Source organism: Lycium barbarum, chromosome 11 (assembly GCF_019175385.1).
Source record: "Lycium barbarum isolate Lr01 chromosome 11, ASM1917538v2, whole genome shotgun sequence".
NCBI classification, from domain to species: Eukaryota; Viridiplantae; Streptophyta; class Magnoliopsida; order Solanales; family Solanaceae; genus Lycium; species Lycium barbarum.
In genome coordinates, this window is record NC_083347.1 from 34,045,218 (window position 1) to 34,117,306 (window position 72,089).

The 72,089-nt window shown below is 38.8% G+C and overlaps 3 protein-coding genes across 3 annotated transcripts; all 3 read left to right on the forward strand.

Annotated features, from left to right (window-relative positions):
• Positions 1-17,853: 17,853 nt before the first annotated feature.
• LOC132617265 (protein OXIDATIVE STRESS 3 LIKE 1-like) lies at positions 17,854-21,884 on the forward strand. The gene is made up of 2 exons (XM_060332233.1): positions 17,854-18,282; positions 21,159-21,884. Exons 1-2 carry the CDS (start codon positions 17,993-17,995, stop codon positions 21,622-21,624), a joined length of 756 nt encoding a protein of 251 aa, XP_060188216.1. The 5' UTR covers positions 17,854-17,992; the 3' UTR covers positions 21,625-21,884.
• A 29,991-nt stretch (positions 21,885-51,875) lies between these two features.
• On the forward strand, positions 51,876-58,581 carry LOC132619708 (uncharacterized; the record flags this gene model as incomplete). The annotated part of the gene is made up of 5 exons (XM_060334533.1): positions 51,876-52,049; positions 52,144-52,319; positions 52,869-53,493; positions 53,821-53,901; positions 57,482-58,581. Coding segments are annotated over 3 exons (546 nt in total), but the record flags the coding sequence as incomplete, so codon positions are not given.
• On the forward strand, positions 57,509-58,375 carry LOC132619709 (uncharacterized). The gene has a single exon (XM_060334534.1). It carries the CDS (start codon positions 57,509-57,511, stop codon positions 58,373-58,375), a length of 867 nt encoding a protein of 288 aa, XP_060190517.1.
• Positions 58,582-72,089: the final 13,508 nt, after the last annotated feature.

A 72,089-nucleotide genomic window follows, 5' to 3' on the forward strand; every position in this document is an offset into this window, starting at 1 on the left:
ATTTTGCCTAACATTTATTTATGCTTGTCCATGCATGGTGAGAGTTTGTTTTGGACATCTTCATGTGACACAGTATATTGCTTAATTTCTTTTCTCAAAATTGATAGAGAAGAAAGAACTAACACACTTAATAGTTCTTTGGTTTAAGTAGACATTATTTACGCGATATATATAATGAATGAATTATTATACGGTGAATAAAAATGCGTGAATTATTATATAGTAAATAATAGTAGTATATGAAATGTCATTAAATAACCTATCAAAAATGAAATGTCATTAAATAATATACAAATGTTTACATAATTTGTTAAATATTATTTAGTATCGTAAATCAAATCTTGTATTAATCATTTAAGATTTTTTTTTAATATACGAGCAAATTTATTATGCGAAACTAAATTATAAAAAATCCTTTAAATAAACACAATATCAGATCTAAGCTGTCTTCTAGATAAGATGGTCAATTTGGACCGACTAAAGAGGGATCACTAATTCACTATTCAATTCAAAGCATCTCAATTTCGAATCTAAAAAGAAAGAAAATAATATTCCAACTTCTTTTCTTATTTTTTATTTTAAATTCCGACTTGGAAATTGTAGTGGTTGGCTAAATAATCTAATGTCTTTCCTATCATATAGTACCAGCCACCAATATTGCCACCTCTTAGAATCATTATCAAGATCTAAAAAAAACTAACGGTTTAGATTGAACCTAAACCGATGAGCAGTCAGTTTCATTATAACCGAATGCACGATAGCAAATCATTGAATTTTACAGGATAAAATTACAAAAATAGTTACTTATATTTGGTAGTAATTCAAAATAGTCTCTTAAGTATCACCTGAGCAGTTTTACTCCTTTAAGTTTGCTAAAAGTGAGTATCTTTGGTCTCCGTTATATATTTACCAAACTTTGAATGTTAAATTTAACCCGAAATCTGAAAATAATAAAAAATTAGCGGGAACTCACCTATGAAAGTATAAGATTTGCAATTTATGTTATTTTTAGTATATTTAAAGAGTCTGGTGCGACTTTTTGAGATGTAATTTCTAATATTTGTTTATCTATTATTTTTTTTGGTATTTAGTGTAATTTTTTATGTTGCTGTTTGTGTGATTTTGATGGAAATTTCTGATGAATCTGGTTAAATTTAATTCAGAGTTTGGTAAAATATATGACGAAATACCAAATGCGCTCACGTTTTACCAAACTTAAAGGACTAAAACTGCTCAGATAATACTTAACGGGACTATTTTGAACCTACAAACAAAGATAAGAGACAATTTTTTTTTTTCATTTTCTCAATTTTAGAGAATAAAAAAAATAAAAAAGACAATATATCTTTGTCTGGATAAAGATAAGGCATTCATCTTCCTTGGTATATTCCTTTTCTCAATATCTCTCTCTCTTTATATATCAAGTCTAACTGTCTAAGTTTCTCGATATATGTATTGAAACTATGTCGATTGCGTTGGAGAGGAACAACACAACAACTGATCATCAGATTGAACGGTAAGTTCAAATGTCTAAATGAAACTTACTGGTAAGTTCAAGAGGCCGTCGATATATTCCGCCAGTAAATATTAAAGTGGTCGAATCAACAAGCAAATAACATAACAAGGAACATAATATGACTATCCTCACAATTTGATCAAGAAGATCAAATCTCTCTCTTTTTCTTTTTTCATTTGATATTCGATAACCATTTCGAGGCCGGTCCGCATTAGGTAAGGCCCCATTAATAAAAAAAAAACACAAAAAAGAATTATCAGAATTATTTCATTTTTAAATTTAAAATCAAAACTTCTAATTAAAGGTGGATGAATATGAACCACATCCATTCCACTACGAACATTTTCAAATACTCATAATATTCCAAACAAGAAATATACTACGTTTTGTTTGGGTAGCATTGCCCACCCAGGCTAGGGGTTTTCCTTGTCGAAGAAGATGCAAGGAGCTTTGACCTTTTGTTTCTTTAAACTTCAACATCATCAGATGAGGGCTGCATTTATTTATGCTTGTCCATGGTGAGAGTTTGTTTTGGACATTTTCATGTGATATAGTATATTGCTTAATTTCTTTTCTCAAAATTAGTATTAGTATCCGTGCGATACGCGATAAATCTTTTTAAAAAGTCAACAATAGCAACTTTGTATCTTGCTTTTCCAAAAATTAAATTATTTTAACTATATCATACATTTTTCTAATCGAGAAAGTATAGTGATTGATAATGAATAGTAACTTATTTTTCTATATGCCCCCATCATAATGTTATAAAATATTTCAATTCAAAATATTTTATACAATATGCAATTAAATTTAAATTTTCATTTGATTATATTTTTATATTTAATATGTTGCTTGTAAGTGTTAAAATGTTTCTTTTGTTTTGACTTTCTCTAGATATTATCCATATATAACTTTTATCATTATAATTAAAAGATGTTTTACATCTTAAATTCAAATAAGTCTATCATTATATTTTATACTAACCTTTTTTATATTGTTTTTCTCTTTTGTTTCTTGTCTATCATTATTGTACTATTACTTATAGCTTGTTTGACCAAGCTTCTAAAATCAGCTTATTTTGAAAAGTGTTTTTTTTCAAAAGTACTTTTGGTGAAAACAGTTTGTGTTTGGTCAATTAATTTTAAAAACACTTTTGAGCCGCAATTAGTGTTTGACCAAGCTTTTAAAAAGTGTTTCTCAGTGTATTTTTCTCAAAAGTGTTTTTCAAAAAAGTGATTTTGGGCAAAAACTATTTTTTTTAGCTTCTGAAAAACTGCTTCTGCTACTCCCCAGAATCACTTATTTTCTCCCAAAAGCTTTGCCAAACACCTGACTTTTTTTAAAATAAGCACTTATTGGAAAAAATAAGTATTTTTGGGAAAAAATAAGCTTGGCCAAACAGGCTATAATGTTGTTACATCAAATGATAGAGGAGTCTTGATTTCTCCTACTCTTCAATAAAATTTCAATCATTTTTAGAATTTTCTTCTATTGCTTGGAATAGCTATTTTGTTCCTATTTTATATAATAAACTTATATGATAAGTTTTTCCTTTCTCCTAAAATATTTTCTTACTTTTAAAATTTTATTCTATTATTCACAAATGTTTAATTGTCTAAGTTTATGAATAATGTTTTTTGAGTATTAATTACTTAATTTGTTTTATTTTTCGAATTATAAATATCCTAGATTATCTCAATTCCCCTCTATGTACTTTTGTTCAACTGTGACATTTTCAATAGTTTTACTCACTTAGTATTTAATATATATATATATATATATATATATATATATATATATTGAAATAATGTATTTAATAGTCGTAATAGTGACTTTTGAATTCTTCTTATAAGAGAAGTTTTTTAATTATTCTGCTATAAAATTTACTAATATTTTAAATAATTTTTATATATTTTATATTTTTAGATTTTATTCTGTTGTTTAGAAATATTACATTATTAAATATTTTTTAATTTATTAAGATTTTAGTTACATGATATTATTCATTGTATGACTTTTCTCATCATAATTCAAAAATAATTTTCATTGTTGATTGGAGTAAGTATTAATCCTTCTATATGTAGCCAAATAATTGATATTTTAGTATTACGTGTAATAAGAATTAAATTTTAATTAATTTTTTCATTGTTCAATTTATTTTTATATTAGCTTTGTCACTCCTTCCATCCCAATTTATTTTACTTTATTAATTGCGCCTTCCGTATTAGGCATTCTTTTCATCTAAATCAGTTCATAAAATAATAAATCTTTCTATATTTACTAATAATTTAATTTTAAAATTTTAATTTCACTGTTAATGAGATGAGCCATAGAAATTTTTATAACTTATTTTAGACCATACTATTTGATAATATTTTCTTTTTCTCTTAAACCCGTATCTAATCAAACGTCTTCACTTAATTTGATAGAAGGGAGTAAGACTTTTACGTGATCTTATTAACATAGTATGACTTGTCTTATATACTTTTATTCTATTGCTCAAAATTATTTCATTGCTTAAATTTATCAATTATATTTCTTTTTTTATTTTTTTATTATTATTTACTTTATTTTAAAAAATTAAGTTAAAAGTATAAATACCCTCACACTATCTCTGTTATTTAAAATTATCAATTATATTTTCCCATTTAACGTTAAACGTCTCTCAATTTTTTCCTCGTTCTCCTTTACCACTTTAAATGTAAAATATATGTCTGGAGGTATTTGATTCGTAATTTTCTATGTAAAGTTATATTATGTGTCAAAATAAATAGCTTCGGATCTAACCTGTGTGACGTCTTTCCCTTGCTGTTTTTACTTGAGTGGATACCTCAAGCATGTTTGCCCAGGTTGGAAAACACGAGTTCTTGAAATAAATTAAGAAAGTCCCCGGGCACTCATAATTTCAATGTGGAGAAATCCTTTATTGGGTGCAAAAAGAAAGAAATCAAGAACAATTAAAAGATCAATACGAAAGGAAATATTTTCTATTTTAAAAAAACTGCCAGGGAAGTTAGACAGACGTGGCAATAGTTTGGGTTGGTTTTGGTCTTTTTCTTATTTATCCTTGTAAAAATAAAAATTATGTGGCTTTTTATTATGGTGATTACACATTGGCAGTTTTAAATTGTTTTTAATTTTTTTTAATGTGGTTTTTTGTGGTGATTACATTTAGAGAGTTTTAAATGGACAGTTTTTATGTTTTTAATTTTATTTAATTTCGTTTTTTGTAGTTATTTACAATTTGACAGTTTTTAAATTGGGATGTTTTTTTAAATTTCATTTTTTTGTAGTGATGACACTTGCACCCTATCATGCTTTTGTCTCTCCTATTCTATACAGATAGATTTTAAAAATAAAAATTATGTCGCTTTTTATTATGGTGATTACACATTGGCAGTTTTAAACTGTTTTTATTTTTATTTTTTGTCTTTTTTTGTGGTGATTACATTTAGGGAGTTTTAAATTGACAGTTTTTATGTTTCTAATTTTATTTAATTTCGTTTTTTGTAGTTATTATTTACAATTTGATAGTTTTTAAATTGGATTTTTTTTTTTAATTTCATTTTTTATAGTGATGACACTTATCACCCTATCATACTTTTACCTCTTGTATTCTATATTTTTTTTTTTTTAGCAATCCTCTTCTATTCTATATAGATAGATAGATTGATAGGGAAGAGAGAACCACCTCACTAAATGGTTCTTTGTTTCACATACTAGTTAAGTAGAAATTATTTACGCAATACATATAATGAAGGAATTATTATACGGTGCATAAAAATGTGTGAATTATTAGATAGTAAATAATAGTAGTATATGAAATTATATACGGTAGAAACCGGATATGAGGCGAACTGGTGGAACGGGGAACCAGAGGAAGGAATGAGAATGTGTGGGATACTATTCGCCCTTGACCGGGGTAATGCTTGGGCCGGTGCCGGGCAAGGGCACTGACAGGTCTGCCTTCGACGTTGTCGAAATGGCCAAGCTCGGTGACCCGAGCATCCAAGCCCGGTGACCCGAGCATCCAAGCCCGATGAACCGAGCATTCATGGCCGTTTGTCCGAGTAGCCGTTGGTCCGTGTGGCCGTTGCATGCGGGCCACGCGCCAGTAGCGTCCTACCATAGTCAACTACCTACCATGCGTGTGTCAGACGGCGCCGTCAGTCTAATCCCACTAAATCCGTGCAGAGCTGTCCTTGTTATTATTATTTTATTATTTCCCATTGTATGAGACCCATGGAGGTGGCACTATAAATAGGGCATATCCTCCTCCTTTGAGGGGGTTGGCTCCTTTTACTTCCCAAGAACATTTATAGTAGAAGAATTCATATATACAATCTCTCTCTCAATATTTGATTCGGCCAAGGCCGCATGTCGCTATTATTATTGTGTTTCTTCCATCTAGTGTTTCACATTGTTCATAAACGTTTACATTCATAGAAAATTATCATCAATAGTCGTTTCACTAAAGAGCTCTCAAATATATATTTTCTCTATCAAACACACATCAAGATCCAAGCACATATCCTATACCCACTTACAAATCTAATTGATTATCTGAATCCGGGGTAAACAATTTGGCGCCCACCGTGGGGCGAGGATAATAGTGGTCTTTGGCCTTGATTTCTACAATATTCATCAAAACTAAAAGAAAAAAAAAATCACTACCCATCTCTGCGGAAACGGACCAAATGGCTGACGTCGAACAATCCGGTCATGTCAATAACGCCGAGATTGTGGCGGAAAATGAAGGAAGCGGACTACGGGCATTACCAAATCCCGCTGACCCGAACCCCGTCGATTCAAGGGAGGGGCTCAACCGGCAGAATACCGTGGATCAAGAGAATGCCACCCTACCAGCCACTGATCCTCTAAATACTCACAATTCCGCCACATTGTCCCGGGATCGGAGCCGGAGAGAACCGGACGCACTAAACGATGGTGTTAACTTACGTTTAATTTTTGAAATGTTGCAGGAACAGAGAGCGGCAATCGCCGAGCAAGGAATGGCAATCGCTCAGCTGCAGAGCGGAAAGGATGAAGCGGGGCCGGGAAAGGCAAAGGGCACTGCCGAAACCGGAAGAAATGAAGCGCGAGTGGTTGAGAGCGACGGCTCCGGAGCCGGCTCCTCCACTAAGGTCCTAAAGATGCTCGAAACTTTGGAAAAACGGGTAGATTCGACCGAAAAGAGGGTCGAGACATACAATTCTCGGGTGGACCAGATACCGGGGGCTCCACCTTTACTGAAGGGGCCGAATTCGAAAAGATACATCCAAAGGCCCTTTCCACCGAGTGCGGCCCCGAAACTTATCCTGAAGAGGTTCAAAATGCTCGATATACAGAAGTATGACGGCACCACGGACCCGCACGAGCACATGACCTCATATACTTGTGCCATAAAGGGCAATGATATGGAGGAAGATGAGATCGAGTCGGTGTTGCTGAAGAAATTTGGGGAAACTCTGTCGAAGGAAGCGTTGACGTGGTATGACTACCTACCCGAGCACTCGATCACTTCTTTCGAAATACTCGCCGATGTCTTCGTAAAGGCACATGCCGGTGCCATAAAGGTGCAGGCCCATAAGGCCGATATCTTCCGAATAACTCAAAGGGACGATGAGCTACTACGGGAGTTCGTCACCCGATTCCAGAGGGAACGGATGGAACTCCCCCCGATACCAGAAGAATGGGCCGCGCAAGCTTTCACAAAGGGGCTCAACATGCTAAGTTCAGTTGCCTCAGCCAAATTGAAAGAAAATTTGCTGGAATACGAGGCCGTGACATGGGCCGATGTCCGCAATCGGTATGAGTCGAAGATTCGGGTGGAGGATGATCAGTTCGAGCTCTCTTCGGTAAAGTTAAAAGTGAATAGAAGTTTCGAGAAATCGAAGAAAGGTTATGAAACGAAGTCCGAATCATCAAAAGAAAGGTTTCGGCCATACTCCCACTCGGAGAGATCAAATTTCAGGTCGGAAAGGTCAAGGGAAAGCCCGATCCATTTCTCAAGCCGAGGCAGCAAGCGGGTCGAGCGCCCGTTAAACAGTCGGGGACTCTCGTTCAGGAGCGATGCCGAATGTCCCGCCAGCAATAAGGGTCCACCGAAGATTTCGGAGTACAACTTCAACGTCAATACCTCGGGCCTTGTCTCGGCCATCGGCCGCGTCCCGGATGTGCGATGGCCGAAACCACTAAGGTCAGATCCGGGACAACGGGATCCGAACGTGGTGTGTGAATATCACGGAACCCATGGTCACAAAACTGAGGATTGCCGCCAGTTGAGAGAAGAGGTAGCCCGGTTATTGAAAAACGGCCATCTCCGAGATCTATTGAGCGAGCGAGCCAAAAATCACTACAAGGAAAGGGAAGCTCATCGAAGGGTCGAACCGGTTGAGCACCAGCATACAATCAACATGATAGTTGGGGGTATTGACGTCCCCCGGGGGCCGATAATGAAACGGACCAAGGTTTCTATTGTTCGCGAAAAATGCATCCGAGACCATTCAACCCGGGGCTCTATTTCCTTCGATGACGAAGACGTGGAAGGCATCATTCAACCGCACAATGATGCGCTGGTAATTTCTATACTCATCTTTAAAACTAAGGTTAAACGTATTTTGGTTGACCCAGGTAGCTCGGCCAACATCATCCGATGGAGAGTGGTCGAACAGCTAGGGCTGCTGGATCGGATCGTATCGGTGGCTCGGGTACTCAGTGGGTTCAATATGGCTAGCGAAACTACGAAGGGAGAGATCTCGTTGCCCGTGAACGCGGATGGAACCATTCAGCAAACGGTGTTCTATGTGATCGAAGGCGACATGAAGTATAATGCGTTATTGGGCAGACTTTGGATACATAGCATGAGGGCAGTTCCCTCAACACTGCATCAGTTGCTGAAATTCCCCACCCCGGACGGGGTGAAGAGCATCCGAGGTGAACAGCCCGCAGCAAAGGAAATGTTCGCAGTAGAGGAGGCGGCGCCCCGGCCCAAGGAGCCGGCTCAGGAAAAGAAGGGTGTAACTGGAGGGGAGGTCCCCCAATAGCAACCAAAGTGTACCGGGCCAGATCCGATGCGTGAAGAAGATGACTTTGGGATACCCAGATCCTTTGTCATGCCGGATGACTCGGATGCGACCAGATCAACCGTAGAGGAGCTGGAGCAGATCATCTTGTTCGAATTCTTAATAGACAGAAAGGTATACCTGGGCACGGGGCTCACCCCGGAGCTCAGGCGTAAATTAATTGAGTTTCTTCGAGCTAACGTCGATTGCTTTGCATGGTCGCATATAGATATGACAGGTATATCACCAGAAATAGTGTCACACAAACTCAGCTTGGACGGGAAATTTCCCCCGGTAAAGCAAAAAAGAAGGCCCATGGCGGAGCCGAAACACGCCTTCGTGAAAGACGAGGTAACAAAGCTTTTAAATATAGGTTCCATCCGGGAGGTGAAATACCCGGATTGGCTTGCTAACGTGGTGGTGGTGCCCAAAAAAGGTAATAAATTTCGAATGTGTGTCGATTATAAGGATTTAAACAAGGCATGCCCGAAGGATTCATTTCCATTGCCCCACATCGACAGGATGATCGATGCGACGGCCGGACATGAAATGTTAAGTTTTCTCGATGCTTACTCCGGGTATAACCAAATCCGGATGCACCCGGAGGATCAAGAGAAAACGTCCTTCATCACCCGCTATGGGACTTACTGCTATAACGTCATGCCTTTCGGATTAAAAAATGCCGGAGCAACCTACCAACGCCTAGTTAATGGAATGTTCAAAGAACAAATAGGGAAAACTATGGAAGTTTATGTTGACGATATGGTTGTTAAGTCCCTGGAAACAGAGGACCATTTAAAGCATTTGCAGGAAACCTTCGATGTGCTCCGCAGATACAACACGAAGCTCAACCCGGAGAAATGTGCTTTCGGGGTAAGGTCCGGAGAATTTCTGGGTTTCATGGTGTCAAACCGGGGAATTGAGATCAACCCGGACAAGATCAAGGCCATCGAAGATATCGAGGTCGTGAAAAACATAAAAGGGGTACAGAAGCTCACCGGGAGGATAGCGGCGCTGAGTCGGTTCATATCGAGATCCTCGGACAAGAGTCACCGGTTCTTCTCTTTGCTCAGAAAGAAGAACGACTTCGTTTGGACACCGGAGTGCCAAGAAGCCCTAAGGGAGTTGAAGAGATATTTGTCTAGCCCCCCGTTGCTGCGCACACCGAGGACCGGTGAGCCACTTTTCCTCTACCTAGCAGTCTCCGAAATGGCGGTAAGCGGAGTTTTGGTCCGAGAAGAATCAGGTACGCAATTCCCTATCTATTATGTAAGTAGAACTTTGGGGGATGCAGAGACCCACTATCCCCATTTGGAAAAGTTGGCATTAGCACTGGTAAGCGCTTCCAGAAAGCTCAAACCTTATTTTCAATGCCATCCCATACGTGTAGTAACCACATACCCTTTGAAAAACATCATGCATAAACCTGAGTAGTCAGGTAGATTAACAAAATGGGCTGTAGAAATTAGCGGTTACGATATCGAGTATAAACCTCGAACGGCCATCAAATCCTAAATCTTGGCCGATTTTGTGGCAGACTTTACCCCGACCATGGTCCCCGAGGTCGAAAAGGAATTTTTGCTGACCTCGGGAAAGACCACGGGTATTTGGTCTCTACACACGAACGGGGCCTCGAACCTTAGAGGTTCCGGACTAGGGATTGTCCTTAGGACCCCGGCCGGGGATGTCATTTGACAGTCCGTTAGAACTGCTAGACTGACTAACAATGAAGCCGAGTATGAGGCTATGATTGCAGGTTTGGAATTGGCTCGAAGCATGGGAGCCGAAATAATCGAGGCAAAGTGCGACTCGCTTTTGGTCGCGAACCAGGTGAATGGCATGTTCGAGGTAAAGGACGAGCGGATGCAGAGGTACCTCGAAAAAACCCAAGTGGTACTTCATCAATTTAAGGAATGGACCATACAACACATACCGAGGGAGCAGAACAGCGAAGCTGACGCATTAGCAAATCTGGGATCCTGGGTCGAGGGGGAGGAAATCAACCTCGGGGCAACGGTGCACTTATCAAACACGGCCATAGAAACCGGGCACGCCGAAATAAACACAATGGGCTTAACCTGGGATTGGCGCAATAAGTACATAGACTACTTGCGTGACGGTAAACTCCCAAATGACCCAAAGGAGTCACGATCACTACGAACCAAGGCTGCCCGTTTTTGCTTGGTGGACGGCCAACTGTATCGACGCTCTTTCCTCGGTCCCCTGGCTAAGTGCTTGGGCTCCGGTGAAACGGAATACGTAATGAGAGAGGTACACGAGGGAACCTGCGGCAATCACTCTGGTGCAGAAGCCCTGGTTCGAAAAATTATCAGGGTCGGTTATTACTGGAACCGGATAGACGAGGACGCAAAAAGTTTCGTCCAAAAATGTGACGGGTGTCAGAAGCATGCTCTGATGATTCATCAGCCTGGGGAGTTGCTACATTCGGTGATCTCGCCTTGGCCTTTCATGAAGTGGGGAATGGATATTGTGGGCCCGTTGCCTTGGGCACCAGGTAAGGCCCGTTTCATTTTGTTTATGACTGACTATTTTTCTAAGTGGGTTGAAGCACAGGCCTTCGAAAAGATACGAGAAAAGGAAGTCATCGACTTCATATGGGATCACATCATCTGCCGCTTCGGCATCCCCTCCGAGATAACTTGTGATAATGGTCCTCAGTTCGTGGGCAGCAAGGTCAACGATTTCCTCGAAGGATTGAAGATCAAGAAAATCATGTCAACCCCGTATCACCCATGTGCAAACGGACAGGCAGAATCCATGAACAAAACGATAATCCAAAATCTGAGGAAGAGACTTGAAGCATCGAAACACCATTGGAGGGAGATATTACCGGAGGTGTTGTGGGCTTACAGGACCACGTCCAAATCGAGCACGGGGAAAACCCCGTTCTCATTGGTTTACGGAGCCGAAGCCCTTATCCCCGTAGAAATCGGCGAGCCGACCCTTCGTTTCAGGTATACCACCGAGGAGTCAAACGAGGAGGCCATGGCCGTGAAGCTCGACCTCACAGATGAACTACGCGAAAGCACGTCGGTCCGCATAGCGGCCCAAAAACAGAGGATGGAAAGATACTATAATCGAAGAGCCAACTTTCGGCATTTCTAGGTCGAGGATTTAGTGCTGCGAAAAGTTACCTTGCACACCAAGAACCCCAACGAGGGAAAGCTGGGTCCGAACTGGGAAGGTCCGTACAAGGTAACCAATATAACGGGCAAAGGATCGTACCAATTGGAGTCCATGGACGGGCAGCGTCTGCGTAATAACTGGAACGTGGCCCATCTAAAGAGATACTACTGCTAAGGTATGGTCTCCCCGTATTCTCTTATTAACTTTTCTCTTTTGCAGGAAGGCAAGAGCGGGACAAAATTAGAATCTAGACCTGAAAACACGTGTTGCACTCTTTTCCTTAGTACGGTTTTGTCCCAAAATGGGTTTTCCGACAAGGTTTTTAATGAGGCAACGAGTACAGCGTGTTACTCAACGGATATGAAGGGCAAGTACCCGGATATCCGGTGTCGCATCCTCCGATTGGTGTCGTAATAGCACTCACCCGACCTCGGAGATCGGATAAGTGCTAGGGGAGTACTATGCCACACCGAAGATGACACCGATTGAAACAGACGGAGAAGCTCAACATTTGCCACGGCAAAACTAAGGCCCGGCCACCGGCCATAGCCTCCAATGTAAGGACTAAACGATCATAATGAATCGTGTCCCATTCAACATTTGCTACGGCAAAACTAAGGCCCGGCCACCGGCCATAGCCTCCGACGTAAGGACCAAACGATCATAATGAATCGTGTCCCATTTTTCATTTACTACGGCTAAGGAAGAAAGAGTTAAAATTCTCGTATGTACAAACATTTTGCAAACACAAAGTTATCAAAAGTTGGGATAACAGCTTTCTGTTAAATATACCCAGTTGATAACCATCGTATCTCGATACTGCCTCATTCGCATACCCTACGCCGGGTACCTTGGTCGAAATTCGATAAAGGCAACGAGATCACAATTATCCAAGCCAAAATTTGATAAGCCACCGGCCCTAAAATATCGGATAAGACCTACGGGCATGATGAATTAACGACTACGAGTCGACTTGTCCTAGAACGGACCAACAACTATAGCAAAAGCAGTAAACAAACATTCAAACAAAGAAGTAAGAAAGATGCACTTTTCATTTATACAACGGATGTCTCTTACATCAAAAGAAAAAACAAAGTCCTACAAAGGCAAAAAACAAAAAACAGAAAGCAAGGCACAAGCCTTATGCTATCCGGCATGGCTAGAGGTGGATGAGTGCTCGGACTCGGTTCGCTCGGAGTCGTCTGACTCGGACCCGAGGGCACGATTGGCTTCTTCCTCCATCCTCTTGGCCTCGAGTATCAGGGCCGGAAGATCAAAGAGACCATGCTCGGCTTGCTCGAGGGTGATCCGCCGAGACTTCCACTTCTCATACTCGGCAACAATAGCAGTGTGAGCCTCGACCGCCTCAATACTTCTCCATGTTTCCTCCAAGTCGGCCTCAGCCTTGGCCAGTTTCGCTTCCAGATCGGCCCGGTCCTCCTCAAGGACACTTATCCTACCAGTGGCTGCCTCCAGCTCGGCCTTAAGGGTGTCGTTGGCGATAACCGCCTCCTCGAGCTCGGTTCTTAAGCCTTGGCATATCCGAGATCGCTCCTCGGCTTTCTCTTCGAACACCCTCCTACGCTCGTTGGACAAAGCGGCCTCGGACTCGAGCTGCCGGTTCCTCTCGGCCAGGCCCGTTGCATCAGCCTTCACTGAGTCCAGCTCCCCCAAGAGTCAGGAAACCGTGGTCTCGAGCTCATCTAGCCTCGAGGAAAACTGGGCTTTATCCCGGCTAAGGCCGATCTTTTCAGCCTCAAGGCTCCGATTATAATCGGTCATAGCGGCCAGTTCACTCTTCAAGCGACGGTTCTCGTCCTTAGCCGCATCGAGCTCAGGACGGAGGTTGGCCAGCACAGCCGCCCGGTTCAACTTTTCCTCCTTCTCCTGAAGAAGATGCCGGTATTTCTCCGTTTCACGACCTTGGGCATCCAGTTGGCCTCGGAGATCATCTATCTCATGTTGGGCACGGATGAAAGCTTCATTAACCAGCACCACACTCTACAGGTGAAACAAGTCAGAAGGCTTAGGCGAAGTAAGGATAAAATCCACAGATAAACCGTACAAAGATGACAGAAGAGCTTACCCGGTTGCTTGCATGCATACCCTCGTTAATGAGGCACTGCCAAGTGAGCCCGGTCATTTTGCGCTTGTCCGAGTCAGAGATAAGGGGCCGCAAATAGCTCGCTACGCCCACCGGACGCGATAGAAAGCTGTAGTCCTCGGGTACGGTGACTACGACCGATCTGGTTCTCCTTGGCTCCACGCTCGAGGCCGGGAAGATATTTACCAAGCTTTCCCTGGCCCCTGATTCGGGGATCCGGCTGGCCGGCCTCGTGGCCCGAGGAATAGGGAGATGACCAAAGCCCGCTGCTTCGCCGGTAGCAGGGGGGGTGCTCGAGAACATGTCGTCAAAATCGTCCACCCGCAGAGCCGGGGTAGATGAACTTGGAGTAGCCTCAATATTTTCGGCAAAGGTCGTGGGCTCCGCAGTTGCAACAGGCTCATGCTCGGGAGACGGACGGGTGCCTGTGGGGGCTCCGCTCTCCGGTACGGGGGCGGTCCTTTTATCGGCTTCAACAGCAGTCGCTTCCCCGGACCTTTTCCTTTGCAGGGGAGTGTCTTCCGAAGAAGTTTCACTTGAAATGTCGACAAAGTCAATCGACCAAAGAGGAGCTGGTGAAAGTATTTCTTCCGCACCTGAATGTGGAGCGGGAACCAAGAGACCTTCGCCGATGGAAGGAAGGGGCGGAACGGAGACCGCCTCCTCCGGTATTGGAGCCACGGAGGGAACGGAGCCGACTCTCCGAACGATGATGTCGGGCTCTGTCTCTTCCCTCGAAGGACGAGCAACACCCCTTGCTTTCTCGAGGAGCATAGTGACCCAGTCATTCAAATTCCGGATGACCGGAGGAACATACCCATTGGCTGGCAAATGTAAGAAAGAAACAGTGAGGAAACAGAATTAAAATTTGACGAAGCAATACTAAGGCAATTGTTCGAGGCTTCGGACTTACGCTTGTTATTTCACTTCTCCGGGAAAGGCATGTGCTCGGCTGGAATTATGTCCTCGGTCTTCACCCGGACGTATCTCTCCAACCTTCCCCGGTCTCTGTCTTCATCCATTTTCGAGAAGAATGGATTCTGGCTGCGCTTGGCCAGTTTCATTACGCCGCCCCGGAACAGCCTCGGGGAGTATAGGCGTATCAGATGGCCCAGTGTGAACTCCTTCCCGGCGTTGTTGGCCAACAACCGGAGACACGCTACGACCCTCCAAACATTTGGGCCGATCTGAGCCAGCGTGACGCCGTAAGTACGGCACATGTCGAGAATGACCGGATCCACCGGAGGGTCGAGTTTGAGGGTGAAGGGGTACGTGTAAACATACAGAAACCCTTCACAATGGTCAGTAACGGATTCATCTGGTCTGCGGGCGAAAATTCGAACCGGACGGGTGTCCCACCCGTAATCGGCCTGGACTATGTCGAACTTTTCCTCGGTGATAGACGAGGGATACCGCCTCACATCGAACCCCCTGTCTGAAACGGAGGAAGGCTTTTCGACCTCAAGGTCTTTGTTGAAATTAAATTTAGCCGGTATGATATCCGAAGCCGTGGGCTGGAATTTAGCCGGGGACGCAGGCTCGGCTCCCGGGGACGCAGGCTCGGTTCCCGGGGACGCTACCAGTGGAGAATCATGGGAAGTGGATTCGGACATCTTGGGAATATGAAAGAAAGAAGGTCGAAGAGAGGAATTTAAGAAGAACAAAGGAACTGATGGTTCGAGAAGAGGCAAAGTGTAAAACGACGACGCTCGAGCAAAGAATATTCGACAGCAGTGGTGTCAAAGTTGGTTCTTTCGCACACAATATGAAGCAATGAATCAATAGGGAGACCAAATATGGAGTTGATTGTGTGTGGTGCAAGTGGAAAAAACGCAGAAATGAAGTGGAGTTGGAGGGGATGCAGAGCGTGAAAATGGTAAAATGAAGGGGTAAAGGGCCTTATATAGGCATGGGAGAGGAACGGTTACCGAGGACGACCAATCAGACTGCGCCACGTATCCCCATCATTAATACGAAGCGACTCGAAACGACGTGAAAAAGGCGGTTGACAGAAGTGGACCACCAGGGGTGAGACACGTGGCCGATAAAAGGGGATGCGTTACGCAACTGTTCCCGCCAAAATACGAAGATAACGCCGGGCTGCCAGAACCACCGGTTTGGGAGTTTAACCACTCCCCGTTACTCCGACAGATCGGAGATCCGGGAAGTGTGGGGGCTATCGGTATACGGTAGAAACCGGATATGAGGCGAACTGGTGGAACGGGGAACCAGAGGAAGGAATGAGAATGTGTGGGATACTATTCGCCCTTGACCGGGGTAATGCTTGGGCCGGTGCCGGGCAAGGGCACCGACAGGTCTGCCTTCGACGTTGTCGAAATGGCCAAGCCCGGTGACCCAAGCATCCAAGCCCGGTGACCCGAGCATCCAAGCCCGGTGACCTGAGCATCCAAGCCCGATGACCCGAGCATTCATGGCCGTTTGTCCGAGTAGCCGTTGGTCCGTGTGGCCGTTGCATGCGGGTCACGCGCCAGTAGCGTCCTGCCATAGTCAACTACCTACCATGCGTGTGTCAGACGACGCCGTCAGTCTAATCCCACCAAATCCGTGCAAAGCTGTCCTTGTTATTATTATTTTATTATTTCCCATTGTATGAGACCCATGGAGGTGACACTATAAATAGGGCATATCCTCCCCCTTTGAGGGGGTTGGCTCCTTTTACTTCCCAAGAACATTTATAGTAGAAGAATTCATATATACAATCTCTCTCTCAATATTTGATTCGGCCAAGGCCGCCTGTCGCTATTATTATTGTGTTTCTTCCATCTAGTGTTTCACATTGTTCATAAACGTTTACATTCATAGCAAATTATCATCAATAGCCGTTTCACTAAAGAGCTCTCAAATATATATTTTCTCTATCAAACACACATCAAGATCCAAGCACATATCCTATACGCACTTACAAATTTAATTGATTATCTGAATCCGGGGTAAACAGAAATGTCATTAAATAACTTATCAAAAATGAAATGTCATTAAACAATATACAAATCTTTACATAATTTATTAAATATTTAGTATCGTAAATCAAATATTGTATTAGTCATTTGTTCATTATTTTTTATATACGACCAAATTTATTATGCGAAACTATTTTTTTTTTAAAATCCTTTAAACAAACACAACATCAGATCTAAGCTGTCTTCTAGATAAGATAGTCAATTTCGACCGACTTAAAAAAAAGTGGACCAATTAAAGAGAGATCACTATTAAGTATCACCATTTCGAATCTAAAAAGAAAGAAAATAATATTCCAACTTTTTTTCTTATTTTTTATTTAAATTCCGACTTGGAAATTGTAGTGGTTGGCTAAATAATCTAATATCTTTCCTATCATATTGCCACCTCTTAGAATCATTATCAAGATCTGAAAAAACCAACGGTTTAGATTGAACCTAAACCGATGAGCAGTCAGTTTCATTATAACCGAATGCACGATAGCAAATCATTGAATTTTACAGGATAAAGTTACCAAAATAGTCCCTTATTTGGTCATAATTGAAAATAATCCCTTAAGTATCACCTAGGCAGTTTTACTCATCAAGTTTTGCTATATTTACCAAACTTTGAATGTTAAATTTAACCCGAAATTTGAAAATAGAAAAAAATTAATGGGAACTCACATATGAAATTATACGATTTGCAATTTATGTTATTTTTAGTATATTCAAAGAGGTTGGTGCGGCTTTTTGAGATGTAATTTTCAATATTTTTTAATCTATTTTTTTTATTTAGTATAATTCTTTATGCTGCGGTTTGTGCGATTTTGATGGAAATTTCTGGTGCATCTAGTTAAATTTAATTCATAGTTTGGTAAAATATATACCGAAATACCAAATGTGCTCACGCTTTGGCAAAATTGAAGGACTAAAACTACTCAGGTAATACGTAAGGGACTATTTTGAACCTACTAACAAACATAAGAGAGCATTATTTTCATTTTCTCAAATTTAGAGAATAAAAAAGATAATAGTATCTTATAATAGTCTGTGGATAAAGATAAGGCTCTCATCTACCTTGGTATATTCCTTTTCTCAATCTCTCTCTCTCTAAACTCAGTCTTCTTTCTCTCTCTTCCTCTGTACATAAAGGCTACACATATAACTGTCGTCTAGGTTTCTCCGTATATGCATTGAAAGTATGTCGATTGCGTTGCAGAGGAACAACACAACAACTGATCGTCAGATCGAACGGCCAGGATTCATTCACGGAATGTCGGCGTTTATTCCGGCGATGTATAAGTCGCCGGATCTAGGCATCGAGGATGATGGGACATCTTCCTCGTCATCTTCTTCTATTGGTCGGAACAGTGACGACTCGCCGGCGCCGGCAAGATCTTCATCGGACGGCGACGGCGAGGAGGTTGAGAGTCCTTTCAAAGGTGGTGCTTTGGATAGTTTGGAATCATTGGAGGAGGTTTTGCCAATAAAGTATGTATCTTTACTACAATACTAGCATTTTTGGTCGCTAAATTATTGCTATATTCTGATTTTGATCCTTGTGATATCTGACGAAGCACATTTAACCTTCAATCAATTAGAAATGTGTGTTTTTAGTCCTTTTATGTAAGAAGTATGGTGTATTTGAACTACTTTTAAAATTATATTGCCGTCAAATATGGAGTAACAATATAGCATTTTTGTTATAGGTATACTCTGATTTTGACCTGACAAAGCACATTTGACCTTCAATTAATCCAAGTGTGTTCTTTTAGTCCTTTTATGTAAGAAGTATGTTGTATTTGAGCTACTTTTACAACTATATTACCGTCAAATATCTTTGGAGGATGTTTTGCCAATAAAGTATGTGTCTTTACTTCCATTTAATTTCTCTATTGGTTTTAGGTTAATTTATTTAATTTACTCGTATATTTTGAAATTAAGATGCTGAATGTAGTTCCTTACATGGAGATTTGGGCTCTGAGACTACAATTTTGCATGGTTAATGTTTTGTGTATATTTATTACTCCCTCTATATATTTATGTTATATTTGACTTGGACATGAAGATTAAGGAAGACTTTTGGAACTTATGGTCTAAAATAAGCAATGGAGAAATGTGTGGCTATAAATCATTTCATTATGGGTAAACTGAAAAGTTTCAAGTTAATTTGTTACTAGATATAGAAATGTGTCTTTCGTTTTAGCACTCACTAAAGAGGAAATAACGTCACATAAATTGGGATTGGAAGAGGAAATAGTGTCACATAAATTGGGATTGGGATGGAGGCAGTAACTTATTTGTAGTAGTGCTTTAGGGCGTATCTTGTACTTCCTCCTTTTCAATTTCTTTGTCTGGTTTTGACTTGACAAGAAGTTTAAGAAAATAAAGAAGACTTTTGAATCTTGTCATTTTAAATTAAGACATGTAGAAAGTACCAAAATGCCCTTTAATATGGTGGTTTTAAACATATCATGTGGAAAGTTGGAATTAAAGAGCTGCCAAAAAAGGAAAGAGACATTCTTTTTGAAACGGACTAAAAAGGAAAGTAAGACAAATTAATTGAAACAGAGGGAGTATTTGATTTACTCGTATATTTTGAAATTAAGATGCTGACTTTAGTTCCTTAGTATGGAGATTAGGGCTCTGACTCTACAATTTTGCGTGGTTAATGTTTTGTGTGTATTTGTTGACTGATTTGTCGTAGTAACAATTAATTGTGGTTTAGGGTGCATCGTGGTAAATATTTATGATTGCGAGGGAAATGGACCATAAATATTTAGGAATTATTGGATTGAGGATAAGTAAGGTTAATTTCAGTATAAAATTTTGTATTACTTACACAATGTTTAGTTTCGGTATAAAACGTGTAGCTTATGCAACATTTGGTTTCGGTATTAAACTGTGCTTCAGTTTGCAGGGTTTAATACTATCAGAAATCAATTGCTGTACTACAGTACTACTTACACTACTTACACTGGTATACCATATACTGGAACAATTTAATGTGGAAGAAGAATAGATGTTTTAGCAATAAGAGTTGCTAAAGAAAAAATGACCTTAAAGTATGGAATTCATCATTTTAATCCGTATATTATTATATAGCAATCCAAGCATTATTATCACCACACAACAATCCCTTTATTATTATTCATCGCGAAACAATCTATACATTATAATTCTTGACTAACTGGATCACAAACCAAGCAGTCCATAAAAACTTTATAGGTAACTACTAGTATTGTGTGTATCTCTGTGTGGCTTTTTTGCATGCTTTGTGATGGTTTTGTATAAAGAATTAAGGAGTGCTTACATGTTTACCAGGGCTTGTCTTAGTCTTGAGAGGTGAGCTATATAACTAAGCTTCATTTTTTAGGTAATGGATCTGGTACGTTGGAGTGGGACTTGTTCATTTGTGCCTATTTGTTTAATTTGGGCAGTGAAAAAAAAAATGCGAAAGCTTACTTGATTATTTGTTCTCCCAATTAGTTAGCTTTATCTCGTGTGGCCTGGTATAGACCCTGTACCTGGAAAGTAATTTGGAGCTAGTTTGCAATCTTAGTGGAGTGGTTGTTATGAATGTGATTGATGTTTCATCTGTTGTCCATAGTTCTTGTAGTAAAATTGACAGTTGGGGCTAATATGTGGTCTCATTACTCCTTTCAAACAGGTGGATAGGATGAGGTGTCAGAATTTTTTTCATTGGGGTTTTAAGGCTTATGAGTGGAATTTTCTGAATTTTAATTTGTTCTGAATCACGGTTCCATCATGGGTGCATGTGTGCTCGTAGTATGGATAAAATGCCTTGTTAGGATAGAGGTTGGGGGACCACTATACCAAAAGATATTCAACTCTGATGCTTATTGTAGCTTTGGAATATCACTTCAGCTTATTTAATAATGACCATGTTTATTTAATCCCTTTTTTTTTCCCCAAAAAAGGGACCACCAATGTGGTATCTTGAAAGCTCAACCAACGTGGGTGTATTAGCAATGGAAAAAAAAAAAAAAACAAATGAATATTTTCAGTTTAAAAGCCACCCAATGGGTGGTGTTAGCATTTAAAAGAAAGAGAAGATACGTAGTAAATAAAAGCGTGTACTGGTTCACCCATTATTGCTGAAGTTGAAAAAGTATCTTACCTGGACTGAATGGAATTCTTGGATAGTAGCAGAAGTGCAGAACTTTGTTTTCTTTTGTTTGTATTTTAGTTTTAATCAAGTCTCTAAGAACTTGGATCTTCTGGAGGATGAAAAGAAGGTGCAGGAGTCATTTAAAAAGATTTTAACTGCTTATAGATGTTTTATGAGCAATCTATTAGTCTTGTTCTTTTCAATGTTCTAATTGTGCTCGTCTGCTACGTTTCAGGAGGGGCATATCAAATTTTTATGCTGGTAAATCGAAATCTTATACTAGTCTAGCAGATGCGGCATCGAGTCCCTCTCTTAAAGATATGGTCAAGCCGGAGAATGCATACACTAGGAAACGCAAGAACCTGCTTGCTCATAGCAATTTCTTTGACAAGAACCGGAATCATTTCCCAAGGAATAATAGTGGTGGGTTATATAAGAGACCAATAAACTCTAGAAGCTCATTAGCTCTTGGTTCAACCTCAAGTTGCTCTGAGAGCAATAACAGTTCCGAGTCTTTGAACTCAAATACATCGTCACCTCGTTTCTCTCTTCCTCCTCTGCCTCCGCAATCAAGAAGATATAGCAATGAGTCCTCATCGTCACCTCCTGAACAGAAGTTGAGTGCATGGAGGTCTCTCTCTTTATCGGATCTGCAGGGGGCTGCTGCTGCAACTCCCAGCCTAATGGGCATAAAGGAATAGAGAGAGATATCTTGACGATAACTTAATTTCACGTCACCCTATGAACCTAACTTCAGAGAGGTTTCAATGGAGGTTGGCTTATTTTAGCAGTTATAGGCTTCAGTTTTTCGCCCTGCCTCTGTAATTATTCCTCAAGGCATATCAAATATTGGAGTCATTTAAGAATGTAATTGTTTCTGCGTACTTTTAACCTTTGGTTTTCCTGTGTACCTTCTTGTATATTTCAATGTGTTTGCCTAATTTAGAGATTTTATATTTCAGTTTGGTGTCTGCTTAATCTGTAGATTTTCTTTTTGGTGTATTTCTCAATTTACATCCCGACACCCCAAATCTCTTTGGTCGCAGGCTAGCCCTTCACTTTTTTCAAATTTTTTAGAAGAAAATTTCTTTTCAATCTAAATCCAAATTTTTAACATTTCTGACGTATGATTAAATATGATTAAATGGAAGTACATAATTTTATAACAACTTATAGCATATTCAACACCAATACATCGTCAAAGCATATTCAACACCAATACATCGTCAATGAATCTGTTTGTGATATAGTTGTCTTAATTAACATCTTCATCTTCCTTTACGTTCATATGCAAATTTAATTAGTTAAACATTATCGAATAATTACGTTTCAAAAACTAATAATATTTAAATTCAACCTGTTTCGAGTAGCACAAGTGTTTGACATTTTCATGACGGATGCAATTTTTATACTTGGTGATTATTTAAACATTATCGAATAATTACGTTTCAAAAACTAATAATATTTAAATTCAACCTGTTTCGAGTAGCACAAGTGTTTGACATTTTCATGACGGATGCAATTTTTATACTTGGTGATTATGTGTCACGTCCCAAACAAATGTGAGTTGCACCCACACTAGTCCTATAATGGACGAATTGATCCCTTAACCCATTATCAAGCCAATTTCAATTACTTAAATCAATAATAAAACATCACTCATGAACAAATGATAAAATCTAACAATAATATAAATAAATAACAAGTGCGGAAATCTAGCTATTACATCCCCAAACTCTGAAAGTCATCGCATAAGGACTCTAACTAACAATGTCTAAAGAGAAGAGATAACTATCTAAAATGAACATAATGTCTGGGATGAAAATAGACATCTGAAATAAGAAAGATCTTCAGGCGGCATGGCACCGATAGGAGCTCACCTTCTGATTTTGGTAACGAATAACCTGAACTATATGCGAGGTCTGGAAGACGTCTCTCGCTCAAAATCTGCACTAAAAAAAAGTGCAGCAAGTGTAGATCACTACAAACAACACGTACTGATAGTATCATAGGCCGAATAAAATTAGTATCGTGCATACATATATAAAATAAATGGAATAGGTAGACGGGCGCAACAAACATGGAACCACAACAAGTATCCTCGAACAGTCCTCACTCAGAAATCAGTCACCAATCATCAACAAAGAACACCACTAGACAGACCAAATGTAATGCAATAAATGATAAAATCTCCACCTCTGTACACATATGCTAAATGGTAATATTTTCCCCAAATAGCCATGACCTGGACCCATGGTGTTCATGTACTACTCGTTCTGGAAGGAACCTCAGACCACGAGCTCATAATTAGGCTACATCATCACCCCCTGTCAAATGTGCCTTAAGAGATGTATATGTCCCGTCCCAATCATCATCAATAAATGCCTCATAATCACATCACACGAATAGCTCAAGAATACGTATCAAGTCAACACCAATGAAGCATAATCAAATAACACAAGTCACAATAAGACTCACAAATAATCTGTTCACTGATAATATAATATGTAGCTATCTCAATTCGTCTCTGAAGGGTATATATGAACACCTCCCTTTCAATGGTCTCAAGAATTTGCAGGTTTAACAACCTCAACAATGAAAGAATCACTTTACAAAATTTAATCATATAACTAACAACGATCACCCAAACTCCACGTCTGAAGACCTAGACATGCTTTCTCCTATAAATTCTATGACATATACAATCAACTGATCAAAGTCTAATTCAAGTAAACCGTAACGTACCTCAAAGCAGATTTGAGTAATGGAATCACTTCGCAACAACCTTTTCCTTTTGCAATAACTTAGAATGTTCAAAGTCTAGAAATCATGATGCTAATTAAGTAATGGAGTATTAACTCAATAATAACAATTTAGGGAAGATAACCCCTCCACTTCTACCTTAATCAATGGTTCACTTTCCTTAGGAACACATTCATCCTAATTCTAGTCTCAACAATCGTATTAACTCCTTTTATAGGTTCTATAATCAATTCAACCCTACGAATCTGAATTTAGCCAAAGTTCTCATTTTTATTGGAACCCTAGGTCTCAACAAGCAATTTCCATCATTGAATATCCAGTTCTCATTCTAGGAAGTGATAATCTCTACTCTTAGATGATTAAACAACATTAAACAACAATAAACAATAACCCATTAGTATTCCAGGATTTTCTTGGTGTTTGTGTTCTACCCTTCAATTCCCGTTAAGGGTCTTTTGATTGAGACAAGAATCTAATATGAACATTAAGCGAAGAAAGTTAGTGATTAAGGCTTACATTTGATGGAGAATAGTGCCCTAACCATAAAAACCTGCCTCTATGCTCTTGGGAACTATTTTGGGGATTATGAGAAGTGTGGGCACGAAATAACTACTTAAAATCGTCATTAGACTTAAGTGGGCTTCGTTGCAAAGACCAAAGTCTCGCTGCAGCGGACTCGTTGCAGCGAACGGGGCATTCGTTGCAACGAACCCTGGGATTTTCCCACTCTTCGTTGCAGCGAGCCATGTCTTCGCTGCAACGATCTTGCTGAAACGAAGAATCATCGTTGCAACGAGGCGTTGCGAACCAGTGAGCACGGAAATTCCAACATTTTTATACTTAGTCTCTCAAAATCATTCTAAGGCCTTATGAACACAAACCAACAAACAAACCAAGTTAAAAACACATCACAAAGTCACTTACAAGTCACAAAACACAACATACAACACAACCAAATTATTTAGGTCCGCTCATTTCTAGCCTCGAAAAAGTACTAGCAAGGATAGAATGGTCAAAGCATGCATAACGACCAAGCGGGTCGTTACATTAGGAATTTTAGTATTTGAAATTTAACACTAAATGATTAAAGTATTGTGTAACATACTAAGACTTTTTTCAGAATTTTCTTTTAAATTTTAAACATAAATTAAATTGCAATTATGAATGCAACTTCTATACAATGTGATTAGGAGTTAACGCTAAATTAGTAAAATATTGTACAGATTACTAAGACTTATTTGGCAATCATAGTTCCTAGTTTTTACTTTTTTCACAATATTTTTTTTTAATTTAAATTAAATAGGCTTTTGGCCCACGACCGGCCTCGGCCCATTGTCAAGCCTTAAACATTTTTTTGCACGGATTGCCCTTCTTTTGGGGTGGTCTTTAAATTTTGCCCCTCATATTTGTGTTCTTTAAGTTTTGCCCTTCGCTTGTATACCTGAGGTTCTGGGTTTGAACCCCCGCTCAGGCATAAAATAAAAAAATAATTTCGCAAGGCAGGACTGGGGGAGTGTAAACCGGATCCTGCATACAATCCTTAAGGAAAAACTAAAGTTATGGCGGAGGGGGCAGACTTTGCTTTGAGACATATATTTTTTTTTTTTTACTTTTCAAGGCAAACTTTTAATTATGCCTTAAGGAAACGTTCCGCCTTATGGGGCATACTTTTAGTTATGCCTTAACTAAAAGTGTGCCCCATGAAATATAACTAAAAGTATGCCCCATAAGACGGAACTTTTCATTAAGGCAACACTAAAAGTTTGCCTTAAGAAAAAATTCTGTCTTATGAGGCATACCTTTGGTTATGCCTTAATTAAAAGTCTGCCCCATAAGGCATAGTTCCTTATGAAAAAGTTTTTTCCCATAAGGCATAACTAAAACTATGTCTTGAGGAAAAGTTATGCCCCCTCCGGCATAACTTTAGTTTTTCCTTAAGGACTTTATGCCGGATCAGGCATACAATCCTTAAGGAAAAACTAAAGTTATGCCGGAGGGGGCAGACTTTGCTTTGAGACATATATTTTATTTTTTTTACTTTTCAAGGCAAACTTTTAGTTATGCCTTAAGGAAAAGTTCCGCCTTATGGGGCATACTTTTAGTTATGCCTTAACTAAAAGTGTGCCCCATAAAATATAACTAAAAGTATGCCCCATAAGGCGGAACTTTTCATTAAGGCAACACTAAAAGTTTGCCTTAAGGAAAAATTCTGCCTTATGAGGCATACTTTTGGTTATGCCTTAATTAAAAGTCTGTCCCATAAGGCATAGTTCCTTATGGAAAAGTTTTGCCCCATAAGGCATAACTAAAAAACTATGCCCTGAGGAAAAGTTATGCCCCCTTCGGCATAACTTTAGTTTTTCCTTAAGGACTTTATGCCGGATCCGGCATACACTCCCTCCAGCCCTGCCATGCGAAATTATTTTTTTATTTTATGCCTGAGCGGGGGTTCGAACCCAAAACCTCAGGTATCCAAGCTAAGGGCAAAACTTAAAGACCACAAATATGAGGGGCAAAACTTAAAGACCGCAAATATGAGGGGCAAAATTTAAAGACCACCCCAAAAGAAGGGCAATTCTGCGAATTGCCTAGCCTTAAGGGCCAACGTGCTGATTTGGATGGGCTTATAAGCCTCAATTTAAATGGGCTTAAAAATCTTAACTCAATTCTATCCTAGCATCGGGCTGGATTGACCTCAAGGATCAAGCCCATTTTAATGACTCTAGCTGAGAAATTTGCACGATTGACCTTCATTGGGGGTGGTCTTTAATTTTTTTCCCTTCGTCTAAAATACCCCGAGGTTCTGGGTTAGAACCCCTGTTTAGTCATAAAAAAAGAAATCACAAGGCAAGGCTTTGCAAAAAGTCTGCCTTATGCGACAAACTTTGCCTTAAGGCACAACTAAAAGTTTGCCAGAGACGGCAAACTTTTAGTTATGCCTTATGCGGCAGACTTTTTGCAAAGCCTTGCCTCGTGATTTTTTTTTTTGACTGAGCGAGGGTTCGAACCCAAAACCTCGGAATATTTTCGGTCACCTTTTTAAGCGAAGGACAAAAATTAAAGACCACCCCAAAATAAGGACAATCCGCGCAAAATATGTAGAGGAAATCAACGGGTCATTTGCACTTTTGTTCCTATTTTGTGATGGCCTTTAAGTTTTGTCTTCAAATGCGATGATCTTTAATTTTTGCCTTCAAAATCAAACTTATGCCTAGAGGGGCATGAGTTAAGCATCATAATATCCACAAGTTATGCCAGCGCTGTTAAAGAACTTATTTCCTGCTCAACATAAGTTCGATTTTGAAGGACAAAAATTAAAACTAGCCCATATGAAAGGCAAAAATTAAAGACCAGTCCATTTGAAGAACAAACCATGCAATTATTTGGAACTCAAGAAGTTGCACGGTTTTCCCTTCAAATGAGCCGGTCTTTAATATTTGTCCTTCAAATGGGTTGTTCTTTAATGGAAAAATTTCATAAATGACTAACTTGGAAGCCTTATTTTTGCTTTTTAGCTACATTTTACCTATTTACATCACGTAGCAAACATATAGCAAAACTCAGCACTTGTTACTTATTATATTCGCGTCGCTCTAATCATGAATACAATCAGTAAAAATTGCTGAAATTTATATTCAATTCAAGTGTATTCAACTCAACTGTATTCATTGAGCTACTTTTACATTGTATTCCTTTATTATATTTAAAATCAGTTGTATACAAAAAAATATCCTTCAAAATACACCCCAAAACACTGAAATTTGCACTAAAAAAATTAACGAATACACGCAAAAACTGAATACAAGAAATAAAATTCACTCTATTTATTTGTATACACTTCAAATTCACTGTATTCATTTGTATACAAAAAAATCTTCTTCGAAATACAAGCGAAAAACTCTATATACATACAACAAATAAGTGTATTTTGTATTTTCCGGTGAAATTCCGGTCAGATTCCGACCAGATCTGATCGGAATTTCACCATCATTGTCATCAACATCACAGTGCTCTTTCTTCTCAACATCACAACTGTCATCGTCATCAACTCACAATTCTTTTCTACTCCAACATCACTGTATTCATTATAGCTAACAAAATCTCTTCCTTCTTCCATTTTTCTTTCTCAACAACAAAGTATAATCCAAAAATCAAAAAATACTTAAAAAAAAAAAGCACCAGAGAAGTACAGTTCGCCGGAGAAGATGGCTGCTCCGGTTCACCGGAGGCATAGCTCTTCGCCGGAGCAGTGGGGTGGGGAGGGGGGGGGGGGGGGGAGGGGAGAGAGAGATGGGAGGGTTGGGTTGGAAGAGAATAATGTGATGATGGATATTCTACTTTAAATATATATGTAGCTATTAATTGTATTTAGCATATTACTTTTAGCTATAGGATGTAATTAATCTAAACTATATCTACTAAATCTAAATATGTATTAGAGTTAGTTCTGCCACGTGGTTATCCCTTCTTTAATATTTGTCCTTCAAATGGGTTGTTCTTATAGTTTTGTCCTTCAAATAGGTTGTTCTTTAATTTTTTCCCTTTAAAATCAAACTTATATCTAGCGAGATATAAATTCTTTAAGGGTGTGAGATATAACCTGTGGAATATTATAATGTGAAATATAAATTTATGACTAGCGAAAAAGTTGTTTGCATTGAGGGCCAAAAGTTAAAGAACTGGACAAAGAGAGCTAAAAGTGCAAATTAGCTTGAAACTTCATATCTGTAACTGGATTGGGTTTTGAAGTTATAATTGTGACAATTTCTGGATAGTGCTTCAGTGAAAAGTTTCGCGTTTTGGCTCCGTAAACAAGATACTTTACATTATGTTACATAAGACCAAAACAAACAAAAAAGGCACATATTAGCAAAAAGGTGTGTTTTTCCTAAACATCGAGCTAAAAATTGTTGAGGAGGTTGTGGCCTGTGGGGAGGAGAATAGGGATTTTGAGGAAGAGTTTAACAGCCTGGCCAAACTTCTCGTAAGATAAAAGTGGTTATTTTAGTTAAAAAAAAAAAGAATTAAAAAAGAAAAGAAAAAAGAAGTTAGTACTTATTTTAGAGATTTAAGATGTTGTGTTAAAAGTTGTTTCACATAAGGTCTGTATAAAGGTGTTTGGCTAAAAGTTATATACTTCCCGCTGACATGCTCATTTAACTTATATCGAGTTTTATAAAAGAGTTAATTGGTAGTGAGTGTAAGATACTTCCTATAAAACTATTACTTCTCTGCTTCTAATTATTATTATTATTATTATTATTATTATTATTATTATTATTATTATTATTATTATTATTATTATTATTATTTCTTTCTCCCTATAAATATGTATTACCAACCAATTTCATGACATTGAATTTTTTTTTCCATTTGCCCTAATGATATAATTCCATAATCATATTTGCAGAGTTGTACTTTGCTTTAAAAGAATAATGATTCATGTTCTTATTAACTATATGTAGAGATGAATGCGCAATGATTTGATTTGGTATTGGAGAAACAAAGACAGTCCTAAATTTAAGCAAAAACTTCTTTAGATAAAATTCACGATGCTGAAATCATAATGCTTATTTTGAACTTGTATTTTGTAGTTAGCACGCATGACTCACCAATTATATGAATTCCAAACACATTTTCAAATTAACGATATTTCATTCATACAAAAATGTCTGAAGTTCACTCATACACGACTGAGATATCCCTTGAACTTATTTATGTGCTAAAGTGTGTTGTACGTGTCAGTTTTAAACCTTACTCTTATAATCCCTTCCAGACGAGGGACTCTAGGCAATTTGGGGGTTAACCTTATTGTAATAGCTTGCTTGTGAGAAATTGTTAAACCCTTTGCTCTTGTCCTCTTCGTGTAGTAACTCCATCAAGGATTCACATTCACCCATGCTCCTTAAGATTACTTCAGCATTCATGTTCCCATTATTGACTGAGAGAGTTCAACTTTGGTACTACATTGTAGTAGCATGATCGAATGAATGTCCTTTAATTCATTATTGATTCCAAGTCTTACTCTTATAGTCTGAGATTTATTCCTACCTTTCTTTAATTTAATGTTTTGGCAAACATTGTTTTCCTCCTAAAGATAAAAGAAAGTTATAATTCTCTATTTAAAATTTCAAACCGTGAACTTAGCAAACCAAATAAATCCACATCAAAAGGAACAAAATCGAACTATACTGATCTTAATAGATGTGGGATCGGTATAACATTTTAAAGAAACGAAATATTGGAAAAATATCAAATGAAATACCTAAAGATCGTATTATACTGGCCGATGATTACCCCGGATTATAGGATAGAAAGTTTAGTACAAAAAACTAGATGTCACAGTATAGAAGTAAAATCCTAACAACTTCAGAGATGATCATACAGGGGCTCTCTGTTCATTTCCTCACCAACAAATAAATTATTATAATTTTAAAATTATAAGAGAGTAATGTTGTGTTTTGTCCTATGAACAAAAGTAGTGTCGCATACTTTTGTCACATAGTTTTCATCCCTAATTTATTTTCACTAATTATGCAAAATAACTTTTCTAACTTTACGTTATCCTTGAGATATGCAATTGGGATACCACCAAAGGATGTGGTGCACCAAATGGGGCTGCTCCACACTTAATCAGAAATCTCGAATTCAAGTCTTGGGAATAGAAAAAATCCTTGGTAGGGAGCACTTCGCCCCGAATGAGGCCCTATATGTGGCGTGAATCCGGATATAGTCGGACTCCAATGCGGGTACAGTACACCGAGTGGAAAACTAAAAAAAAATAAAAAAAAGAGTTAAGCAAGTGGGAATTATTTTTATTATATATACTTCAATCAGGGTATAGGAACACTGTAACCGATAATTGTACAAAACGTAATTATTATAGACTTGGTCTTATTTTATTGGTGAATGATTATTTATCAATTTCCTTAACACGTGTATTTGCGCTTAAAATGGCGCCCTTTACTTTTTCCCTTCTTAAGGGTTATACGTATTTTACTTTTAGGACATCTGCTTTCACTCTACATATTATTTCCAGACCCTCTCTTCGTCTGTTCAGAACTTTTTATTTCATTGCTTTTCATTCTCTCATCACTTTTGATTTTCTTTTAGAAATTTTCAATATTTGTTCGAACTTCTCTCCATTGATCGATACTGTATTTATTAATAGGTAAGCTTCCTGCTTTAGAATTTTTACCTTTCTCTTCCAATTTTTTAGACGATATTTCTCAAACATGAAATCTGAGAGGGCTGTAATAGGGTTTGTTTTTTGGGAATTATTTTCCCCTTTTCCTTCATCTTTTATTGCCACCGGCCTAATAGAAAAAAATTGGATGCCTTTGGATTTTTTTTTTTTAATTTATTTTATACATGCATGCACTGATTCACTATTTTTTTGTGTCAATTTATAATTGTCGAAGAAGAATACAATTAGAACAGAGAAAGTTACGTGAAAAAGCGTTCTGAAGGTCATTAATGCATTTCTGTCATGTCAATTATCTCGATTGCCTTTAGTCTTACTTATGATCCATATTGGTATTGATGAAGTAAGTTATTATAGTATTTAGTAGGACATTTTTTTTGAATTTTCAAGATTTAACTCCAAAAAAATAATAATTGAGCTAACAATAAGGGTATCGAGGCTGATGAAAGTCGAGGTGAGCAAGATGAAGAATAAATCGTTCGATGCCATCGATGAATTCCTAAAATTTTATGTTTTTAGAGAGAGAATGTGTAATAATTTTTGTTTAGAGAAGTTTCTTTTTATTAAATGTGTATTTGTGTGATAATATGTAAGCATATATCTGAAATTATAGTTTCAAAAATAGCACATAAAAATGTTTCTGCTTTGCGATAAATGAAATTAAGTTTTTATATATTATTTGAAGTTTATTTTGATTTCATAGTCGCGATGACAAAAATAGAAAACAAATTAACTTACAATATTTGCTCTTAATATTTTTTGAAACCTTACCTTATATTAGTAACTATATAACCATCTCATTTCACATGTTTACAGCTTTACGACGATATTCATGTTACTCACAGATGTATCTTTGTACCTTGCGCTGAACAGATAGAAAAATCGAATGTGCCACTATGGTAAGTTATTGTATTATCCTTGATCTTTTGTTTGATCAATGGTTTAATTCGTCCAGTACACCATCTGTAGTTCTTCATTTTACATTTTCAATTGCTATGATTGAAATTTTTGTTACTGAACTATTTACGCATCAACAACATTTAGAGGAAAGAGAAGTATCAAAACCTGAACACTCTCTCACTAGTTGGAAACCTATCAAGGACTGCTCTAAATGTAAGAAATGTCATTTTAAGAGGCACGTCCTTTTTTTCATATCGCATGTTAAATTTTGTGTTGTTTGTTGGCGAAAAGGCATATATTATTCAAAATTATATTTATGCAGTGGGAGGTAAACGAGGGCTCTATCCCATTGTTATTGTTCTTGCTGGTCTAGGTTATTAGTTTCCTCCTATGTATGAGCAATCATATTCTTGCTATATTTCAATTTCTTGGCCTAACCTTCATATCTTACGAGTCATTTGGTTGGTTGGTGGGATAAGGGATAACAATCCCAAGATAACCAAAGGATTATTTTATATTGCATTTAGTTATGAATATTAATTAATCTTGGGAACCTATTTGTTAAAATGATGGGATTATCTATCCCACATAAAAGGTGAAATAACTAATCTCATGGATATTCTTGTCTATCCCATCCTGGGAATCAAGCAACTCCTAGTGTGTAATTGCAAGCTATATTGAGAGATAAAACGTTACATGTAAGATGAGACTGTCAAAGAGATGATTTGCGATTCGATCAAACATGACTATAGATGAGACTTTCAAATTACATCAGAGCTTGATCAAATACTGAAATAAAGAATCATTCCCCTTACAAAGTTACTAAAGTCCTCACATGCTACGAGTTAATCAATTTTCAATCAGTTTTAGCCTCAATTTTGGACTATTTTGGTGTTGCATTTGTGCTAAGCACGGACACTGTCTTTTGAGTTGTGTTCCAATCTTCAACTTTCATAAGGTCAAATTTATCAACTATCACGTCCTTCAAATATATGACAGAATCAACTATATAAATACCTTAACATTTTCGAAAATGGTCTAAAACTTGAGATGTAATTAGTAGTCCTAAATCTAGTTCATAGAGTGGATTAAATTTTACAAATTATCATATAATTATTGTTTTTTCGCATCAAATGAAGTCATAAACCTATGTTGTCAATTAAAAGTCATAATGCTCGCTTGGCCACAATAGCTGAAAAATGTAACTATTGGCGAAGTTTCTTAAATTTTCTTATACCTTTTATACAAATGATCATAACAAAAATAAATAATATTTTTTACGGAAAAGGGCCAAAATTACTCCTGAACTTTGAAAAATAGTTCATCCATACCCTTCGTTATACTTTAGGGCCAATTATACCCTTACAGTTATACTATGGAGTCAATTATACCCTTATGTCTAACTGCTGCCACGTGGCATCATCCCAGCCCTTTAAAATTATTTTACCCTCAAATAATTTTTTACCCACTAAAATAACTCAACTCGACCCGAATTTTTTTTTTCTAGCAAAAATAATACGGATAATTTTTCTAGCAAAATAAAATAAAAATAATTCCGTATTATTTTTGCTGGAAAAAAAAATCAGGTCGAGTTGAGTTATTTTAGTGAGTAAAAAATTATTTGAGGGTAAAATAATTTTGAAGGGCTGGGATGATGCCACGTGGCAGCAGTTAGACATAAGGGTATAATTGACCCCATAGTATAACTGTAAGGGTATAATTGGCCCTAAAGTATAACGAAGGGTATGGATGAACTATTTTTCAAAGTTCAGGGGTAATTTTGGCCCTTTTCCGTATTTTTTATCACTTATTTAAAGTAATTCTGGTGAGTATTATTAAGTAATTTGTGTTTATTTACTATTTAAGAGTTTCAAAAGTTACATATTTTGAAGAAATTTTAATCTCTGCTTTAATCAAAGTCGTGAATAAATATTTTCGACTAGAATATTTATCCTCTGTTTAAAATAACTAAATACATAAAAGAATTGTTATGATTTTAGCTTATTTTATAATTAAATTTTAATATACTTAGTTACATAAATACCTTCATAGGAGGTGTTAAGTGTACAATTTTCATAGTATAAGGGTGTAAGTGTTTGATTTTAAAATATAGGGGGTGAATCCGTAACTGAATCATATTATAGAGGTGTTTAGTGTAATTAACCCTATACTTATCATGATGGATTTTAGAATAAAGAAAATAATAATTGCATTGCTTTTTATCATTAGTATCTATAAGTAATATAAAACAAAATAATCACAATAACCTCCATATTCTTTTGTTTTTTTCAAGAGAAGGAACAAATCTATGTCCTAAAATGAATCAAATTGAAGGTCATTGTCATTATTTTTTAATTCTGTTTGATTCATTTTCAGAAGTAGTAGGAACCATCTCCCTTTAGGCCATTTTATCAAACATTTTAAGGGTATTAGAAGCATATTATGTTTTTTTTCCCTTCAAAATTAAATTTGTTATTGCCACTTATTATCCAATACTATATTATCGAGGGTAGTCGTCAGATAATAGTTGTCCAAGCGCGTTTCCCCCTTGGCTAAACCACCACTTCAGACTAACCTTTTTACCTAACTGACACTTAATCAAGTTAGTGTTTTGCACTCACTTAAAACGTCCACATGCGTGCGAGTGTTTTCTCCAATTACATAAATTAAGCTTCCAAAAGGGGTGACAGGTAAATGAAAACAACTATTGCCCAAAAAGTATTATCTCCATTTGTTTATTTGAAATCAGTAGTTTAGCACGTAATTTTGAACAATTTACAAAAATAAGATGGTTCAATGAGAAAGCTTTTTCTGTTATTGAACCATCTTATTTTTGTAAACTGTTCAAAACTACATGCTAAACTACTCGTACTCGTTCAACAAAAAAAAAAAAAAAAAAAAAGTTTTCTCTAAATTGTTACGTTTGGTGGGTAAAAGACACGCATTATATATTTATTGATTTGACATAAATATAATAAGTAAGATTTTTTGGGTTTGATAATTTCGAGTGAAGCTATAGGAAAAGTACATTAAATGTTATTTGCACTTTACAAAAGTAGAACTCGATATTTGGACTCTTCTTACAAAAGCAAATCAGTTAACTTTTTTTTCGCACCCATCCAAACCAAAAGCAAATGTAACTCAAATTGCATTAGATACGTCCAAAGACTTTTTAAAGTTGTTCAAATTGTTGTAATGTAATTTTTAATTTCAGTTACGTTTGTATTTGATGCTTGAAATCTATCCTTGTTTATGGTCAAACAAGAAAATCTCACTAGATTTATCTCATTCTTGGTTTCTACACCTTATAGAAGAACGACATGTGTATCATTTTTAGATTTTGAATTATGTCTAATCAAATTTCTATTTTAGAACAAATAGTTAAATAATAAAACTTTTCTTTTTAACTTTAACTTCATTTAATTCGTTAAATTCAGTAACACTAATTCATATGAAATGTTGAACTGAATGGAAACAAGAAAATGTTGTGCTCAAAAGTGTAGTCTATTCGTTCAATGTATATATAATGAACTGCGAGTGCTTACATCTCAAATACTAAAACATACTCTAAATTTAGGGGTCGTTTGGTACGATGTTGAGATATCTATGGATTGGGATATCCCATAGGATTATAGACCGTGAGCAATTACATCTCAAATACTAAAACATACTCCAAATTTAGGGGTCGTTTGGTACAATGTTGAGATATCTCATGGGCTGGGATATCCCATGGCATTAGCTATCCTAGCTTTTATATGAGATAGCTAATCCCACGGTAAAAATTTACCCACATCGAGTGTTTACACCAAACAAATGCAATCATGGTTAAGTGATTTAATTAAGCGAATATATATATATTAACTAATTATGATTAAGTGATAGTGTTATATATTCTAACACATGTCATACATCCATTAGTTTGACACAATTCAAAAATCTAAAAATGATACACATGTCGTTCTTCTATAAGGTGTTGAAACCAAGGATGAGATTTAAAAATCTAGTGAAATGTTCATAAATGAGGACATAGTTCAAGCATCAGATACAAACGTAACTGAAAATAACAATCACATTACTACAATTTGAACAACTTTAAAAAGTCTTTGGACGTATCTAATGCAATTTGAGTTATATTTGCTTTGGGGTTGGACGGGTACGAAAAAAAAGTTGACTGGTTTGCTTTTGTACAACAATTTGGTTTGAGTTACATTTGCTTTTGGTTTGGTCAAAAATGTTTTATAAAAATTTTGACCAACCGAACATAAAAAAATTTTTAAAAAAATTTCCTCCACACCGAACACATCCTTTCTGTTTAAATCTTGGTGGACAAAATTGTCAAACTACCCGTTAGAACTACGTCTAGACCTATCTGGATGCCACCGTTACACAAAAGAAAACAAAAAAATCCACACAATTTCTTGTTACTTGCTAAATTGTTTTTCTTCTTTCTTTGTTGGTGAACTAGATGTTGGGTCCATCCCATAATTTGAGGAAGGAAACATCTCCCTCATTTTAAGGAAGAAAACAAGGAAGAAAACATTTCCCTTGTTTTGAGGAAGAAAACATATTCCTTGTTTTAAGGAAGAAAACATCTTCCTTGTATTTGACAAATTATCAAGTGCTTGCTTGAGTCACAAATGACATCAATAGGTTCATTTCATCCCTATAAATAGGGAAGCCTTCTATCATTTGTAGTATCACCAAGAGCAAGAGGGAAAAAACAGTAAGGAAAACACTTGAGTGAGATATAGGTATTCAGTTTAGGATTGGTTTTTTGTAATAGTTGAGTGTGAGAGTTGCTCCTCCTATTGTAATTCTGTTCCGGTTATGAATAGAAGACTTTTCCAATCCTAACACTAGATTTTATAACTAGTGATTATGGCCTTTAGATTCATTAAGAAACAAAATTAACAAATTTACCTAGGTATTCAAAGAACTGCTTATCAACCTTTGTACTGTTTAGGAATGAAATCCAGTAATAAGAACCCATAAAGAAACAAATATACTTGAAAAATTTCAAGTTTTTCACAGTATTCATATTCACTCAAAGATCATATGATTTTTGGGTCAATTCCAAAAGGAATTTTGGATTTTTCGTGATTTTTCATATCTTTTCAACATTTTCCCTTTTATCGTCTTCCATCAGAATTCCTGGAAGAATCTGAATAGTTAGTATAGATATATAAGTAAACCCAATTATTTCACATAGCAAATATACATTATGAGATATTGGTATTCAGTTTAGGATTGGTTTTTTGTAATAGTTGAGTGTGAGAGTTGATCCTCCTATTGTAATTCTGTTCCGGTTATGAATAGAAGACTTTTCCAATCCTAACAAGTGGTATCAAGAGCTTGGTTAATCTTCCGGGCCAATCTTTTAAAGTTTCGTAAAATTTTCAGTCAAAAATTTTTTGTCCCAAAATTGTGCTCTGAGTATACCATTAGAAAGATCTCGTTTAGAGGATTCCGAATATATATTTTTCAGAATTTTTCGACCACCGGAAGGCCTCCAAAAGTCCAGTCAAAGTTTCTCTGTCCACCATCGCCGCCGCCGCTCCGCCACCTTCCGGCCACCAGCTCGCCGGAGAAGACGACCGGAGAAACCCGATCCGACCAACCCGTTTTGTCCAGACCAACCCGTTTGACCAGAACCAGATCTGGTCAAAGTCCAATTGCCACATCATCCTTTTGTTGACTCTTTCAACCAGCCAGTGGTTAAACCGGCCCGGTTCGGTTTGAATTAGTGCAGCCCGGTTCACTCTGTTTTTGTCCGGTTTTCAGATTGGTCAGACCGGTTCCCTAGGTTTTCGACCATTCCGGATTCAACCGTGAGTCCCGTTTTGCCTGATTCTGCTTCCACAGTCCAGTACAAGCAGTTTAGGTGCACTTTATCATGGAGAAATCATCATCGGATACCATGATTCCGCTAACATCCTCAAATTATAACATGTGGAAACCTCGTATGGAGGACTTGTTAAATTTGAAGGATTTAGCCGAGCCGCTCGAAAATAAAGGTGTCAAACCCGACAAGAAGACAGACGAAGAATGGGCAAGAATGAATAGGAAAACGGTCGCACAAATTCGACAGTGGATTGACCATAGTGTATTCCATCATGTCGCGCAGGAAACGAGTGCTTACAAACTTTGGGAAAAGGTTGGGAGCATGTACCAAGCAAAAATGGCTCGAAATAAAACATTGTTGATGAGGCGATTGGTAAATCACAAGCTACGTAGCGGTACCTCTGTCACAGAACACACAAGTCAGTTCCAAGATCTCGTGAACCAGCTAAGTGCAGCCGAATGGGTTCTCAAAGATGAGGAGCAAGCAATCTTGCTCCTAAGTTCTCTACCTGATTGCTGGGAGACTCTTGTCGTCACTCTCAGTAATTCCGCCCCCAATGGTAAGGTGACCATGCAGATGGTCACGGACGCCTTAATAAATGAGAAATCGCGAAGAAAAGAAGCCGGGGTAGATCAATCATATGCCCTTGTTTATGAAAATAGTGGACGCAACGGAGGTAGAAGCGGAGGTAGAGGAAGAGGCCGAGGCAAAGGTAGAGGTCGAGGTCAAAGTAGAGGAAGATCTCAAGTTCGAGGGAGATCACGAGAGTGGGGAAAGTCCGTCGATACCAACACTTGGTTCGAGGGCTATTGTAACTATTGTGGCAACTATGGCCACAAGATGGTGGAGTGTCGAAAGCTTAAACGGGAGCAGCCTCAAACTAACCAGAGTTCGAGCAAGGAAGATGGTGAGACCATGGTCACCGTGTCACCAGACATTGCACTTGTTACATGCGGAGAGGAAGCATGCCTACACGTGGGCACAAATGATATTGAGTGGGTGATTGATACTGCTGCATCATTCCATGCCACTCCACACCGGGGTTTGTTCAGTACTTATAAATCTGGAGACCACGGCGTTGTGAAGATGAGAAACACCAGTTTCTCGAGCATTGTTGGCATTGGTGATGTGCACATAAAAACCAGCAATGGAAGCTCACTTGTGTTGAAAGAGGTTCGTCATGTTCCGGATCTGAGATTGAATCTGATCTGAGGAGTAGCTCTGGATCGACAGGGGTATGGAAATCTGTTCAAGGATGGTACGTGGAATCTGTCCAAAGGCTCTATGGTTATTGTTAGAGGACATATTTGTGGTACTCTTTACAAAACCAATGTAAAGTTGTATCGACCGAGTCTCAATGCAGTTGAAGAAGAGACATCGCCAAACTTGTGGCATAGACGATTGGGCCACATGAGTCTGAAGGGATTGACGACTCTTGCAAAGAAAGAAGCCATCTCAATAGATAAAGACGTAAATTTGGATCCCTGTGATTACTGTTTATTTGGGAAACAACATAGAGTTTCTTTCAGTTCCACCAGAAAGAATCGTTCCGAGTTGCTGAGCCTTGTCCACTCTGACGTGTGTGGACCCATTGAAGAAGAATCTCTTGGTGGTAGCAAATATTTCGTGACATTCATTGAATGACGCATCACGGAAGGTTTGGGCTTATTGTCTCAATTCGAAGGATCAAGTATTTGATCGTTTCAAGACATTCCATGCTATGGTAGAAAGGGAGACTGGAAAGAAGCTGAAATGCCTCCGATCCGACAATGGAGGCGAGTACACTTCCCGGGAGTTTTTGGCATATTGTGCTGAATATGGGATCAGACATGAGAAAACGGTGCCACGAATACCACAACATAACGGTGTAGCTGAAAGAATGAATCGCACTATTGTTGAGAAAGTCCGATGCATGCTCAGTATGGCTAAACTGCCAAAGCCATTCTGGGGCGAAGCTGTTCTGACAGCTTGTTATCTTATAAACAGGTCACCTTCAGTCCCATTGAACTTTGAAGTTCCAGAAAAGATATGGTCTGGGAAAGATATTTCATATTCTCACTTGAAAGTGTTCGGGTGCAAGGCATTTGTGCATTTATCCAAGGAGTTGAGGCAGAAGCTTGATCTCAGATCAACTCCGTGTATCTTTATCGGCTATGGAGATCAAGAGTTCGGATACAGGCTGTGGGATCCCGAAATGAAGAAAGTGATTCGAAGTAGAGGTGTCGTGTTCCATGAAAACCAGTTTCATGAGTGTGCTCCAACAGTCAACAAGCAACGAAGTTATCATGCTCCAGATGATGTCCCTGAATCACCACACATTCCTCTCAACAACGAGGAACTTCATGATAATGTCCATGATGAACAAGAAAACATTGATCCGGCAGATGTTGATGATGATCAAAACGAAGAAATTCTTGAGCAGGGGGAGCCTTCACCCCAAGATGCAGCTGGAAATAATCAAGTTCGACGTTCTGCGCGAGGGTTAATCCCTCAAAGGTCATACTCTCCAACAGAATGGATCCTTCTTACCAGCGAGGGGGAGACAGAGAGCTTTCAAGAAGCTCAATCTCATCGTGAAAAATCCAATTGGCGACAGGCCATGGAGGAAGAAATGAATTCTTTACAAAAGAATCAAACATATGAGTTGGTGAAACTTCCTCCGAGAAAGAAGGCCTTGAAGAACAAATGGGTTTTCAAGCTCAAGAAAGATGCTAGCGGAAATATCGTGAAGTACAAGGCGAGGCTCGTAGTCAAAGGTTTCCAACAGAAGGAAGGAATCGACTTTGATGAGATTTTTTCGCCGGTTGTGAAGATGATGTCTATCCGAGTGGTTCTCGGATTGATGGAAAGTATGGATCTTGAACTTGAGCAGATGGACGTGAAAACAACTTTTCTGCATGGTGATTTGGAGAAAGAAATATATATGGAGCAGCCCGATGGTTTTCAAATCCCAAAGAAAGAGCATCTCGTTTGCAAGTTAAGGAAAAGTCTCTACGGTCTCAAACAAGCCCCAAGGAAATGGTACAAAAAGTTCGACTCATTCATGCTGAAACATCAATACAAAAGAACAACTGTAGATCATTGTGTGTACTTGAAGAAGTTCCCCGATAGAAAATTTATCATCCTTTTGCTCTATGTAGATGATATGCTGATAGTAGGCCAGGATGCAACTATGATCAACAACTTGAAGAAAGATTTGTCTAAGTTCTTTGATATGAAAGACTTAGGCCCTGCACAACATATCTTGGGCATGAAAATCATTCGTGATCGAAAGGCAAAGAAGTTGTTCTTGTCACAAGAGGAATACGTTGAACGCGTGATCAAAAGGTTCAACATGAAAAATACCAAGCCTGTTGGTACTCCACTAGCAAATCACTTTAAGTTGATCAAGGAAAGTTGTCCTTCTTCCGAAGAAGAAAAGAAGAAGATGAAAGCAGTGCCCTACTCTTCAGCAGTTGGAAGTTTGATGTATGCAATGGTGTGCACAAGGACAGACATTGCTCATGATGTCGGTGTTGTGAGCAGATACTTATCAAATCCAGGAAGAATACATTGGGAAGCTGTCAAGTGGATACTACGGTACCTGAAGGGTACATCCAGACTATGTTTGTGCTATGGGGGAGCTAAGCCGATTTTGGAAGGTTACACTGATGCTGACATGACAGGAGATTATGATAGCAGGAAATCAACTTCGAGTTATATATTCACATTTGCAGGGGGAGCTGTGTCATGGCAATCCAAGTTACAAAAGTGTGTAGCACTATCAACCACAGAAGCCGAATACATTGTCGCAGTTGAAGCTGGGAAGGAGCTTATGTGGCTGAAACGTTTCCTTCAAGAACTGGATTTCCGACAAGAAAAATACACTGTTCATTGTGATAGTCAAAGCGCTATGGATCTCAGCAAAAACTCGAGGTACCACTCACGCACAAAACATATTAACGTTCGATATCACTGTCTCAGAGAAGCAGTCGAGCAACATGAACTGAAGCTCTCCAAGATCAACACAAACGACAATCCTACAGACATGCTGACCAAGGTGGTACCGAGAGACAAGTTCGAATTGTGCAAAGAACTTGTCGGCATACACTCAAACTAAAAGCCAGTGTACCCTCCTTCAGGTGTCTGGGACTGGAGGGGGAGATTTATTGGGTCCATCCCATAATTTGAGGAAGGAAACATCTCCCTCATTTTAGGGAAGAAAACAAGGAAGAAAACATTTTCCTTGTTTTGAGGAAGAAAACATATTCCTTGTTTTAAGGAAGAAACATCTTCCTTGTATTTGGCAAATTGTCAAGTGCTTACTTGAGTCACAAATGACATCAATAGGTTCATTTCATCCCTATAAATAGGGAAGCCTTCTATCATTTGTAGTATCACCAAGAGCAAGAGGGAAAAAACAGTAAGGAAAACACTTGAGTGAGATATAGGTATTCAGTTTAGGATTGGTTTTTTGTAATAGTTGAGTGTGAGTGTTGCTCCTCCTATTGTAATTCTGTTCCGGTTATGAATAGAAGACTTTTCCAATCCTAACGCTAGATTTTATAACTAGTGATTATGGCCTTTAGATTCATTAAGAAACAAAATTAACAAATTTACCTAGGTATTCAAAGAACTGCTTATCAACCTTTGTACTGTTTAGGAATGAAATCCAGTAATAAGAACCCATAAAGAAACAAATATACTTGAAAAATTTCAAGTTTTTCACAGTATTCATATTCACTCAAAGATCATATGATTTTTGGGTCAATTCCAAAAGGAATTTTGGATTTTTCGTGATTTTTCATATCTTTTCAACATTTTCCCTTTTATCGTCTTCCATCAGAATTCCTGGAAGAATCTGAATAGTTAGTATAGATATATAAGTAAACCCAATTATTTCACATAGCAAATATACATTATGAGAGCAAATGATATAATACGGAGAAAGAGAAGCCTACACTTATTTTTGTTTTGGCATGATACACTTCGGATCAAGAAGTGAAGAAAAATTTACAATCACTGACAAAAACACTAGATTAAATCACAATTATTCATTCTAGTTGCAAAAATATGAAGATATACTTTAGTTCAGCCATGCCAAAAAAATGAATTTCTCTAGCTTGACCCAATTCAGAAAGGATATTTTTGTTACTACTAGCTTTAAGGCATAACTAAAGTCTGCCTTATGCGGCAGACATTACCTTAAGGCATACCTAAATAGTCTTATAAGGCAAAGTGTGCCGTATCTGGCAGACTTTTAGTTATGCCTTAAGGCAAGGTCTGCCGCATAAGGCAAACTTTTCCTTAAGGCATAACTAAAAGTCTGCCTTATAAGGCAAAGTTTGCCGTATTCGGCAAACTTTTAGTTATGCCTTAAGGCAAAGTCTGCCGCATAAAGGTAGACTTTTCAAAAAAATTGTTGTTAGCGCAGAAACGATAAAAACACAATAATTAACGTGGTTTGGATCGGTGTGATCCTATTCCACGGAGAACGGCTGACACTTTTATTAATATCAAGGGAGAAAGTAAATTACAAGATTGAATACTCTTTGGTTCTATGTTCTGTCCTACTTAATAAATCCTGGCTAGCATGTACTTATACTACTAGGTCTAATCCTTTCCTAGAAAGGATCTAAATCCCAATAACACTCGAAAACCAACAAAGAAAAAAGTTTCCTTTTATTTCTTTCCGCTTTTGAGTAGGAATTGATTTGAATATCTTCTCAATTTCACAATCTCCACCTTGAGATGAATTTCGAGCTTCCATATGAACGTCATTTAGTCCAATGTCTCTAAGCCTACGTGAGCTAACTCCGTGTAGGAAACAATAGACACTAACTGAAACCTTGTACATACTAGTAGCTCTCTCTACCTTTCCCTGCTGTTCTCCATCCAGACGCATCAGTTGATGCAAGCTCCTGCCAAATTCATACAATGACTGAACTTGACAAGTGGAACCACCTTGGTCAACATATCCACTGTGTTGTCCTTTATGTCAACCTTCAAGACCTTAACTGTGCCTTGTTTAACAACATCGCAAATAAAATGGAATCGGATATCAATGTGTTTGGTGCGATCATGAAATCTCTGATTTTTTATCAAGTGAATAGCACTTTGGCTATCACATTTTAGAGTTGGTTCATGTTGAACCCTACTCAATTCTGACACCAAACCTTTCAACCACTTAGACTCTTTTATTGCTTCTACTGCTGCCATATATTCAGCTTCTGTTGTGGACAAAGCAATTATAGACTGGAGAGTTGCCTTTCAACTTATGGTACTACCTGCAAATGTAAATATATAGCCCGTTGTTGATCTCCTTCTATCAAGATCACCTGCAAAATCAGAATCCACATAACCAAGGATCGAGAAGCCTTCATTTCTAATCCTACAAAAAGTTAGACCAACATTCGAAGAACCTTTAAGATAGCTCAATATCCACTTAATTGCTTCCCAATGTGTCTTACTCGGATTAGACATGAATCGACTTACCACACTCACTGCTTGAGAAATATCAGGCCGAGTGCAAACCATAGCATACATAATGCTACCAACTGCACTAGAATAAGAAACTTTTGATATGTACTCCACCTCTTTCTTTGATTGCGGTGCCATCAAAGAAGAAAGTCTGAAATGTTGTGCTAATGGTAAAGTAACGGGTTTATATTTATTCATGCCAAACCTCTGAACCACCTTCTCAATATACTTTTTCTGTGAGAGATGTACCTTACCGTTCTTTCTGTGAATCTCCATTTCAAGGATTTTCTTTGCTTCACCTAAATATTTCTTGTCAAACTCCTTACTTAGCAATTTCTTCAAATCATTTATCTTTGTCATACTATTAGCAACAATAAGCATATCATCAATATATAACAGTAAATAAAATATTTGAATTACCAGATACCATCATGTGATACACGTAGCTATCAAATGCGCTTCTTGAGAAACCTTTAGTAATCATGACCACATCAAATCTCTTATACCACTGTTGTGGTGATTGTTTCAAACCATACAAAGATTTCTTCAATTGATAAACCTGGTCTTCTTTTCTTTCAATAAGGAAACCTTCGGGTTGATTCATGAAGATCACCTCTTCAAGTTCACCATGTAAAAATGCAGTCTTCACATCAAGCTGATGAAGCTTCAAGTCATAATGGGCAACCAAAGCTAGTAACAAACGAATTGAGCTATGCTTCATGACTGGTGATAAAATCTCTTCGTAGTCGATTCTCCTTCTAATAAAAGCCCTTAACAACCAATCTCACTTTGTATCTAGCATCTTCTACACCCAAAATGCCATCCTTTTTTCTGAAGACCCATTTGCAACCAACAGTTCTCTTCCCCTTTGGTAGACTCACTAAATCCTATGTCTGGTTCTTGTGTAAAGACTCCATCTCTTCGGTCATGGGTAAACGCCATTGATCAGCTTCACCACACATAGTAGCTTTTGTATAGCTTGAGGGTTCCAGTTCCTTTATTTCCTCCTCGGCAATAGCTAATGCATAGGCCACAAGATTAGCTTGCGAATGCTGAGATAATGTTTTGGATTAGGCTTCGGAGTTCGTTTGTCCTTTCCAGTAGCTATACTATATGATTCACCTTCAGGTACTACTGTGTCAGTTTTTTCATTATCTGACTCCACCTGAGTCGCTTGATCCTCCTGCTCGATGAGTTTCATATTTTCCTCCACCGTTTCTATTGTAAGAACTATCTGTCCTGCAAACTAAATAGAAGTCTTTCCAGGATCAAGCATAGAGGCCTCATTAAAAGTAACACCTTTACTGGTTACAAACTTAAGAGGATCTAAACTCCATATTCTATATCCTTTTACCCCTTTAGCTTCAAACTCTAGGTTCTAGTTTTCCATCACTTACATGATAATATGCTGGACATCCAAAGATTCTTAAGTACGAGTAATTAGACAGTTTACCTGACCATACCTCATTTGGAGTTTTGAAGTCAATCATCGACGCTGGAGAACGATTAACAACATAACAAGCAGTATTTACTGCTTCATCCCATAACGCACCTTGGCATTAGAAAGCGTACATTGTGGTTTCTCAAGAAGAGTGCGGTTCATCCTTTCAGCTACTCCATTCTGTTGTGGTGTATTCCTAACAGTTCTATGTCTCAGTACACCATGAATCTAAAAGAAATTGTCAAACTCTTCATTGCAAAACTCCAAGCCATTATCTGTTCGAAGACACTTAATCTTTCTATCACACTGATTTTCAATTGATGTCTTCCAGTTTTTGAAATTCTCAAAGACATCACTTTTAGCCTTTAATAAGTATATCCAAACCTTGCATGAAAAATCATCAATGAATGTAAGAAGATACCTCTTTTCACCTTTGGATGGAACCTGAGATGGACCTCATAAATACGAATGAATGTAGTCAAGTAACCCTTCGGTTTTGTGCTTGCCCGTGCTAAAGCTGACCTGTTTCTACTTTCCAAGGGCACAATGCTCACAAAAATCAAGTATACTAATTCTCACCTTTCAAAAGGTTTCGGTTGCTCAAAATTGCCAACCCCCTTTCCCTCATGTGACCTAATCTCATATGCCACATCTTAGCCTTGTCATCATCTGATAACCGTGAGGTTGCAACATTCGCAGTACCTAGAATGGTGCTGCCCATAAGTACATAAAGACCACCCTCCAGTTTGGCCTTTAACATGACCAGAGAACCCTTAGTCACCTTGCAGATTCCACCTTCACCCGCATGCTTATATCCGAGCTTATCAAGAGTACCAAGAGAGATCAGATTCTTTTTTATATCAGGATCATGTCGAACATTAGACAATGTTCTTATGATGTCGTCTTGACACCATATACGGGCTGAACCAATGCTGCTATTTCACATACTGAATAGTTACCCATAAGTACAGTCCCACTCGTCTGCTCGTAGCTAGTAAACCAATCTTTTCTGAAGCACATGTACAAGGTACAAATTGTATCTAAAATCCACTTGTGTGTCTGAATGTCATCTGTTGAAGCAGTTAGTACATAATATTCTTCAGATGTCTGAGCTACCTGAACTGTAGATGCACTGGATGCTGTTTTATCAATATTTTTATTCGGGCAATCCCTCTCAAAGTGACCCTTTTGATGACTACCCCAACATTCAACATCCTTCCTACTCACCCTTTTTCTAGACTTTGACCTAGCTACTGATTTGTCTCTCTCTCTTTAGCTCGAGCGACCTCTAACTGTCAAACCTTCACCATGGTCCTCTTTCTCACCATTGTTGATATGGTTTCTTAATTCATCCAAATTCAATGCATGTCTTACCATATGTAACGTGGCCACCTCCTTACTGTACATCATTGCATTAACTATGTCTTTGTAAGCCGGTGATAATAAAAACAGCAGAGTGTGCACGCTAGTTCTTCATCTCCCACTTGAATATCAACATGAGTAAGGTCTATATCCAATTTATTAAAAGCATCAAGATGATCCTAAAAGTTGTACGTATCTTCATCTTGAAGGTGTGTAAACGCTGCCTTAATAACATTCTAGTTGTTACTGATTTCTTCTGGTAGAGATCTTCAAGTTTCTTCTACAAACTCGCAGCTGTTTTCTCGGTACTGACTTCACATAACACGCTGTCTGATAAGGATAATTGAATTGCGCTAAACACATCCATCTCAATCTTCTGCTTCTCGACCTCTTTCGTATTTTCGGGATACGAGTCGTCCAAAGCATAGACTGATCCTTCTCTCCATAACAACGCCATGGTCTTGATCTTCCAGATGTTAAAGTTATTACTTCGCCCATCAAAATTCGCTACCTCAAACTTCATAGATGCCATAGTCTCCTCGTCTCCTAGATCTCAAGACCTATGGGCTCTGATACTAATTGGTAAAGCGGAAACGATAAAAACTCAGTAATTAACGTGGTTCGGATCGATGTGATCCTAGTTCATGGAGAACGACTGATACTTTTATTAATATCAAATGAGAAAGTAAGTTACAAGATTGAATACTCTTAGGTTCTACGTTCTGTCCTACTTAATAAAGCATAGCTAGCATGTATTTATACTACTAGGTCTAATTATTTTCTAGAAAGGATCTAAATCTCAATAATACTCGAAAACCAACAAAGAAATTTTTTTCCGCTTTTAAGTAGGAATTGACTTGAATATCTTCTCAAATTCACACTTGCCTTGCGATTTTTATGACTAAGCCAGTGTTCAAACCCGAAAACTTGAGATATTTTAGGCGAAGGACAAAAATTAAGGACCACCCCGAAAGGAGGGCAATCGTGCAAATTGCCCCCTAAAATTTGCACAAATTTATGAATTTAGACATAGAGAGTCTATTGATTGTTGTTGTTTTAGCATTCTTGGTGTTGTTTGTTAGTTGTAAATGTTTCGTTTAGTCATAATTCCTGCTATGCTTCTTTATATTGTTTATTTGCTGGTGTTTTTGTTACTTATTAGTTGCTCTCTCCGTCCCAGTTTATGTGGCACCATTTGACTATGCACAGAGTTTAAGAAAGAAAGAAAACATTTTTCAAATCTGTGGTCCAAAACAAGGCAAGGTGACATTCCTTTTGGGATAGACTAAAAAGGAAAGTGTGCCGCATAAATTGGGGCAGAGGGAGTAAAAGAGATGAGTGAATTATCAAACTTTGGGATCGTTTTGAAAATTGCACTTGTTAGTATAAGTTAATACTATGTGCTTTGTTTTTTTCTTTCGAAAAAAAAAACAAATTAGAGGGAAACTTAAGTAAATATACCTTTCGGCCAACTAATTTACCAAATATGGCCGAAGTATACACTACCTATACACTTCGGTTGTATATATCGTGTATAGGTGTGCATATTTAGTATAAACTATACACTACCTATACACTGTGTACATATTTTGTAAACTAGATGGTCAAATGGCTGTAATTTTCCCTTTAATAAAGATGGATGCATTTCCTATTGCATAAGGTGGAGTGAAAGTTCAGTCATATGTTAGATCTGTATCAGTCTGGTTGCCTTTAGTTTCAAATATGAATGACCCTTAGGCCTTAAAGTGGCTGCATAAACATTTCTTTAATGATTTTATAGCCCCGTCCTTATGTTATGTTTGATCTTCGTGATTTTGATTGAAGTATACCTGCAATGATAATGTTGTCCGAATTACTCATTTTAAGCAATAAGGAGAGGAACAATAAATTTTGTGATAGCTGGCTTGGTTATTCCTTTCTAGCATTGGAAATTCTTCTACTTTTGTAATTTGAATGAAAAAACTACTTGAAAAATCTCGGCTGAGGTCAAAGTACAGTGTTTAGATCGTGCATATAATAAAGGCTTAATACCTAGATGGACCCTTAAACTTGACATGTTTTGTAAGATAGACATATAAACTTATAAGGTGACCAGATAGACACTTAAACTTACTCAAAGTGTATTTTTCAAGTTTTTCAGTTGTTTTGAAAACAAAAACTATATTTTTCAAACACTCACAATTTTCATGGCCAAACAAGCCCTAAATATATCACAATTTTTTTTTTTTTAAAATGCAAAAATAAGGCAAACGCATATACATGAGACTATAAATGTGCACTTAAACCAATAAATACTCGCTAATCGCAATTTTGCAGCTTTCAATTAACTCGGATTTTTTTTTACACTTGAATAATTAAAAAACAATAACTTTAACCAATAAAAATCCTTAAAAAAAGAAATTTCAAATTAAGAAATTTCAAATTAAGAAATTTCTAAGTTCAGTATTTCAAGTGTAAAAGAAATTTCAAATTAAGAAAACTGTAAAGCCGAGAACAAAATTCTTAAAAAAAGGAAATTTATTAATTTGAAATTTCTTTTTTTAAGGATTTTTATTGGTTAAAGTTATTGTTTTTTAATTATTCAAGTGTAAAAAAAAAACGAGTTACTTGAAAGCTGCAAAATTGCGATTAGCGAGTATTTATTGGTTTAAGTGCACATTTATAGTCTCATGTATATGCGTTTGCCTTATTTTTGCATTTTAAAAAAAAAAAATTGTGATATATTTAGGGCTTGTTTGGCCATGAAAATTGTGAGTGTTTGAAAAATATAGTTTTTGTTTTCAAAACAACTGAAAAACTTGAAAAATACACTTTGAGTAAGTTTAAGTGTCTATCTGGTCACCTTATAAGTTTATATGCCTATCTTACAAAACATGCCAAATTTAAGGGTCCATCTGGGTATTAAGCCTATAATAAATGTGTATTTCTTTTTAATAGATACTTTAGGGGTCAACAGTGTTTTTTCTCTCTGCTCCGCTTGGTGTCACAAACCCCTAAGCTCTTAGTTGATGGTGAAGGGTTGAGTTTTCGGCCAGATACATCCCTAAAGTATACCCATAACATAAATACATCCTCCTAGTATCCTGTTAACAAAAACATCCTTAATATTTTAAAGAAGTTAGCATGTTTCATCCTTCAGTTAACTCCAGTTATAAAACTATCAACACTTCAAAATTTGTTGAAATTTCAAGCCTTCCTTTAAAACATCATCGTCTTCCTGAGATCCCCATCCATCTTTATTGGTGCCAATATTCTTCATTGACCTCTTCTGTTGGGCTAAAACGGTCTAAAGATACTCTTAACATGATGTGATATTGTCCGTTTTGGACCAAGTCTGCACGATTTTCTCCAAAAGGCCTCACATGAGTAACCTTATAAGTAGCTCATTTTTCTTTTCAGCTATCAATTCCACATGGCTCATACCATAATTCATGGGTTAGAGATTCAACATGTCTGTGTGCTATTCACATCGTCAGTGTTTTTACGGTCACCGAAGCTCAAAGGCTGTGCATGCGACTTCAAAGCTACGGGTAAAGGTCATAAGCCGGCCCATAAACGGAAAAAGAAACTAAACCGGGCCCCACGCCAGCTGTTTATACTCGTCCTGCCAAACCGTTGACTCTTGACTCTGATACAAGTTGTTGGGTTAAAACGGCCCAAAGATAGATTTTCCTCAAAATTCCTCACATGAGTTTCCAAGTAACTTTTTTTTTTTCTCCAACTACCGATGTAACAGTTTGTTTGCACGCCCAAACACCTTGTATGACTACTGACAAGATCTAAATTTTCCCTCAGTTGCTGTGTTCAACAATCCCTCTTCTTCTTCATCTTCCAGAAATTCACTGTCCTCTCCTTCTTGAACTAAATTTGGCGTTGAAATCTCCCTATCACTTATAAATAGCATGTGCATTAACATTGACTATCCTGAACTAAATACCAAGTTTCTCAAAAATAGCCACGGAGCATAGTTCCCAGTATACATGAAATCAATGCAATTTTTGTATCTCTTGCTCAAAATTCACCTATCTTTTTGGTACTTTATTGATATTCTGAGGATTTTGGTAAATTCCTAAGTGCTACTTCTCGTCTCTCCGTTAATCTCTGTTATCTGCAGAATATTGGGAAAGTTTTCACATTTTGCTTAGTTTTTGCTCTTGGCTGAGATCTGTTTATTAGAATTCTGAGGAATTCCTCATTGCTTACCGGTGCACTCTTCTGATAACACAAGTCAAAAGGTGTCACTCATCTCAAATAATCAGACGTCATACGGCTAATAACTCAGTGATCAATTATGCGCCTTTGTTTCTTTTGTCTATACTTGAGTAAATAATCATCTTTTGCTGACTCAGGACACTGACTCCCTCCTCTGAAAATCCTAGCATCAGTTTGATTGTTGCCGTGCTTTTGTTGAATATCTGTGGAGTTTAAAGTATGATATTGCATGTTTTTCTTGAACCAATTGAGTTCAAGGAGTCATCATTGTGTTAGAAAAGAAACAAAAGAATGATGATGATAAGGAACCCGCAAAAGAGTAAGGAGTGCTGGATTGGACAAAAGAATGGTGAAGAAGATGATTTTGAGTGGAGTCTTGGAATTTCACCGTCAAGTCACGTGGTCTTTTGAAACTGCCCTTAGTTTTCTGGCAATTATTAACCGGAGGATGAAACTTGTTAACTTTTGGATACATTAAGGATGTTATTGGTTCACATAAATAATTTAAGGTGTTAACTTTGAGGCACACTTTAGGGATGCTTTTGGCCAAAAAGTCGTGAAGGGTTCTACCGTTAGAGCGGTGTTCTATTAACCGAAATTGATTTTAAAAGCGCAATCACAATTGTGAAAAACTTCTGGATGTGAATTTTCTGCATCAGCACTGTGGTTAAATATGGAATCAACGTAACTGATATAGTTTTCATGGCATTATAATTTATAATTTTGTGTCAATATTAGCATTTTCAGTTTTTTACTAGTTTACTGACCACTTGGAGACCATCTTCACCAGTTTTATAACAATCCAAGCAATGAATATGTGGGAAAATTAGTTTTAAAGCCTTTAGCTCCTGAACGGCGATGGAAGTTCATATGTGAGACTTTGCATTGTGAAGTTCGCCTTCTATCAAAGAAGATCCCAGTTACAAAATTTCTGAATCTGCAGGTTTGCCTTTCTTAGCTCTTTCTCCCATGCTAATTTATTTACTGCTTGCGACCATTATCTATCCATTGTCAGTTCTAACATCGCGTTTTTGCAGGTAGGGATAGGCCACAATTTTCAGTTGCATGCAACTGGTTGGAAATGGAAGCTCACGACTTGTTTGGGTGGAGATGGTGTCTCCAGGATCCGCAATAAGACGTCACTTGGATTATGTCCTGGTGTCGATTTTTGTTTTGGGTGGAGAGCAGACTATGTTCTTCCTGAAATTACTGGGTAAGCTATTTCATCTTGATATGCCATTTTCTTTGTAAGAAATTAAAAGTGACTGAAACTTGGGTGTGTTTTGTATGGCGGAAATGTTTTTCATGGAAAATGTTTCTTGAAAAACAAGCGAGTTTCTTACTTATTTTCTAGTGGTTGGTAAGTAAACAAAAAAACTATTGTCCAAGAGCATTTATATGTAATCTAGCAAAACATTATGGGGTGGGATGGGGTGGGGAGTGGGGGCTCAGGTGTGATGGGGGTGGGATGATGAAGAGACAATGAAAGAAGTCTGTACTGATTCACCTATTATTACTGAAGTTGAAAAAGTATCTTACTTGGACTGAATGAAAGTCTTGGATAATAGCAGAAATGCAGAATTTTGTTTTCTTTTGTTTGTATTTTAGTTTTAATCAAGTTTCTGAACGTGGATCTTCTGGAGAATGAAAGGAAAAATGCAGGAGTCATTTGGAAAGATTTTAGCTGCTTATAGATGTTTTGTGACCAATCTATTAGTGTTGTTCTTCTCAATGTTCTAATTGTGCATCTGCCACTTTTCAGGAGGGGATTATCAAGTTTTTATGCTGGTAAATCGAAATCTTATACTAGTCTAGCAGATGCGGCATCGAGTCCCTCTCTTAAAGATATGGTCAAGCCGGACAATGCATACACTAGGAAACGCAAGAACCTGCTTGCTCATAGCAATTTCTTTGACAAGAACCGGAATCACTTCCCAAGAATTAATAGGGTGGGTTAGAGAAGAGACCAATAAACTCTTGAAGCTCATTAGCTCTTGGTACAACTTCAAGCTGCTCTGAGAGTGATAATAGTTCCGAGTCCTTGAACTCAAACTCATCGTCACCTCGTTTCTCTCTTCCTCCTCTGCCTCCACAATCAAGAAGATATAGCAATGAGTCCTCATCATCACCTCCTGAACAGAAGTTGAGTGCATGGAGGTCTTTCTCCTTATAGGATCTGCAAGGGGCTGCTGCTGCAACTCCCAGCCTAATGGGCATAAAGGAATAGAGAAAGATATCTTGAAGATAACATAATTTCATGTCACCCTATGTACCTAACTTCAGATAGGTTTCAATGGAGGTTGGCTTATAGCAGTTATAGGCTTCAGTTTCTCGCCCATGCCTCTAATTATTCCTCAAGGCATATCAAATCCTGGCATCTTGAGAATGTAATTGCTTCTGGTATTTTTAACCTTTGGTTTTCCTGTGTATCCTGTTGTATATTTCAATGTCGTGTTTTCCTAATTTACAGATTCTAAATAGAGATTTTATATTTCAGTTTATAGTTCAGTTTGTTGTTTGCTTAATTTGTAGATTTTCTTTTTGGTGTATTCCTCAATTTACACTTCAAACCTTTTGAGATCTGCATTTGTCTGGATTGCGACCTCTTCACGCCAACCCCTCTTCTTCTCTTATTCAACTCTGGAGTGTGTGACTATATTGCCAGACTTTGCATCACGAGTAGTGGCTAAACCAAGTTTGCTTCCTGATTGCAGGGAGGAGACCTGTGGCCATGGGAATAAAAGAAGAGAAAACTTAGTTCTTGCTTGCGAACATGAGCCACATCCTTACTCTAGGTATAAGCTTGAGCATGTTTTTTAGAACTAATTTTGACGACACCGTATTATTGCTCTTTGATCATTCACTTGTTCATCAGCGCGTTTGTATGAACAAGATTATGGTGTCATGTTGTGGTTGACTAGTAGACCACTGGATTGCCAGGTTGAGAGGTTCAAAGGTATGAACCTAAACCAGATGCTGTGGAGGGTAGCATGTTATCCATGGAAAAATTGGTTTCCAGATTCAACGGATTCCTTTTACTCATTTGGTTAGGAGTATGAAAAGTTGGAGTAGAAATAACTTACACTTTAAGGCTTTTTATAGTAACGAAAATGGAGTGACTTTTGGAATTAGTATAACTTAAGAGGGTTAATAAAGGTACTTTTTAAATTGCTTAACAGAACACACAACAAATTATAAATTAAAATAAAATAGCATTTCCTGCTCGAGAGAGATTCCACATCACATGTTTTGCAACCAACGTTATAAAAATATATAGATTTAAGGAAACCTGTCAAAATGATTTTGCACGTCTTGGGTGTCAAGATATGTCAAACACTCATTTGAATGTGGAGACTTGCCAGCAGCTAGGTAGCTGCCAGCTTGAGCATAGTTCTTGAAATCAGAAAATGGAGGAATTATTTGGGGGTTTAGAGCCAGCTGACTTAGTAAATCCTCTCACCTTTGACCATGCAGGTGGAAGGATCGATCCCATAAGTAGTTTTTGCTTAGCTTTCCCCTCCCTCTTTACCCCATATAGTAACAAAACTATTGAACATAAAGAGCTTGGAGGGATTTTAAGATTCTTTCTGTCTGAATTGGACGCTAGAGAAATTTACTTTTTGGCTTAGCTTAACTAAATTATATCTTTATATTTTTGCAACTAGAATGAAGATTTGTGATATTGATCTAGCGTTTTTTGTCAGTGATTGTAAATTTTTCTTCAGTTCTTGATCCAAATATATCATGCCAAAACCAAAATGAATGCAAGCTTCTCTATTAAGAAAAATATGCAGGCTTCTCTTCCTCCATATTTTATCAGTTGCACTCATAATATATATTTGCTATGTGAAATAAATCTGCATTAAATAATCAGATTCTTCCAGGAATTCCGATGGAAGATGATAAAAGGGAAAATGTTAAAAAGATACTTTGAATTTGCAGATCTATGTTGCTTAAGCACAGGACACGGGACTTCTAAATATTTGGACTGTATTTGAGAGATAAAAAATTTATTAATCAAAACAACAGGTAGAAGTAATTAATCATGAACTTAAACAAGCATTAAAGTATTGAAATGCACTATATGAGCAAAAAGAGGAGTGGACGACTGATGGTGAACAATGAAAAAATTTCTGTTGTCCTCCCCCGTGTCTTCAATCTATTATAAAGGAACTTGGATTATTTTCATTTTAGAAGTTGGTGGAGTCAACACTAATTACAAACAATTGACAGTGACTCTTGATATTAAAAATCTTCACACTAGTTCAATCGGAGATGCCAAAATTGGGAGAACAGCAAATACGTTACATGTCAGTGGAGTGTCTACCAAGACACTAGTTTGAGGAAAAAATGGTAAGAACTTTATTTGAAAAACTGGATAATCTAAGACATGTTTTGAAGTTTCGGTGCATGTTCCATGGCTAGCATGCATCTACCCTTATCTTAATTGTAACTCGTAAGTGCTTCATGGCAGAGAATCTCAGTCATCTATTAGGATTTGGAGCACGAAATATCTTACAAGGGTTAACTACAAGGTGCTTGTTAAGCAAGGCTGGGTCGGGCCAAAAGAACTAGATGGTCTGCTTTCTATCAGGAGGAGCTAAGCAATAAACATAACTGAAGTAGAGAACTTCTTCGATGGAAGAAGGCAAACGATTTTCCGAGGCATAATTAATACTTGTCGAACTACTGCGTTTCCCATTCATCACAAGAGCAGTAAATGCGCAGCTTTTCTAATAAACGATGTACCTTCGGCTGATTATGTGGAACTTAAGGACCAACAGTTTTAAGGGCTGTGCGCATTAATAGTTTCCAATAATAAAGCATTTCCGAGAAGCAAATATGTCGTTATCCACACAAGGTGTCGGCTTATTAATAAATCAAAAAACGATATTGTGTTTTTGTTCAATGCAGTTTGTCGGCACATATGAGTAATCATAAAGCATGATTCTGGAAGGTTGTGATAAAAGAGGACGAGTCATTTTACCAAAGAATTAGTGGTAGTCTCTTTTGAACTATGGTTTTGAGTACCCGAACATAGGAGGACTACCCAATTTATGCCAGAGTAACGGAACTTGTATTATCAGACCAATTCGTTGAAACATCTGATTCGTTGGGGTAGCTATTGTAGAATGTGGAGTATAATCATGGTATCAAGCTATTTAGCGGTAGATCTAAGTTGTTCTAAATCCGTGTATTCATTAGACAGATTCTCCGGATGTAACCAGATGAAGTTGTTTCCATAAGTAGAAAAGGAAGTGTTACATCTTTTCACATTTTGTGATTGTGTAAGCAAGCCTAGCTGCCTAGGTGGTCTTGATCTTTGATTTTCACCATTTCTTGTGTAGGAAGTGATAATGATATGATATGAGCTTAAATGAAGAAATAAGTATTCATGTAGTTGACCCCAACTTATTTGGGACTGAGGCATAGTTGTTGTTGTACTTGTATAGGACTTGTGTGAAGTTCTCTCAACATAATTTCTATCGACAGAAAGAGAAAAAGTTATGCATCCTTGGCCATTTCTCACAAGCATTAATTGCAACCTATTAAACAAGATTACTTTCTGAAAATGCTTCCGAAATTGTAGTTACTGCCCTTTGGTTTGGTGGAACACTGATAAGAACATATTCAATAGAGCATTGCCCTGTTAACTCTGAAAGTGTTCTATAAATGGGGTGGGTTGGATTGTCAAATTACTTGTCAAGTTGAGTTTTTGAGAACACTGTCCTTTCCCTGCCATTACCTTTTGGTTTGTTCTTCCTCACTTTATGCACTTTTATCCTTTTCTGTAGCCTAACCTTCACTTGATTTTGGCTTCGATTATATCTCCTGCATAGATGAAAATGTACATCCCTCGATGTTGTTCTTGGGATCCCCTTTCTGATTGAGTTGTAGGTTCCAAGACTAGGCCTTTTTAACCCACATGAAAGATTCTGCCTTTAGATTTCTTTTCTTTTTCTTTCTGCCCTACAGTTTCTGCCACTTGGCGTAACTGGTAAAGTTGCTGCCATGTGAATAGGCGGTCGCGGGTTCGAGCCGTGGAAATAGCCTCTTGTAGAAATGCAAGGTAAGGTTGCGTACAATAGACCCCTGTGGTCCGGTCCTTCCCCGGACCCCGCGCATAGCGGCAACTTAGTGCACCGGGCTGCCCTTTTTATTTTTAAGGTCATAGGTTTGTTGCTGGTTACGTTACAAGAGGAATGCTGAATCTTCATTAGGATCATGACAGTTTTCATTAGTTGATTTCACATTGCCGGTTCTCTCTCTTCTTCAGTTGTCAATTGTATGCTTATCTGTCCTGATAAACTTGGGGCTGCTTTTTTCATCTTGATTCTTCTTAACTTAATTTTGGTTGTTTTTTCATGTGGGCAGGCTTAATCACTACCAACTTGAGTGGATATGGCTGCAAATTCTTTTCACATCACCGTGGATGAATTCAGACTTTTCCATAAGATTGACCGAGAACTTTATTGTCTCCTTGTTAATGAGCTTCAGCGTGATCCTTTGGACTCAATGCAGATACTGGCATTGTGGATTTGGATGGAGCGAGCAGGTCTCAAAAATGTTATCAGAAAGATCTTTTCCTTGCCTAATTTTTTGATTAATGAACTTGCTGATGAGGCTGTTATCTGCCTCAAATTCATTGGGGACAACGGGTTCCTTCTCTCAATTGACGCAAGTGATATTTGGCAAACTCAAAACGTCATGGCAAAAGAGTTCCCCCTCCAGTTTTTCAATGAAAATCGGGACAGTGCAACCAGTGGGATAAGGAAAATTGCAACTGAGGTTTGTCTCAAGGCATTGCCTGATATTACGGAGAGAGCCTTGAGAAGTTCTGGACAAACTTTGACTGGTGAGTCATCTTTAATGGGATCTTTAATGGGAAGATTTGCTCACTTGGGACTTGGAGATGACATGTATCCTAGGAGGATGAACGGACAGGACGTACCACGTGAAGATCGGACCATGTTTGTTACTTTTTCCAAGGGCTACCCTGTTGCTGAATGGGAAATCAATGGATTCTTTACAATGCTTTTTGGAGAATGCATCGAGTCCATTTACGTGCAGGAGGTGAAGCCCCATGAACAGTCTCTTTATGCTCGAGTTGTGTTTTTTACGCCTGCAATTATTGACATTATTCTCAGTGCTGTGACCAAAGCCAAGTTTACTATCAACGGGAAGCATGTCTGGATGCGTAAATATGTCCCGAAAAATGGGAACACTCTCCCACCCATGATGCCTCAGAATTTTCCTGGAACTAATTAGTCCTTTTCTTTATGTGTATCTTTGTAAGAATGGAGAAGAAGTAATCATGTTTTCAGTTTGTAGTTCCTTCAGTCTACCTTAGGACCCTAAATCTGTTATGTATGCAGTGAAATGGTTAAGTTCTAGTAATAAAAAACATGTGTCTTTTAATCTGTGTATCTATATATTTTTCTACTCTGCCTTTGGATTCCAGTTTTTATGTTCTGAAGAGATTGATCTGGTTTATGACTACTTTAAAATTTCCAGTTCTTGTTGCTGGATTTCATTCCTAAACAGTACAAAGGTCGATTAGCAGTTCTTTGAATACCTATGTAAAATTGTTAAATTTGTTTCTTAATGAATCTAAAGGCCATAACTACTAGTTCTAAAATCTAGTTCACCAAAAAAGAAAGAAGAGAAGAGATTTAGCAAGTAACAAGCAATTGTGTTTTTTGTTTTGTTTGGTTTTGTTTTGTTTTTTTTTTTTTTTTTTTTTGTAACGGCGATATCCAGATCGGTCTAGACGTAGTTCTATCGGGTAGTTTGACAATTCTGTCCACCAAGATTTAGACAGAAAGGATGTGTTCGGTGAGGAGGAAAATGTTTTCTAATTTTCTTATGTTCGATTGGTCAAAATTTTTATAAAACATTTTTTCTAGAAAACGAGTTCCTTAAAAATGAGGAAAGTGACTTTCCTAGTGAAAGTAGGAAAAGTAAGTTTCACATTGATGGTGTCCTCCCCACCCTTTGATACACCTCGGTAGCCCCCAACAACACCACCCTATACCCTTACCCTTTATCCCCACCTTCCAAGTGTTTGTCTAGATTATATACAGATGCATTTAGGATAATATTTTTTATTTACGTACTGAACACAAAAAATAAGTAAGAAACACACTTAATTTCTTGAAACAGATTTTCCAAGAAAACATTTATCATGGAAAATATTTTCCTTCGTACCAAATGCACCCGGGTCGTTTAATTGATGGGATAATGATAATAATCCCGGGATAGAATTTGAGATTAACTTTATCTCATGTTTAATTTGTCTATTAGCTAATCTCGGGATAGCTTTTACATTAAAATTGTAGGATTAGGGCAAAAACTTACCCACACCGGATAGAAGTACGACATGTGTATCATTTTTAGATTTTTGAATTCTGTCAAACCAATGGATGTATGACATGTGTTAGAATATATAACACTATCACTTAATCATAATTGCATTTGTTTGGTGTGTGTGTGTATATATATTCACTTAATTAAATCACTTAAATCATGATTGCATTTGTTTGGTGTAAACACTCGGTGTAGATAAGCTTTTACCGTGAGATTAGCTATCTCATATAAATGCTAGGATAGCTAATCTCACGAGATATCCCAACCCATGAGATATGTCAACATTGTACCAAACGACCCCTAAATTTAGAGTATGCTTTAGTATTTGAGATGTACCTACTCACGGCTCATGTCGTATTCATTGACCGAATAGACTACACTTTTGAGCGCAACATTTTCTTGTTTCCATTCAGTTCAACATTTCATATGAATTAGTGTTACTGAATTTAACGAATTAACTGAAGTTAAAGTAAAAATGAAAAGTTTTATTATTTAATTATTTGCTCTAAAATTGAAATTTGATTAGGCACAATTCAAAATCTAAAAATGACACACATCTCGTTCTTCTATAAGGTGTAGAAACCAAGGATGAGATTTAAAGATCTAGTGACATATAAGGTGATTAACCATAAATAAGGATAGATTTCAAGCATCAAATACAAATGTAATTGAAAATAACAATCACATTACAACAATTTGAATAACTTTAAAAAGTCGTTGGACGTATCTAATGCAGTTTGAGTTACATTTGCTTTTGGTTTGGACGGGTGCGAAAAAAAGTTGACTAACTTGCTTTTTTTAGAAGAGTCCAACATCGAGTCCTACTTTTGTAAAGTGCAAATAACATTTAATGTACTTTTCCTACAACTTCTCTTGAAGTTATCGAACCCAAAAAATCCTACTCATTATATTTATGTCAAATCAATAAAATATAACACGTGTCTTTTACCCACCAAACGTGGGTAAGAAGAGTCCAAACATTGAGTCTTACTTTTGTAAAGTGCAAATAACATTTAATGTACTTTTTCTATAACTTCACTCGAAGTTATCGAACCCAAAAAATCTTACTCATTATACTTATGTCAAATCAATAAATATATAACGTGTGTCTTTTACCCACCAAACGTAACAGCTTGGAGATTTTTTTTTTTGCTGAACGAGAACCAGTAGTTTAGCATGTAGTTTTGAACAGTTTACAAAAATAAGATGGTTCAATAACAAAAAAAGTTTTCTCATTAACCATCTTATTTTTGTAAACTTTTCAAAACTATGTGCTAAACTACTGGTTTCAAATAAACAGATGGACATAATAATTTTTGGGCAACAATTGTTTTCATTGAACTACCACCCCTTTCGGAAGCTTAATTTGTATAATTGGAGAAAACACTCGCACGTGTGTAGACATTTTAAGTGAGCGCAAAGTTCTAACTTGATTAAGTGTCGACTATGTTTACCCCGAATTCGGATAATCAATTAAATTTGTGAGTGGGTATAGGATATGCGATCGAATCTCAATCTATTTGATGGAGAAAAGAAATATATGAATATAGTATGAGGAGGTAGCTAATGATCGGCGGATTGCTATGCACTTGTATGTTTGTTAATATATGAATGTTGCTTGATTGAAGAAATGCAAGAGATAAACACAACAAATATGGACCGAATCGGATGTTTGAGAGAGAGATTTTATATATATATATTTGCTATTACAAGAGTTCTTGGTATGAAGGAGCCAACCCCTCAAGAGGAGGACAATGCCTCTTATTTATAGTAGTCCCCCATGGGCTTCACACAACATGAATAACAAAATAATAATGAAAAAACTCTGAGTTGGGTTAGGTTGGATTAGGTAGACCATACGATCTGACACCCGTACGGTTGGCAGTTGAGCATGGCAGGATGTTATCGACGCGTGGCAGACGCGCAACGGATCTCCCGGACCAACGGCCATGAGTAACCGGATTAACGGCCATGAGTAACCGGATTAACGGCCACGATCAACTCGGCCATGGAGAAAACCAGACCAAATGGTGCCCTTCCTTGGTTTCGGTTCAGGCATTCCTCCGGTTCAGAATGAAAGTCTTCGTGCACGTTCTTGTGCCTTCCTCACTTTGGTTCCTTGTCTCACCGGTTTAACGCTTACCCGGTTTTTACCGTATACAGATAGTCCCCACACTTTCTGGGCCGAAGCTTTATCGGAGTAACGGGAAATGGATGGATCAAGAAACCGGTGATTCCACTTGACCGTAGTTATCTCTTCATTTTGGCGGGAACAGTTGTGTCACGTTACCTCTTTATCGGCCACGTGTCTTATCCCGGATGGTCGGTTCTGACAACCGCCGTACGCACATCATTTCAAATCACTCCTTATTAATTGTGGGGACACGTGGCGCCCCTCGGTTGGCTGGGGATCGTAATCGTCACAGTCCCATGCCTATATAAGGTTCTTTCACCTCTTCATTCAAACACTTTTAGACTCTTATATTCATCTTCTCTCTTCTGAACCTCTTCACTTTTCGTTCTTACAACTCACATTAACTGTTGATTTGCTGCTTGTATTTACGCGAAAATGGCACGATTTTTACCAATTTCTCTACTAGTCGTTCTTGTGTGTCGCTGCTTTTTGTTTGAGTGTTGCTACTTCTTACTCTGTCATTTTCTTGGTCCGTCTGTTTCCTTACTCTTTTTTAACTTCCTTTCTGAACCCACTCAGTTTCTTCTTTTCATATTTTAAAATGTCTGAAACCACTTCCCATGATATTCCCTCTGTTTCATCTCAAGGAAACGAACTTGCATCTCCAACTAAAATAAAGAGCACCTTCGAGCCCAAGGCCTCGGACATTATACCGGCCAAAAACAATTTCAACAAAGACTTAGAGGTCGCAAAACCTTCCTCGGTATCCGACAGAGGGTATGATGTGCGACGATATCCCTCCTCCATTACCGAGGACAAACTTGACCTAGTCCGGTCTGACTGCGGATGGGACAATCGTCCGGTTCATGTTTTTACCCCCGGGCCCAACGAGTCAGTCACCGACCATCGGGAGGGCTTCTTGTATGTCTATACTTACCCCTTCACCCTCAAACTCGACCCTCCGATCGACCCGGTCATCTTAGACATGTGCCTGACTTATGACGTAACCTTGGCACAGATTGGTCCGATCGTTTGGAGGGTCGTGGCATGCCTCCGGCTATTGGCCAATAACGCCGGGAAGGAGCTCACGCTGGTCCACTTGATACGCCTATATTCCCCGAGGTTGTTCCGGGGTGGCGTAATAAAACTAGCAAAACGTAGCCGGAATCCCTTTTTCTCGAAAATGGATGAAGATAGAGATCGGGGCTGGTTGGAGCAATTCGTCCGGGTGCGGACTTCGGATATCATTCCGGATGATTACATGCCCTTTCCGAAAAAGTGGAACAACAAGCATAAGCCTCAACTTTGATTAATTGCCTTCGTATGTTTTGTCACTCTCCGGTCCTACTTTCTCACTGCTTTTTTTATTTTTATTAGCCAATGGATACGTTCCTCCGGTCGTCCGTAATCTGAACGAATGGGTTACTGCACTCCTTAGCCAGCACCCCCACGATAACCGGACGTGAGGCCACCTGTCACGTGGCCGATGGGTCGCCCAGAACCATGGTAATACTTTGCTTCTATCCGTGTTTATTGCATCTTCTACTACCCGCACTCATTGCGTCTTCGATTTTCAGGTTTGCCCAAGGGCTCGTGGATCCCAAGCCGGAGTCGGCAGCCGAACCCACAGCGTCGGTACCTGAGTTCGATTCGGCGGGTGCATCTCGTACCCTTGCTGCTGCTACTGCTGCCAAAATAAAGAGGCCCTCGGACAGGGGCAAAAGTCGAAGAAGAGGGCAAGGAGCGTCACTCGGACCTTACGGGATGAAACAGAGCCCGATATTATTATTCGGAGAGTCGATGTCGATTCTCCCGTGGCTTCGGTTCAGGAGGAGGCTGTCGCCGTTCCACCCCTTCCTTCTACTGGTGAAGGACTTTTGCTTCCAGTTTCACACCCAGGTGCGGAAGAAATTCTTTCCCCGACTCCTTTAAGGTCGATTGATTTCGTCAACATTTCTGGTGAAACTTCTTCCGAAGAAGCTCCCCTGCAAAGGACAAGAAGTCCCGGGGAGGCAGCCGCTGCTGATGCCGATCAAAGGACTGAGCCGGTCCCGAAGGTTGAAGTCCCCATTGGCGTTCATTTGACGCCCGAGCATGGGTCTACTGCAACTACGGAGCCCCTGACCTTTGCTGAAGATACTGAGGCTACTCCAAGTTCCTCTACTCCGGCTCCGAGGCCTGATAAATTTGAGGACATGTTCTCGGGCACTCCTCCCGCTATCGGCGAAGCCGCAGGATTCGGGCATCTGCCGATCCATCGGTCCACGAACACGGTAGCCGGACCTCCGAATCTGGCGCCAGGGACAGCTTGGTGCGTATCTTTCCCGCCCCAAGCGTGGAGCTGAAAAGGACGAGATTGGTTACGGTCACCGTCCCCGAGGACTGCAGCTTTCTTTCTCGCCCGGCGGGCGTGACGAGCTATTTGAGACCTCTTGTCTCGGATTTGGACAAGCGAAAGATGGCCGGGGTCTCTTGGCAGTGCCTTATTAACGAGGGTATGCACGCGGGCAACCGGGCAAGTTTATTAACCATCTTTCGCCTAATTTCACTGAAAATCTTAACCTTGTTTTGTTCAAGTATTTTACTCGCTCCTTTTGCAGAGTGTGGTGCTCGTGAATGAGGCCTTCGTCCGTGCCCAACAAGAGGTAGACGATCTTAAGGGCCAGCTGGATGCCCAGGGCCGGGAAATGGAGAAATATCTGCACCTTCTTCAGGAGAAGGAGAAGGAGTTGAACCGGGCGGTCGCTCTCTCTAGCCTCTGACCCGAGCTTGATGCAGCTAAGGCCGAAAACCGTCAGCTAAAGAGTGAGCTGGCCACGATGGCTAAATACAATCGGAGTCTCGAAGCTGACAAGATCGGCCTTAGCCGGGACAACGCTCAAATTTCCTCGAGGCTTGGTGAGCTCGAAACCAGCTTCTCCCAACTCCGGAGGGAGCTGGATCTGGTGAAGTCTGATGCTACGAGCTTGGCCGAGAGGAATTGGCTGCTCGAGTCTGAGAGTGCCCGGGATAAAGAGCGTATGAGGGTGCTCGAGGAGAAGGCGGAGAAGAGGGCCCAGATATGCGATGATCTGAAAATCGAGATCAAGGAAACGACAGATGCTAATGACGCCCTCAAGGCCGAGCTCGAGTCGGCCATTCAGACGCAAAATGTCCTCGGAGAGGCTCGGGAATCTCAGCCTTAGCTAGATTTTGATGTAAAAGTCCCCATTCGTGGGATTAATGACTTTGGCTTGGTTCGCAATGACCTTGTTGCCTTTGTCGAATTTCGACCGTAGTGCCCGGTATAAGGTGTATGAATGAAAACAGTGCCGAAATACGGCGGTTATCACCGGGGTGAACTGTTTTAACAGGGAGACATCCGAGATATCGTTTATCCAAGCTTTCGATAACTTTTGCATTGCAAGTGTTTGTGTACATGAGAATGAATTTTTTCTCTTCCGCTTTTGCCGTAGCAAATGTTATGCGGACACGATTCAGTTTGATCGTTTGGTCCTTACATCAGAACCTAGCATTTTTGGTCCGATTTTGCTTGTTGAGGGCGGCCTCTGGTTTCGGCTAACCGGGGCAAACTCCGGAGTGGGTGTGATAGCCCCCTAGCTCTGAGCCGAGCTGCAAGATCGGGTGAGTGCTATTAAGTCCCCATTCGTTCGGTGTGACCCCGAGAATCCGGACGTTTGTCCTTTATCTTTGTCAAGTAACACGTTGTACTTGTTGCCTCATTAAAAACCTTGTCGGAAAACCCATTTTGGGGCAAAATCTACTAAGGAAAAGAGTGCAACACGTGCTTTCAGGCCTAAACTCTAACTTTATCCAGTTCTCGATTTCCTGGAAAAGAGAAAGGTTAATAGGAGAACATGAGGAGCCCATACCTTAGCAGTCGTATCTTTTCAGATGAGCCACATTCCAGTTATTGCGCAAACCGTTGCCCGTCCATGGACTTCAACTGGTACGATCCTTTGCCCGTTACCTCGGTTATCTTGTACGGTCCTTCCCAGTTCGGACCCAGTTTTCCATCGTTGGGATTCTTGGTGTTCAAGGAAACTTTTCGAAGCACCAAGTCCCCGACTTGGAAATGACGAAAATTGGTTCTCCGATTGTAGTACCTTTCTACCCTCTGTTTCTGGGCTGCAATACGGACCAACGCGTTTTCGCGAAGTTCATCCGCGAGGTCGAGTCTTACGGCCATGGACTCCTCATTTGACTCCTCGGTTGTATATCGGAATCGGAGGGTCGGTTCCCCAACTTCTATGGGAATAAGGGCTTCAGCCCCGTAGACTAACGAGAAAGGAGTTTCCCCCGTGCTCGATTTGGATGTGGTTCTGTAAGCACACAGTACCTCCGGTAATATTTCTCTCCAGTGATGCTTTGATGCTTCAAGTCTTTTCCTCAGATTTTGGATTATTGTTTTGTTTGTGGATTCCGCTTGTCCGTTTGCACACGGGTGATACGGGGTCGACACAATTTTCTTGATTTTCAATCCCTCGAGAAAATTGTTGACTTTGCTACCCACGAACTGAGGACCATTATCACAAGTTATCTCGGTGCGGATGCCGAAACGACAGATGATGTGATCCCATATGAAGTCAATGACTTCATTTTCTCTGATTTTTTCAAAGGCCTGCGCTTCAACCCACTTAGGGAAATAATCAGTCATAAACAAAATGAAACGGGCCTTACCTAGTGCCCACGGCGATGGACCCACAATGTCCATTCCCCATTTCATGAAAGGCCAAGGCGAAACCACCGAATGCAGCAATTCCCTGGGCTGGTGAATCATCGAAGCATGTCTCTGACACCCCTCACATTTTCGGACGAAATTTTTCGAATCTTCGTCCATCCGGTTCCAGTAATAACCGGCCCTGATGATTTTTCGGACCAGAGCTTCAGCACCGGAGTGGTTGCCACAGGTTCCTTCGTGCACCTCTCGCAACACATACTCCGTTTCTCCGGGACCCAAACACTTAGCCAGGGGGCCGAAGAAGGATCGTCGATACAACTGGCCGTCTACCAAGTAGAAACGCGCAACTTTGGTCCTTAACGACCGTGATTCTTTTGGGGAATTCGGGAGCTTTCCATCACGCAGGTAGTCGATGTACTTGTTGCGCCAATCCAAAGTCAAACCCATTGTGTTTATTTCGGCGTGTCCATTTTCTATCGCCGTGTTTAACAAGTGCACCGTTGTCCCGGGATTGATTTCCTCCCCTTCGACCGAGGATCCCAAATTTGCTAATGCATCGGCTTCGCTGTTCTGCTCCCTCGGTATGTGCTGTATGGTCCATTCTTTAAATCGATGTAGTATCACTTGGATTTTTTCAAGATACCTCTGCATCCATTCGTCCTTGACCTCGAAGACGTCGTTCACCTGGTTTACGACCAAAAGCGAATCGCACTTTGCCTCGATTATTTCGGCCCCCATACTTCGGGCCAATTCCAAACCTGCAATCACAGCCTCATACTCGGCTTCGTTGTTAGTCAATTTAGCGGTTCTAATAGACTGTCGAACGGCATCCCCGGCCGTAATTCTAAGAATGATTCCTAGCCCGGAACCTTTAAGGTTCGAGGCCCCGTCCGTATATAGCGACCAAATACCCGAGGCTTCCCTGAGGTCAGCAGTAGTTCTTTCTCGACCTCGGGGATCATAGCCGGGGTGAAGTCTGCCACGAAGTCAGTCTACCCGATAATTTCGCTTTATGCATGATGTTTTTTAGGGGGTAAGTAGTTACTACACATATCGAATGACATTGAAAGTAGGGCTTGAGCTTTCTAGAAGTGCTTACCAATGCCAATTTTTCCAAGTGGGGATAACGGGTCTCCGCATCCCCCAATGTTCTACTCACGTAATAGATAGGGAATTGTGTACCTGATTCTTCTCGGACCAGAACGCCACTTACCGCTACCTCGGAGATAGCAAGGTAGAGAAAAAACGGCTCGTCCGCCTTCGGTGTGTGCAACAGTGGGGGACTAGACAAGTACCTCTTCAATTCTTGCAAAGCTCTTTGGCACTCCGGTGTCCAAACGAAGTCGTTCTTCTTTCTTAGTAAGGAGAAGAAACAGTGACTCTTGTCCGAGGACCTCGATATGAAATGACTCAACGCCGCTATCCTTCCGGTGAGCCTCTGTACCCCCTTCACATTATTCACCACCTCGATATCTTCGATGGCCTTGATCTTGTCCGGGTTGATTTCGATCCCCCGGTTTGACACCATGAAACTCAAAAATCTGCCGGACCTTACCCCGAAGGCACATTTTTCTGGGTTGAGCTTCATGTTATACTTGCGGAGCACGTCGAAGGTTTCCTGCAAATGTTTTAAATGGTCCTCTGTTTCCAGGGACTTGACTACCATGTCGTCAATATAAACTTCTATTGTTTTCCCTATTTGTTTTTCGAATATCTCATTAACTAGGCGTTGATAAGTTGCACCGAAATTTTTTAATCCGAAAGGCATTACATTATAACAGTAAGTCCCATACCGGGTAATGAAGGACGTTTTCTCTTGATCCTCCGGGTGCATCCGAATTTGGTTATACCCGGAGTAAGCATCGAGAAAACTTAACATCTCATGCCCGGCCGTCGCATCGATCATTCTATCGATGTGAGGCAATGGAAATGAATCCTTCGGGCATGCCTTGTTTAAATCCTTATAATCAACAAACATTCGGAATTTATTACCTTTGTTGGGCACCACTACCACTTTAGCTAGCCAGTCCGGGTACTTTACCTCTCGGATAGAACCTATTTTTAAAAGCTTTGTTACCTCGTCTTTTACGAAGGCGTGCTTTGCTTCCGCCATGGGCCTTCTCTTCTGCTTTACCGGAGGAAACTTCCCGTCCAAGCTAAGCTTGTGAGTTGCCACTTCTGGTGATATACCTGTCATATCTATATGGGACCATGCGAAACAATCTGCGTTAGTGATACGCTCAAATTACACCTATTAATGGTATAACGCGGACGTTGTCAAATATAGTAACCCAACAAGGTTGGGGTCGAATCCCACAGGGAATATGGTGTGAAAAGGTTACTAAAATTGTAGGATGCTAAGTATAGGTCTAATGTCTTAATCCGATAATTTTGGTAAAAACTGTTTTTTTTTTCTATAACTAATCGCTATCTATTTCTTTGGTGGAAATTGATCTTGATATACTTCTAATGGATCTTATATGAATGCACTAAATCTCTATATTAATCTCTATTATTTCCCAATAAATAAAGATTATCACTTTTTATGATTTTCCCAAATATAAGAAAGTAACTATGAAGAACGATTAATCATGCCAAATAAATTCTTCTTATTCCTAAGAGAATTTATTAAACAAAGTTTAAAGCTTTGAGTTCTTGTTAGTTATTCTTACCAACCATAATTATTTTCCCAAATAAATCAAGGTTTTTGGCTTTAATCAATGTTTGCAACCATTAATTATAAATGAAGAATGAAGAATAACTAAATTCTAATAATCCATTATGTGTATATCAATCACAAACCCAGTCACAAAACACCCATCATTGGGTTCACAACCCTAGTAAAGGGGAATTAGCTGTTCATAGAAAAAGAAGAACAATGAGAAATAATGAGAATCATAAAGCTTACAATTGGTTGAATGGACTTGAGAAATTACTTGCAATTGTTTGTAATCTCCAAAAGAGCTAAAAAAAATGTTACTACTTATGCTAAGAAATATAAAAACTGAGGTCTCTGCAAAAAGCTACGTACAAGAACCCTAGAATTATGTATTTATAAGAGCCGAAATCGTGAGAAGTGAAAAGACACAATTGCCCGTCGGGCTCTGTTTACGTTCCATTTTATGGTCCGTAAAACTGTTATACGGACCGTAAAATTACTTCTTCTCATCCGTGAAATATCACAACATTTTTACGATACAATTTGACGGTCCGTATAAATATTTTAGGGTCCGTATAAATGTTCCGCAAAAATGGCTCGTCGATCATTGCTCAGTGTGACCACTCTACGGTGAATTTGACGGTCCATATAATGTTTTTACGGCCCGTTTAACTGCTCCGTCAAACTGCCTCTTCAGTGACTTATTTTCTCCACTTTTTCAACTTTTGCCATCAAAACACTTGATACCTGAAATCCACTAAAAAAACACATAAAATCACATAGAATTGCCTAAAAACAAGTAACACTTATAGCCGAAAATCATCAATTGTGGCATAAAATCACGCCACATCAGTTAGCTCGAAGAAATTCAATTAACTTGTTCCTGAGCTCCGGGGTTAGCCCCGTGCCCAGGTATACGTTTCTGTCCGGTAGGTACTCGAACAAGATGATCTGCTCCAGCTCCTCTACTGTTGACTTGGTTGCGTCCGAGTCATCCGGCATGACGAATGATCTGGGCACACCGAAGTCATCTTCTTCGCATCCCGGGTTCAACCCTTTATGCTGTGATTGCTATTTGGTGTCCGTTTCCCCGGTTGAGCCCTTCTCCCTTTGATCCGGTTTTTTGGGCTGAGGTGTCGTTTCCTCGACCGCGAACATCTCCCTTGTAGCGGGCTGTTCACCTCGGATGGTAATTATCCCCTTCGGTGTCAGGAATTTCAGCAACTGATGCAATGTTGATGGCACGGCCCTCATGCTATGTATCCAGGGTCTGCTCAGTAATGCGTTATACTTCATGTCCCCTTCGATCACATAGAACACCGTTTGCTGGATAGTGCCATTGACGTTGATCGACAACGATATCTCTCCCTTTGTGGTTTCGCTCGCCATGTTGAACCCGCTGAGTACCCGGGTTACCGGTACGATCAGATCGAGCAGCCCTAGCTGTTCGACCACTCTCCACCGGATGATGTTGGCCGAGATACCTGGGTCAATCAAAATACGTTTAACCTGAGTTTTAAAGATAAGTACAGAAATTACCAAAGCATCATTGTGCTGTTGAATGATGCCTTCGGCATCCTCGTTGCTGAAATATTTTGTCCAGGGAGGTAATAGGACCCCCGCAAAGGTTAGGTGTGTAGTTGTGATTTTGGTCAAACGTAGGGGAGTATTTTGAGTATTTTCTCGCTATAATTCCCGAATTCCGGTTAAGGCAACGTATAGTTGCGAGTATAGCATCGTATAGCGACGCGTGTGGTTCAAGTTTAAGGTGAAAAAAGTGAAGATATAGAGATATTATTAGGAGTAAGGTATGAATCTCCTATTATTAATGTTAATTTTGGTTTATTTACGGAGATAAAACTGTCAAATAGCCGTATAATAGTTTTGTTGGTGGAAATATGGGATAAACCCCATATGGGATGTTTATGGAGTATTTTTGGTGTTGAGAATATTATGATTGATGTTGGTATTGATGTTGTTGTTGTTGGTTGCTGAATTACGATTTTGGGCTAGGCATATAAACAGGGGAGATGCTGCCAAAATTTCGGCAGATTCTAGAAAGATTTATTTGAAGGAAAAAGACAAGCGTATAAAGGTGAGTCTAACAATAGTATAAATTTTCTTGAATATAGATTTACGAGCCTGGAAGGACAAGCGTTGAGTAGTTAAAGTTAAGGCGACCAAAATGGTATGTATGGCTAAACCCTTTCTTTCTAAAGGCATGATTGCTTGTTATAAACCTTTGTACCATATCTATAATATCCTTGCCTCCACAAATGCTAGAAACCTATGAATCTCATGATCTTTACGATATTATTGATCTTATTCATGATCTTTGAGACTATTCTTTGTGTTTGATCTCGCCTCATAATTCTTGTTCTTTTAAGGTGAGATATAGCGATGACGATTCTATTTCTAATGCTATCTAAGTTCATGGCTCTCGATACTCTCATGGCATTATTTATTTCATTTTACAATGGTTGATCCTTCAAGGAATGATATAGTGATAATGATAATACTAGTGATGATGTTGATTTCATTTATGTATTCTGATGTATATATATGTATGTATGTATGAATTGCATCTCACTGATCAGTTGGGGATAACACCGAGTCCCAAAAGGGCCGGGTACGGATGACACCGAGTCCCGAAAGGGCCGAGTACGGATGACACCAAGTCCCGAAAGGGCCGGGTACGGATAACACCGAGTCCCGAAAGGGCCGGGTACAGATGACACCGAGTCCCGAAAGACCGGGTACAGATGACACTGAGTCCCGAAAGGGCCGGGTACGGATATGACAGATGTATGTATAGTAAGTGTATGTGAATGCATATGTATGCATGTTGTGTATGGATGTGTATGAAGTGTTTTTCCTGTAGACGAGTAGTTTACATGATAGAGATCTTAAGAAGAGTACGAGGTATAATTACTTACTTTATCTTTTGTTATCTTCATTATGATATCATACTACTATTCATGCCTTACATATTCAGTACATTACTCGTACTGACGTCCCTTCTTGTGGACGCTGCGTTCATGCCCTCAGGTGTAGATAGACGAGACGAGGATCTTTCATCGTAGGCTGCCTTCAGGTACTGGTCTCGAGTGGTGGCTCCACTTCTTCCTGGGGCATTGCCGAG

What these genes read in the sequence shown, in the direction of transcription:
- LOC132617265 (XM_060332233.1), top strand. Translation starts at nt 17,993, where the DNA reads ATGTCGATTGCGTTGCAGAGGAACAACACAACAACTGATCGTCAGATC. An exon ending in GAGGAGGTTTTGCCAATAAA is followed by an intron (nt 18,283 to 21,158) that starts GTATGTATCTTT and finishes GCTACGTTTCAG; the next exon opens with GAGGGGCATATCAAATTTTT.
- LOC132619709 (XM_060334534.1), top strand. Translation starts at nt 57,509, where the DNA reads ATGGCTGCAAATTCTTTTCACATCACCGTGGATGAATTCAGACTTTTC.